We start from the raw sequence: 72,089 nt of genomic DNA, 5'->3' as shown, positions 1-72,089 counted from the left end.
CTCAAGACACTTCCACATCGGCCTCATTTCTCAGAGCTGGAAGCTACGTCCACTTTTATATCCAGTCTGTGGTCTGGCCACCTTCCATAGGGAATAGTTTGGGTGTAGGTTCATTTTCACCAATCAGCATGCACGGAAACCGGCCGACACTCTGCCACCACTGGCTCTTCCTATGTCCTGTGTCCAGCAAAGCCATATTTTTTTCCTAATTACAGCATATTTTTTTAATGTTTTAAATGAATGCCAGCAGCTTGACGAGGTGCTGAGTGTTTATTCCGCGCTGAACGGTCAGCGATTTTTGTTCCAGTCAATGAGAGTTGAAAAATATTAGCGCTGCGCTCGTCACGGTCACCAACCATCCAATCACAGTGAAGGAGGGGCGGGACAAACGCGGGTAACCACCAACATTGCTGGCTGATTGGTCCGCCCTTCAGAGTGGCTGTGTAAACACTAATATGAGCCGAGTTACCAGATTGTTATCACAGCAAAGAAAAACTGAAGCTGTGAGCGACAGCCAGGAGAGCAGTGTGCTCCTCATCAGGACTAATGCTGATGTTTGTTCAGTTTCGATTCTTCTGGCCGATACCACTGGTGGTTATATAGTTATGTTCTGATCTTTAGACGGCCCTTGTGCCCCTTTGAATGTAATGTCTTTCCTACGGTTACAATAAACAGCCAGTTCGTTACCAGTTGAATTCATTGTATGATCATGATTAATACTGGGAAGGATCCTCATTTGTGCTGACATCTTGATAAACCCAGCAGCAGCCTGTGGATATGTCACAGTTTAACCTGAAGGGAGCCTTAAGCTCCACATCTTTAGTAGTACACGCATTATACGATGCACACAACAGAGGAAGCCACTTTAAATGAGCTCATCACTTCCATCCACGATGGTCTCATCCTCGGGCCACGAGGATGCTTCTCTTTCAGCTCTTCACCCTTTCTTCTCCTTTCCTCCCACTGTCTGCCATCATACTCTCCATTCTGCCTTCCCCTGGCTTCTCCTTACACTTCTTACAAAAAAACAAATATCTCCAGGATTGTGAGTATTTCACATGAAACAGAAGGAGAGCTGGTTAGTCAGACCGGTAGGTCGAAAAGACTACAGCTTGACTACAGAATGGATAGTTCACTTTAAAGCTCTGCGTCATGATGGCTCCTGAAACGTACTGGAGGTTGTGCTGTTTTCTGAGCTTTGTAGATGCTCTGCTTTACAACAGCACAACTCAGAGGTGGACAGATTAATGATGCCCTGTAAACAAACAAGGGTGATGGGTGATGTTCAGACTGAGTGTTTAACACCCTACTGCATTGTGTATATCCTTTAGGTTTAAATAATGGTTTGAGTGCATTTCCTTCCTCAGAAAACATTTGTATAGCCGGTGCTTCTTAAAGGTTTGAACTTTGCTTTTTCATGGCTACATCCACGTTCTTTTTCTTTGTCTTTTTTGGTGATTTACCAATTTGCAATTTGCTGGTTAGCTAAAAGAAGTCTAAATCTGTCAAAAGGTTAAAAAAAAATACACTCTGCCAACGTCATTGCACATGGCCAAGAAATAAAGCAGGACATAAACCTTGTAAATATTCAGTTTTGTACAGGTTAAACTGACTCCAAATACATATAATATCTTATTTTGTTATATTTAGAAGTGTGGCTAGGTACATTCTGTTTCCTTTCTGTTCGGCCTCAGGACACACTGCCTGTGTGGCGTGTGCGTTACTTGTTGCTGCGTCACGTCATTTCATTTCAGCGTCCATATTAACGGATCAGATCAGACACACTGCCGCTGAGACGAGCGCCTCAACTGCGTCTCATGTACAGTGCGTCATTTATAAAATAAAACCTCTTTTTCACTCGCCATTCCCAGCTAAAATATGTAGAGAAACAATCTGCAAACACATTTGTACTCTATAATCATAGCAGAAACACAGTGTAGGATCTAATTATATCATGACAACACTTTACCAGGTGAAGGGCGGGGTTCTCTTGGCCGCTGTCTCTCTGTATCGCTCCTCTGTTTCTGCGTGTGTCTGTGTCTCGAGGGTAAAGAACAATCCTGTGACTGCTTTTTGGTTACAACTCATCACTTGTCGGACCTCAATAATACTATACTGATGGCCATTATCAAAGAGAAACCCATTGATTCAATGGTAGGACCTGCAGCCGACACGCAGCCGGTGTAGATACACACAGCAAGCAGCAGCAGCATGTGAAAGGTGACAAACACACCAGGCAGGCAGTGTGTTCCAGCTCTTACCTTTGGATAGAGGCTTGTTGTTTCCACCTGTTTCCAGTCTTTGTGTTTGGCTCAGCGAGCATTCTGCCGGTTGTAGTTTCCACATGAAAGTGGACTCAATCTCCTCATTCGATTCTGCAAGAAACAGAAAATCAAATTTTCATGTTTTTAGTGAGACTAAATCTACAATTAAAATGTTTGATATATTACACAAATACAAATACATAAGTGCACACACGCACCCACCCCCATACCACACACACACACACACACACACACACACACACACACACACACACACACACACACACACACACACACACACACACACACACACACACACACACACACACACACACACACACACACACACACACACACACACACACACACAAACAAACTGTTTTCATTTTGCTGGTCAATCACAGCTGAAATCATAAACAAGTGGGGATTCAGGTCACGGCTGAAAACAGAGCAGCTAAGGAGATTCCCCGTGCCTGAATATAGAAACAGACTTTGTCGGGGCTTCAAAGGAGGACGGCTGTAAATAAGGAGTGGATTTGGGTGCTGTTGGTGTGTGCTGCAGGAGAACAATCTCGGAGTGCTTTATCTCCTCAACTGCTGGGCCACTGCCTCTCTACCCTGCCTCTAATACTCTGAGGGGAATTAGGCTATTAAAAACCACACACATGCATGCACACACAGACACGTGTGCGCTCACTGCATGCATGCAAACACACACTTAAATTCACCCAAAACCACCGCCAAATTGTGGAGAGTGCGGCACATTTGAAGCCAGCTCACTGGGTCTAACGTGCCTTCTGGGTAAAAATGCAAGGGCTGCACATCCACTTCTGACCAACACAAATGGACCTCTCTGTAGAACTAGGAGGAAAGAGGTGCCAAATATATACTAGCCTGTCATTATTTTCATCATGTAGCTGATTACAGTACAAAGAAAGCCACCATCATCCAACGCTCACAGTATGTACGTGCTGAAAATAGCAGAGCAGAGGGTTTATGTTCAAGTCATCATGGGATACTTTGAACCTACTGTGCTGAGGGAGGTGGAGGAGTAACAATGAAGCCTTTTGAGCATGCAAGAAATGTTGGAGCTGGTTAACAATAAGCGAGAAGTTTCCACAGATGTTTTCAGCAGAAGCAATTATTGAAGCTGGATATCAAGGTGAAAAGAAATAAACAACACAAATGATCACTGAAATCCTGAATCACATCAGATTCTGAAAGGTACCCTTCCTTTTCCATCATCCTACAAGAAATCAATTCATATCTAAGTACCAGAACACAGTTATGGCGCTATAACTATTTACCCGAAAGTTTGGTTCGTTATATCTGTAGTGACAGCCTTGGTTGTCCATGGCAACCAAGGGCTGGGGCTTGCCAGACTCAAGTATTGCTGTGTGTCTATGTAGAAACAGCCACCTTACAGATCTAATGGAGGGAAATCCCTTCACACTGAGGAGACGGTTTATTGGCCAGCAGTTCCTCCAACTTAAAAGAACAAAGTGGCATTTGGAGAAACACCAAAGGCTGCAAGAGTAAGATTAAAGAGAAGAAAACAGAAGATAAAAATCCACCTATGGTCTCATTAATTAACACTTTATGTTCAGTTTGTATAAAAAGTAAAGGTGACAATTTGCTGTTTGGTTGTTAATGATTTTGAAACAACACATCTAAAGGTTTTCTGATCTGATGCCACATATACGAGGTGAGATGGCATCATGTGTTAATGCCTTCCATAACCACTGCAAAGTACAGCTTTAAAAAATAAACACTTTTATTTAATCTGTAAAGATTATGGACAAAAAACTGCTTGGTTAGGATTAGCTAACCATTGTGGATTGGGGTTAGATTTTAGAGTACCATCATTATTACTGTTGGTAAAAAGAAGACAACATTAACTGTCATTTCAAACAGATGAACATCAGTCTCCACAGACACAAACAATGTTCTCTGATCGCCACCGTTGGTATCTCTGAGGAGGGGGTTAGGATGACTGCTAACAAACTAATGGGATTTCCTTCGCCTCTTCAATAACCCGTCTATGAATTGGATTGTTCTGGAGGGTGCATTTGCCAGATGTACCACCGTGCAGGTACGTACATCCCGAGACACCCATCAGGTGAGGCCGACATGCTGATTTTACAGATTACCAGCCCCCTGCTTTTAGTTGCATAATTGTTTTGTTGTCTGTATTTCTTAAGTCTATTCACTTAATATTACTATTTCATTTATTTATCCTTATTTTGTTTTCATTAGCATGCAGGGAGGAGATGTCTGAGTGGATAAGAGGGATAATGGGGACATATTTTTGTCCAAAAGTAAAACTGTGGATCTGTGACACAGCATCATCCTGTGTTGTTTGTTGAATACAATTTAGGTTTAAAAATGACAAACATTCTTAGATTCCTCTCAGAGAGCTCCAAACACAGCCTAAAAATATGGAGCTATGAGTCTGGGTTTAGGAGTGATTTAGGAAACTTGTCAGAGCAACTCTGAGCAAGTAGAGGACAGAAACCCTGATCTCAGTGAGGATGTGTGTGCGACCCCTTTGCTAGGTGTGACTCGTCCTTTTAAAAGATGTGATTGGTTGATCCAAAAGATAAAAAATGCCCTCATGGTGATAATTGGCACCGAATGAACATCCAGTGGAAATAAAATGAACTGTGTGATCACTGCTGATGAAGGTCATTTTTCAAGGCACCAAATATCTTGGCGCTGCGATCACTTTCATTTCTGCTGTTATTTCGTTGAGTGGGAGAAGTGAGTGTCTCAGATGAGATCGACTACAAACATCATCCCTGCACGGTGTCATCTGTAGCGTTTCATCAACGTGTCGTGATTCAGTGTTTGAAGAATATTTATCTTACCTCGCTGTACTTCTACAATTTTCTCCACTGCTTAAGAAATTCTTCAGCCTTCTTAAAAGTCCTCCTGCTCTGATGCAGAAACAGGCAGTAGCCTACAGAGGTCTGGTCAAACTCTTTTTCAAACTTACAGATGTCCACTGACATGGGAATTCATCAGATTGTGTGCAGCTCCCCCTGCAGCCACCTAAAGCATTTATACTACTTTTCTCACAGATGAAATATGACCCCCCCAGGACCTGTAAACAGACTTTGATGGGGTTCAGTCCCCTCCTGACACATCTAGGACACTGGCATTTGTCCTTTTTCTTCCCCTGTACATTATTTGACATCAATAAAAGTACATACCTCAGTGAGCAGTAGGTCTAGCTCACAGGCTTATAAGCTTTCTGAAGCCCGTCCTCGGACTGCAGTTCAACACAGAAAATGGCTTTTTGGGGAGAGTGTTGGCCTCTTTGTGGACAGAGGAGGCTTTTAGGAATTCACTGGCTCTACAGGAGATTAGACTGGAGAGCCGCAATTAAACCATGACACAACTCTCTATCTCTGCCTCTCCCTCCACCTTTCTCTCTCCTCCTCCTCGTCCCAGAGTCACACAACTACAGGTTACTATGGAAACTACTTCCCTCCCTCTCCTCTCCCCTCCCTCCCACTTTCCATCTCTTCCCTCCTCAGTTGCTCTTTAGTCTGGCTCTTGCATCATCTTCTCTTTACCTGTATTCAAACCTTATATATTCATCCTGTCTGTTGTTATCGCTTCATTTACAGCTGTACCTTCATTATCACCTGTATTCTCTAACCAGCATATTAAGCCCCACTTTTTTTCTCTTCTTCCTCTTCCCATTGCTCCTTAAGTTGCTCCCTCTGTCTGACTCTCTATTTATCCTACTGCTTGCAGCATGAAACAAAATGTCAGGTCTGCGCTGGCATGGAGAGAAATTGTAAGGGAGGCAGATGGAGCAGCAGAACTGAAAGGAGAGCGAGACAGAGGGGGGTGAAGAGACAGGGAGGGGAGATGGAGAGATGGGGAGAGATGGGGAGGCTCCAGACGGTGGTGGACGGAGGGAGGGAGATGTGGTTAGATAAAGCACCGCTGACCACAGGCTTCTGCTGATAGTATCGGTCAACATACATATAGTATACAACCATTTACAAACAGAGCCCGGTGCTGGCGTACAGACAGTACAAGCAGATGCTAGAGGTTCTATTTGTAATTTTCAGAGTTTCATGCATGAATAGATTTATCAGCTAGATTCTGTGTGATGTTAAATGGTACTAATAACTAATTGTTATTATAAAAAGGGATTATTAATTTAAGAAATCAAGTGTCCCTATCTTAATTATTATAAGAATGCACAAACACCTGATACATGTCTTTCCTATTATAACTAGCACTACAGGGACAAATTACACAAATACTAAACTCTACAACAACAAAAAAGTGGCACAAAAGGAGGAAGAAGGGCAAAATGAATACAAAAATACAGTGAGTTAATAAATGAGAATAGCTGTGTTTTAAATATGGTATACAATACCTAACAGACTGTTACCTTGAGAAGCATTGGGAATGAAATCATCACAGAAAGTGATCGGTTATGAAAGCATCAAGGTTTCAGCAAGTTCATGTTATGGCGAATCAGGAAATAGATCCAAAAGCAGAACACAGAGTTGAATGACTAAACCAGGTTTATTGAAAACAGGTTGTGGCATGGCTAATGTCCAGGGATGGGCGGACAGAATGTCCAAACAGTCCAGGTCCTGGTCTGGGCTACCCAGTAGCGCTGACGGAGCAGAAGCTGCAGGGCAGCAGTGAGTCAGTGGCTGAATCCTCAGGGGGAGAATCCAGCCGAGAATACTGTTCTCAGTGTGGCCACCAGGGTTATTACTGAGCAGTAGCAGACTCCCAGGCAAGGCTTGTTTATGCAGGCGGCCAGAGAATTGCAGGTGTGTCCCGTCAGACAGGGAGCGAGTAGTCCAGAGGATCCGAGGTCTGATGAGGTGAGTGCAGTCTCGGTGGGCTGGAGCGGGAGGTTTCAGGTGAGTGCTCAGCCCCTTGGGGACCAGTGGTTGAAGATTGGTATCCAGGTGAGTGAGGAACTGTGGGCTCAGCTTCAGGCAGCCGTAGCAGGAGCAGGCGGCAGGTTCACGCAGGCAAGCAGGCAGGAAATTCTCCAGAGAGGGAAGGCAGACTCACTAGGATGGGTGGCAGGTTACCAACTGAAGGCCAGTCAGACAGACAAGAATTAGGACCGAGTTCAGGTAACAAAGACTCCAGGGAGGAGCCTGCAGAAGGTGACACAGTAGCCAAGCCCACACAGACACAGACAGGTAGGACAAAGACCACATAAGGACAAACAGGAGGACACGGGAAAACGAGCAGGGAAAGGAGGGGGAACACAGAAAACAAAAATTCTGATTCTACAATCCCTAAATTTGAAGGTAGATGTTACATGACCCTCCGCCAGCTCCTGCCCTCTCTCTCAGCCATCGAACAGCAGGAGCAGAGTCTCCCCGCACCACATTATTTGTTCTTTTAGTATCATTTGTCTTAATAAATGTAATAGGTTGTTCACCCCAGTTTGCCTTTTCCTTGATGTTGCTGCCCGTGAGCCGCGGTCGTAACAACATGGTTTTCACTGGACAGGAACGGTATGGAAAACTGTCATCTTAAAAGTAACTAAAGCTGTCAGACAAATGTCAAAGATTTGAAATTGTGTAGAGTGAAAGTGTTGTGTTGTGATTTGGCGCTAAAAAAATAAAATGTAATTGAAGCAAAGTACAAATACCTTAAATATTCAAGTACTTGAGTAAATGTAATCAGTTACTGTCTGGAGAGTCTTCTTATATTGCAACGTTGGTTTGAGTGAAATGGTCTTGATGAATTAATGAAGTTTGAACAGAAGCTGATGAATGACTGGAGTCTGAACAGGGTCCAGTGGAGGAGATTTCACTGGCTGCTGACATGCTGGAGGATTTCTGTGGTTCTTCACTTGTGCATCTGCTTTGAGGAAACCTCACACAGTTTTGGTCTGACCACCAAGAAGATATTAACCAATCACGTGGATTACATGGAGTTCTGGGGGGCATGGCCAATTTTGTTTTCACTTCTCCACACCTCTAGACACATATGATTACATGCAAATGCATATTAAAATGGAGTATTAAATGTCTGGTGTGGGTGAGATGGTATGTGGAGGATTCTGGTAGGAGTCCGAATGTCTTAGAGCCAAAAAACATGTTGGACAGCAGGTCTTACTTCACCTTGTTGTTGCTCTGTTTCAATAATTATTGTATCTATCAAAATTCACAGCAAGATTAAAATTAGGTGCCCACTGGGGTGACTAGTTCTGAAAGGGGATTTGATGTTTACCACAGGTTTACAGCTCTCAGCTCTCTCCTAAGAGAATCGGTGTCCTGGCTCAGTGACTGTGCAAACGATGCAAATTTGGTTTTCTGCAATCTTTCTTTTGGATCTTGGACTTTACTATGTTTGCATGCATCTGTTGCCTCAGCTTGAGGGTACATTTACCTGCACAGCTATTCATTTTCACATCTTCTTTTAAAAATGTTAAAGAAATGATATAAATATATATATATATATTTTTATATATATATATGTACACTAGTAGAAATAACCAGGCAGACACTTTGACACTTGGAAAGACAATCTAACATAATAATCTGGCAACTGAATAAAGACTGGGCTATAATATGTTCACTGCTGCCTGGCTGGAAAATAAACAGGGGCTGTAAATAAATCACATATAGGCTCTGTGTCCGTGAAGTCTGCGAGTACTGAGAGCTGTTTAAAATCACAGTCCATCCAGTCCACAAAGGCCCTCAAGCGAACTATCAGCATATTTCCATCTGTTCGTGGTGCTAAATTCATCAGACTTTACTCATTTATTTACCCACAATTCACGACATTGTAGTTTTATTTGCCGACTAAAAAACGAAAGGAACTTATCAATGTTTAAAAGAATTACTTTAGTAAAACTTTGCACGTATGTAGACATATCGGCTGTAGAGACGATCAAAAGGCCTTCTGTTATTGAAGACTTCAGGCCTGTCTATCAGCTTATAATGCCTTGCAGTCTCGCCTCCTCACAGACTTGATATGATGGCGGTCACGCGTAACAGTATGTACGAGTGAAGAACATAAGGGTTCAGACAAGTCCATAGCGTGGACATTTGAATTCAGCAATCATACATCCATGGTTTCTACCTTTCAGCCACCATGGGGTGAAAACAATATGGTGAACAGAACCCTTCAGAATCTTTCAGGAGACCCCACTGTCACCAAAATGAACATGTGCAACAGAGAGAGGGAGATGGTGTTCTTTTGATAATAAGTACATTTTATTAACTTAAATATTTAGAGAATTCATTAAATGAGTAAATTATTTCTGTTTAACTCACACACACGAAATCATATTTAGGTTGTGTCAGTTTTTCCTATTGTCACTTTGGCCAAAGCTGCGGCTGGCTGGCAAATGCTGCATGGCGACATGGAGTCCACAGCTCTTGGTGCAACAACATCTGGATGTCAGAAGTTGCAGGTGGAGGCTGAGGACGGCTGCTGAAGGGCTGTGTGCTCAGGATCGAGCTGGATGATTTGACTGTGGGTGCAGCTCTGTGTTGTTGCAGACAGCAGCTTCCACGCTCAGCCCCCGCAGAGGCACCAGGATCAACAAGGATGGGAAACCTTCAGACCTGCGAACGGGGCTAATGGTGTTTGGTGGAGAGCATGACGAAGCCAAACGTACTGCTACTTTGATTCAAGCTGAACCGCCAAATCTTTGCTGTGGCGGACCAGATTGTACCTGCTCCTCCCATGAGTTGCCAAACCAAGTGTGTTAGGGAGAAACGACATTGGTTCAGAGACTAGACCTATCAGACCAGAGTTACCAAATAAAAGCCCTCCAGAGACTTGACTTTCTTCTGTAAAAGTCTTCAAACGCGACACTTTAAAGGCCAAATACAATAATAGAAAGACCAAAATCTTCACCCCACTCATTGTGTAGCTGCTCGTCTCTGACCAAAGTCCAGAGAAAAAAGGAGAGGTTTTTGTGGATTGATTTTTACCTGCCAGAATTAAAAACAGAGACAAGTGAACCATAATCTCCACGAACAGAACAGTGGTTTTGTTTACACACATTCAGAGCAAGACACACATATACACACACACACACACACACACACACACACACACACACACACACACACACACACACACACACACACACACACACACACACACACACACACACACACACACACACACACACACTTTTCCCGATTTAAATTATGATATAATTGTAGGCTTCATTGTTTTTCTGCTATTTATTACATGTGGTCTCACTGTCTCCACCTGCAATTGCTAAAATGGTAAAAAAAAGAAAGAAAAGGGTTTTCATATATTAACATGTAGCCTTGACATTGAAAATAGTGAAAGGTGTCAGATGCATGTAGTGTTGCTGGTTGCATGTCAATATCACCATAAACAAAAATGTTTCCTCTGTTTTTTCTGGGAATATCAGGCATCACGTAAGGAAATTAGGCAAAATGCCAAAACTCTAGATGTGTGGCTGCAGCAGCAAAACGTGAGCTGCAGGTCGTGTGGCTGCTTTAATATGTTAACATAAGCGCAAGAAATACAAACCAAGACGATCTGCAACGCACACACAACACAGGCAGTGTGTCCAGGCCCAAAATGAGCTCTTCAAGAGACAAATAAGGGGAAATATTGTTCCAACAGTTGCAAAAGATTCCTTTTTAATTTCTTTTACAAGCTTAACGGTCTCCTGACAATGATACCAATTAACCTTACACATGATTTTAAATCTTTTTTTGAGAGGCCTTAAAACCAAAATGAAAAAGAAAATATAGGATTAAAAGATTTTAAGTAATTTTGAACTGTGTGGGTGTAATGTACATGACTTCATGCCCTGTCAAACTGGCTGTAAGATCAAAGTTTCTTGTCCAAGTGGGAAGAGTCACCCTTTTTATCACAAGCACTTTCATCACAACGGTAAGCGCCATGACTTCATGCACATTTTGGATTTACTTCTACTTTCAAGCCAGAAGTGTTAATAATTCTTTAACACTGATGTTATGAAAGTGACCCAATTCTGAAAGTGCTGAAAACATCCTAATTTCTCACCCTTTCCTTCCACCTGCTCTGCTCTGTTAGCGTCTCAGCAATTGATGATCCTGGTTTGGTAACCTGTGGCTTCTCATGAGTCCTCGGACGTGAAGCTATTCGATCAAACAATCACACCAGGCATCTGTTTGAATATGTGTGTGTGTTGTTGTGACTGTGAGACAAGGACAGACAAACAGAGAGAATAAAAATGCATTTGGATGGGCTGGTGGTGTTGAAGCTCTTTTTTGTACCAACAGTGTTTTTACCTCTGAAAGTGTGTCAAAGGATGTTACTGGATACATTTGATATGTTTACTTAACCATGAAATCCCACAAAAAGAGCACAGTAATATTATGGACATCTAACCTGGTATTACCAGACTAGATGTGACTGTGTGAAAGTGGTGGTCTGCACACGCACTTTTAAAAAGTGTTCTTGGGTGTTTCATCCTTATCAACGTAGACATTAAGGTAATTTTTAAACTATTAGAGCAGCCTTTAACCAATCAGCATTGAACACCATTTAACACTATATTTTGTGCTGAAGCCACAGACTGAATATAAATGTGTACGTAGCATTGCGTCTGAAAAAAGAGGCTGTAGTGCCTTAAGATGCAATACCACCGAGTGCCACTAGAGGGCTTCGGCTCCATAGACTCCCATTCAACTTGTCATGAAATTCAAAGGCGAATCAAATCAGAGACAATGTCCCACATTTTCACTCCATTTTGTTTTTGTGTTAAATCTGGCTCTTGCTCTGGCTCTGCAGGGTGTGTATAGTGTCCCTCGGTTCTCAGCTCATCCCTTGTTTCCTCCCCAGCTCGTCCAAATATGGTTACCTCTGGCTCTAAAAAAAACCCAAGATGGCGACTGCTTAAATGCCAGACCGGAGACTTCAAAACGGCATATCTCGAACTGACGGCTGACGTTGGGTTTTTACTTGGTAACTGATTGAGGTGAGGTCAGCCTCTCACCAGGCTCTGCAGACTGACTATCATCCACCCTGCCACACAATGCAAGTGGCCAGTGGAGCATGTCAATGGGGTCATGCCTGGGAGACGAGAGTGAAGCTGCCATCCGTGAATAGGAAAGAGAGGGATAACAATTCCCGAGGCTGCCTCCTCTGCATTAGCAATATCTAAGGGCCTCTAGATTGTTTGTCTCTTTTCCAGATGCTCTCTCTATATATGTAGTGTAAGTGTGGGTTTGTGCAGTATGCTCTGATTAAGGAGGCAGTGGTTTATCTCTGCTGTGTGCGCTATGAATAAACTAAGAGCAAGTGCAAGTTGATCTGCAATTGCTGTGCTGCCATCAAAATTTTGATATTTTTAAAATCAAATAGGAGATGAGATGGCCCTTTCAACACAATTATTTTTTATTGTTGCAATGATTCTTTCGTTCCCCACCGCACACCTCAGTGAACTGCAGTGCTTCTCCACTTGTGTTTGTATATAACTCGGTCTCTTATCAGTGTTTCAGGATGAGATGCTCCATAAATGAGAAAAAAAATAAATGTTCATATTCACTCAATTGCTTTTCACCACTTGAATTCAATTGACAGGTAATTCATACATTCAGCCTCTCCTCACAGGTTTTGAATTATAAAATTTCAATTGGGTTTATAATCGAGTGCAGATGAATGTTACACCCTCAGGAGAGGTTTAGATAAATCTCCGGGGTTCCCTCTGTGTGTGTGTGTGTGTGTGTGTGTGTGTAAATAAAAATGTACGAAGGAAGACACATCAGCTGTTTTTCGTTTTTATCACCTCACCTGAAGTTCTTCTCTAAGTGTCATGTTATGTTTTGGATATAATTCCCATTCTTTTCCTTTAAGTAGCTTGTTTACCTTACCTTATTGAACTCAGTTTTCTTTGAGGTGCATCTTGGATTTTTGAAGTCAATAATGCCATATTTTGCCAGCGGCAATGTTGTGGATCAGTCAATCCACCACTTTGGTCCAGACTTCAAAACAGCTGCTGAAATGTGGTGCAGATATTCATTCACTCCTCTCAAGACAAACTGTTTGACGTTTGTTAAACCCTGAGCTCTCCGTTTATTAAAATTTGTGTTGATCCAAAACTGTAGTGTTCATTAAATGCCTGCAAAAAGCATTGATTTTCCCATCAGCCTTCGCTGCACTTATGTTTAGTGCTTCTTCACAAATATTTGCCTACCAGAGATTACATGGTTACCTACTTTGCATATGAGCTTTGTACTAAGCACGTTAGCATGCTGATGCTAGAAGTTATGTCAAAGCAATACTGTGTCTAACAGAGCTTTAAATAAAGCTGTTTATGCAACATTTATTTTCCATATCCCTAATTTTCCAGCTAATTTCTTGGAATGTTGCCTTAAAACCTGGAAAGTATTCAGCAGTAAATTACAAAGTCAAATCTTAAAAAGTTATATGCAATTTGGTACTGTTTATGTATTATATATATTTTTGTTTTACATTTTTATATATATTTACGTATCCTTCATATAGCTGTATGTTGTTAGATGTGCGTGGATATGAAAACTCCTTTTTACAGTACAGAAAGCAGAAAAAGGTGCTTGGTGTAATTTAAAAATGTTTTTTGTTTGTGTGTGTCTGTGTTTTTATAGTCATTTATGATTATTCCATTTCCAGTCACTGTTTCAGTGCACCAATGTCATTTCGGAAAATAAACTGTTTTGTAAAACTGGAAAAAATACTGTCTCCATCACATCTTAGTAAAAGTGTTTGATAACCATATTTTGGACAAAATATGAATAATATCACAAAAATCTAGTAACAGTGCGGCTCCAGCACACACACTACACAATAAAGTAGTATTTGGAGATTGTGTAAATTGTGATTTGGATTATCCATATTAAATATTTGTGCAAATACATGTAGGCAGTAAAGAAATCAAGACCCAGACAACAGATGGCAAAAAGGAGGTTTACTGTGTCCATGGCTGAGAGTCGGGTTCATTTCAATCAGACGAGACGAAGCAAAGAGGGCAAGCAGACTGCACACTGTACGTGGAGAGCTGTTTAGTGAATCAAGAGCAGGTGGGGCGGGGGTGGGGTAGGGTGGGGGTCAAAGAGGGGGCTGATGGGACAACAGAAACTACTGGAAAAAAGGAAACAACAGGGCCACACGTCAGGAAGAGTTACTAATAACAAGCAAATTAAAAACAGGAACAGTATGCAAAAACTACGAGAGCGTTGTAGCCATGACAACCTGTTTTTTTTTTTTAAATATCCTAACTTAGAAATTAGTCTGGTGAAACATATGTAAAAAATGCATTGCTCCCTCTTGGAGATGTTTCAATAAATATCAATATCAATAAATGTTCTTTGATCTGATGTCTAATACCGTCAATCATTCTGAGTAGATGTTCCTATACATCTTAGATTGTCAAACAGATTGTGAGGATAGTGCATTGTTCCATTTTGGTATATTAGAATTTGGATGGTGAGACATGGCTGTGCCCTGAAAGCACTCAAGGGAGACGATGTGATAAACAATGTCTCCTCATATGACAGAGAAAACGAAAGAGCATAATTGAATTCAAGTTAAATGCTAATGGATGGTAATCAGAGAAACCTATACACACACTTGCACTCACTTGCACACACACACACACACACACACACACACACACACACACACACACACACACACACACACACACACACACACACACACACACACACACACACACACACACACACACACACACATACACACACACAGTTGCATTTATAGCTTTAAACACATACAAACAAGGAGAGCTGTGGTGTTGTTTTGAAGGGGAGGTGGTGTGCGGTACACACCGGGGAGATGAGAGAACAGAAGCATGTAAATGGTGGCTGGTCAGACTTTGTGTGAAAATGGTTTTTCAATTGCAGTCAGCCGCGGTCAAATGGAGAATAATGGGCTTCAGTGAATGATGGGAAGCTCATGGAGCCCACACATGCAACACCCCTCCACCCCACCCCCACCACGGACATGCCTACATATTTATGAGGTGCAAAAATCGTAGAGATAAAAAAAAAAAAAAAAAAAAAAAAAAAAAAAACTCGGATTTTTTTTCCCACAGAAAATGACATTTTAAAGGAGTGCTCTGAGCATTTTTACACATGAAGATCAGTTTATTTGTGAGGTGTCATGATGCTCAGCCTGTGACAACAGGTGAAAAATGTCTTGTCTGGCCTCAGAGGAGCTTTATATAGATTTATAATCTCAGCTCGGGTTTAGAGACATTGGAAATTACATTTTCAATGGCAACGTTGGTCTAAAATTCAGGATATCAGCCTGTGCTGATTTGATTGTGAATATTGCATGTATTATGTGACTTATGCTGAACTCTAACCACGTGGTTTTGTTTTCTTAAACACAAGAATGCGTTTGTTTTTTTTGTTTTTTTTTCCAAAAACCTAACCTGTGACATTAACACAATATCTCCTGGACTGGTGGGTTTATTAAAAGCATTTAGTTTATTTGCAGTGTGGATATCCACAAGCAAATATCTCTTGTAGTTGAAGTACCAAAACCCATCTCAATATAGTTTTACAGTTTCTCTCTGGAGTTCTACCAAGAACAAGCGTTTTAGTGTCTTTAAGGCACATTGATATCAATGGCCCTCTCTTCTGATTGGCTGGAGCACACCCAGACCAACCACAGGTTGAGGTCTTGTGTTACTGCATAACAAGTTGGACAGTGGGCCGTTAGACGGTTAGGGAGGTGGTAAACCTGATGGTTTTTACCATGCAATAATTTGAATAACACATTCTTTCTACTTTATGTTAATGATTGAAGGTTCAGACGATGTCCTGCTTCGTCCTCCACAGCTGGTTAGAAAGCTCCGAGACACTTTTTCTGCTCCTCAGAATAAATTGCAGCTCATTAATATCAATGTAATCAGAAAAATCTATCTACACAACATTCTGCAAGAAGGTCTGCATAATGTATTTGTTGTTTTAATTCCAAAATGGCTTTTCTATTACATGTACAGCTACATTCACAATTTAACAGGGCTGCTCTCCACAGCGAGATTTCTTATGACACTAAAATGCCTCAAAACTGTAGGATGATTCACTTCAGTCAAATAATGCAGCTTCCAGGGTAGATCAGAAAGCATGTTTGTAATATTTGTTCAGAGGCAAATATATGCATATCCAGTTGGTGGGATTATCACGATGCTGGTCTCACATCATGGCGTCAGCTAACACAGATGGATCGTCCAACAGCTCAACCCTGCACCAGACCTGCTTTATAATAAGAAAAAAAAATCAAAATGGAAATCTGAATGCATACACTATAGGGCCTTTAACACTGTGTATATGGACATTACTTTCCAGTGCACTCCCTCCCTTTCGGGTTGAGAGAGTGTGGATTAAGAACACCATCCTGCCAAACTAAGAGTGGCCAGAATTGATTCCTCTTGATGTTCTGGATAGTTAAATCTATTACAGCAACCATTCAAATGCTCCTCCTGATTCAGTGCTTGGATTTTTCAATTCACCATAAACAGAACGATGCCTGTGCTGTTCGCTCTACAGGTAATCAGATGGAATTTGATGACTGTCTTGCATCTTTGCACTATGATGCATTACTATGCATGCACACGCAAATGCCCAGCTTCGCCTGAAGAAGCGAGCTCTCATGCTCGGTCTTCCGTTATGCAGAATAATCCAATAACAGTCCACACAGTTAGCTTTCCAATATGATTAAGCCAGGTTGCCATTTGTGGAGACTAATTTAAAATGAGTTGTGATTAGCTATTTCCACCCTCTAGGGCATTACGCATTTAAATGGAGCACATCTTAACCAGCTGGGAATATGACAGTGTCAGCTGATTCCATTAAGTGCAGCACTTGAGTGTTTATGTCTTTCCTTTTACTGCAATGGAGCATTTACCTACACGGGCAGGAGACAGAGGAGGAGACATTTTATTGCAAACAGAGAAAATGCGAGTGAGAGAAAAAAAAAAAGACTATTTAGGATCCCAGGGCTTGACTTGTGCTGCAGTCATTTCACTCGAGGGATTAAGACTCAGAAAGCCTCCCTCGACTCTCCCCCCCCTTTCCCTCCCACTGCAGCCTGTGGTGGATTTACTATTTACCCTGGTTATTTATCACTTCAGAGCTGTGATAGAAAGGCCTGCAGGGCCAGACAGAGTGACGTTCATGGCCAGGGCTGGAATTAAAAACTCTCAAGCTTGTGTAATTTGATTTATTTGATTCTCTCATCCGCCTTCAGACGGAGCCTATCTTCCCTCTTCGGCAGAGCATGCGGAGGTTTTAGGTTGGTGTGGTACCCGTGTCACCTGTTAGCATCTGTCATGTAAACTGTCGATATACTGGGTCATTTACTTTCAGTCTAAAGTCAAAAGTTTCTCTGGCACCTCACTAGACCCTTTACAAGTAAAACCCAATGATCAGGACTCTCTCTGTTATCTGAGTACCTGAGTAAATAGCATCATTCCCCCTTGTGTCCACATGTTCCTCTCACTTTTCTCTTCTCAGCTTCATCTCAGTGTTTCTGCACCATCACCTCCTTTGCCCTCCTCCGTCCAAAGATCTTACCTCTCACTAACTTCTCCTGCCACACACTTTATTTTGTCTGTGTGCTCTGACAGAGTGACTGATGTTGATCATTACTCGGCTCTGATGGCTCCGTATCAGATGAAATTCTCCTCAGTGCTCGGTCAATGTCACCAAGAAGCCATTCTGAAGCTAATGGTCCAGCTGCAGCAGCACCGGGATCTTTGTGGAACTTTAGACTAAAAATAACCAGTAACCACACACTAATATGATGTTATGAACAGAACATTTTCTCAGGATTAGAAGAATAGTTGGACAGTTTTGAACTTTATTTATTTGCTTTTTTTGCTCGGAGATATTTCTCAAGTCTTAAATACGAAGCTAGAATCAGTCAGCTTTTACCTCGCTGCATTCAAAAGATGGAGCAAAATTGAGAGAGATCTTGTCAGGCCTCAAGTTGAGTGTTGGCCTATGAACCAGCGGTTTGGACCAATCAACATCCTTTAAATGCCAACTGGCAGCTCGTGAAGGGGTTCAGGAGTGATGACAGCAAAAACAACAAAACAATGATCTGATTGGTTGAAGTTAGTCTGTGATTGACAGATGGTTCATCCAATCACCTGACAGGTATTTTTGAAAGCGGCTGCCCTTTTCTCATATCCCGTTTCTAAGTAATGACTCAACAAATGACTAACAAATCATCTGAAACATCAGATTAAGTTGGTTTCGCTCTGCACAGAAACTGGAAACAGGAGGAAACAACTAGGCTGAGCTCCGTCCATACATAACATCCAAACACCTGGCGTAAACACAACTCCACCCTCTGAGCTTTGGAGGCGCTGACCTCTGAAGCAACAAACTCTCAATCGTTAAAATGTTATTTTCTGATGCATTTTTTGTGTTTATCTTGTAAAGGTGAGAGTGGGAACAATGTTCTCGTCAATTTCTCTGCAAACTAGAATTTGCTGCCTCACCGTTGTCTGTCTCTGCCAGGCAGTCAAGTTGCATTTTACATTCATGTCTGTCCAGACTCATGAAATATGTAGTGAAAACTTTGAATGAATTTGGCCAATTGACAGTAGAGAATGTTTTAAATATGGATGTTGCTGCAAAGAGGCTACGCATTATGAAGTGCTGATGCTTCACACACCTCCTCAGCACTGAAGATATATTCAATCAGCACAGCTTCAAAGTGTTGTGAGGGCACAATGACCTTTGACCTCCAACCAGCCTACAACCAGCTCATCTTTAAATCCAGTTGAATATTTGTGTCAGATTTTAAGATGTTTTTTTTTTTTTTAGACCTTCCTGAGATGACGTTCATGAGAATGGGATGATGTGAGGTCACAGTGTCCTTTGACATTTGATCTCTAAAATCAAATCCATGCGTCTTTGGGACATTTGTGGACATTTGTCCCAAAAGGTGTTTCTGAGATGTTGCGTTAAAGAGCATGGGACAAACGTGCGTACAGTATGTTTGTGTGTCTTTACGTACAACCACCTACAGCTGGCACTAACATAGAGGCATAAAAAGCAAATCATTTACAAAATGTCTAATTCTTCATTTCAATTCAGTGACACGCAGCAAGATACTGCTGCAAGAGCTTTCTCACCTCGTCTGAATATTTGGTATCTTTTCTTTGTCTGTGCATGACGACATTTCTGCAAACATGTTCCAATAATAATGAAGGTGGACAACTGGAGAACCTGTTTATTTCTCATCCGAACAAAGAGAAATGTCTCACAAGAGACTGTGGTAATCAATTGAGGATCTGGCAGTAAATCTTGCACAGGTCCCACAATCCCTGAACAATAAGTTAGAAAACCTGTAGCTCTGAGAGGTGGGGAGCACTCTGAACGCCTCCGGCTCAGAGCAGGCAAGGAGAGATTCATCCCACCCCACCGATCCACAGAAGACCCGCTCTTAAAGTCAGGTGGGATGAGAAGCATTGATGTCTATATTATCTGCAATATACAGCTGGACAGTGGACTCAGTTCTTATGATGATGACAGGGACTGAAATATAGTCCCTGGGAATAAAGTAGGTAATGTTGTGCCACTTTTATGTTACCAAATCAGGTTTTTAAGGTTGTGTTTGAGTTTTTTTTTTTTTTTTTTTTTTTACAACTGTCTATAATGAATGAATAACTGCGCAGGGAGTCTATAAGTGTAGTTGGATAAAACCATGTGAGAATGCAGGAACATATTGCACAAACATACTAAATACAACAAATTAACGTGACATAAACCGCAAGTAGAGCTTAATACAGACAAAAACAGCAACAACAAAAAACAAAACATCAAAACAAAAACAAAATAAAACAAAAAAACAACAACCCAGAAAGGCAGCAACAAAATAGAGAAAGGGATGCGTCCATGAAGGTTTCTGATGAGCTAAGAGCAAAGTGTGAAGATGATCTGAATGATCTTAACATTCAGTACTAATACTGCAACATTGAAAGGTTACAAGTTTCATTGTTGGATACAGCAGTGCTTATAGGGAAATAAATAGTTAACCATATTATGCAAAAGTTAGTATTCCACAATGTCAGTTGAATAAAGTTGTATTAGCATTATGATGATTCAGCCTGAATAACCCCTCTCCATATAAGCATGGTATCGCTCCCACTTCCAGAGATAAAGACTGTGTTCCAAATCGCATACAATTTCTTTTTACTTTTAGTACGTACTACAGCTTGCCTTAAAAAGTATCTACTGTTGCATGTAGTATGCGTACAATTGGGACAAACTACTTCATCATAAAAAGGCGTCTTGAACTTTGACCCACTTTGTCATATCCGTTGTGATCCGCAGCGTGATGTTGTGGATGTGATTTGGAAAAAGTAAGCTTCCTTTTAATGCGTCTTCTTCTTCTTCCTTTTGCGGGCAGATCATTGACGTATCTTCCGCTGCGAAAACGATTGTGGGTCATAACAGCTCGAGTAGCATGCAGGCCTGCATGCTACAAAATACGACCGAATGTAGGACATCCTGGTACTTTTGGCACCGTATGTTTAACATGCTATGTATTGGGACAAACTAAATCTTTTTTTGCCCGACTAAATAGTATGGTAGTATGCAAATTGGAACGCAGGGAAAGTTCCCCCTTGTTGAGTAACCTGAAAGATAGATTATCTAATGGAGCTAATTTACTCAACTGGATGAGCCACAGATAAGCTGCAGGCGCGGATGAGGCTTTCCAGTTTATAACAATGAGTTTCCGTCCCAACATGAGAGCATTTTGGATCCAGTCCACATCGGCCAGAGTTAAATCATTCAGCACTGTGGGGTCTCCCAAAATATACTAGCCAGGAGTGAGAGGGACACCCTGGTCAATGATTGTCTGAATGTAATCATGAATAGTTTGCCAGAACTCCTGAATTTTAGGGCAGCTCCACAGCATGTGGACCATTATTTTCATTGCACTGCCAGCACGCCGCATCATCCTGCAAACCTGCTTTGTACAAACTGGACGGGCTCCAATAAACTCTGTTTAGTATTTTAAATCGAATTAGTCTTATTTTCAGTTCCCTTGACATTTTTCTTAAAATTATTTATGAGAATCAGGCTCCAGTCTTGCTCTGTAAAATCAACATTTAGGTCCGATTCCTAAATCAATCTGAGGGACGACATATTATCATCAGAATTAAGGGGCTACATAGAGTAGTAAGCTGCAGCCTTGTGACCCTTTCCAAAAATGTCCACTATGCAACGCCAGATTACTACACTGGGGGGAGCTACAGAGGCTGAGCCAAGGGTCTGTCTGCAGATGTCTAAACTTGAGGTACAGTATCTCCAAAACAGATTTTGTGGAATATTAAATTGCTGTTTTAGATCTTCAAATGACTTAATTAATAAAGGTCTTCTAAAACCTTGATCCCTTTTTGATACCACAGCTGCCAAAAAAAAAAAAAAAGGATGCTTTGCTGATGCAGAGTTGTGGATTTAGCCAAATTCCCGCACACAGATGAAGATGGGGGCTGACTCTCCCTCAGACCCATTGTATATGAGAAACCACTGGATGTATATTTACCTCTGGGGAAATTTAGCCATGATGGAGTGAACTGGAGAAAGAGAGCTGCACAGAGAGCACTTTCCACGGCAGACCAGGGTGGGGCTCTCTCTGGGGGCAGGAACCAGTGTGCCATTAAATGCATGAGATTAAATGCACGATGGTAAAGCATAAGGTTTGGAACCCCCAACCCACCGTGCTCCACTGACCTCTGCAATGTGCGTAATTTCAGTTTAGGTCATTTGTTGTTCCATAAAAATGTATTACACAATTTGTCAAATTGTTTAAAGTATGTCTGAGGGATTTTAATTGGGAGACACTGTAATAGATAATTGAATTTGGGGGCACATGTAATTTTAATCACATTGGCTTTGCCCCACAGAAAGAAGAAAAGCAGAGCCCAACACTCGATGTCAGTCCTAAAGTTTGCCAGTAGGGGTTAGATGTTGCACTTGATCAATTCAGACAAGGAAGCAGGGAATCGCCCAGGTGTGTCATGCTCTTCTTGGGCAAGGTGAAATTACCTGCCTGGAAGAGGGATTTGGGGCAGTATGCTGTTAAGCGGAGTGCTTCTGATTTTGGCCAGTTAACTTTATATCCTGAAATTATTGAAAAACTGTTGACTATTCAAAGCAAGGAAGGCACAGAGCATTCTGGTTTGGAAACAAACAGGAGAATATCGTCGGCATATAGCATTAGTTTATGAGCCGTTTGGCCAACCTGGATGGCTTTAAAGTCTGTATCTCTCCAGATGGCTTCAGCCAGTGGCTCAAGAGCGAGCTCGAAAAGGAGAGGAGAGAGAGAACAACCATGTCTTGTGCCCATTTCAAGATCAAATGAAGAGAAAATGACACCATTCGTAAAGACGGATGCTTTGGGTTGAGCATAAATGAGCTTAATCCAGTCAGTGGACTTGCTGCTGAAACCAACATTTTCAGGGGTGGAGAACAAATAGTGCCACTCCACCCTATCAAAAGCCTTCTCAGCATCTAAGGACATCAGGGGGAATCATTGTTCTGTGTTACCCACATAATGTCAATGAGGCGCCTAACATTGTCAGCAGAAGAGCGAGAGCGGATAAATCCCACTTGGTCGAATGGTGAATCAAAGAGGTTATGACCTTGTCAAAGCCTGTTTGCCAGAATTTTTGATAAAATGTTGTTGTCACATGACACCAAACTGATGGGCCGATAATTTTTGCATTCTAGCGGGTCCTTACCTCCCTTCTGGATGAGGGAGATTAGGGCCTCTGATAATGAAGGAGACAAACTTCCCCTTGTCAAAGCTTCATTATACATATTTAGAAGAAACTGAGCCCGGCGGTGAGCCCATCCGCACCTGGCGCCTTCCCTGATGGCAGATGTTTAATGATGTTTATTATTTCCTCTTTAGTAACCAGGAGATCCAGTTGGTCAACCAGGTTTTCAAACAGATAGGGGAGATTAAGGGGCAAGTGAAATGACAATATACCCTCTCTCTCAGTCTGCAATTGGGAGCTGTAGAGATTCACATAAAATGATCTTCGTTAATCCCCTTATTGTTGGATAGTAAATTGCCGCTCTCTCCTCTGGTTACTGGAATAGTGCTCAGTGTTTCTCAACACAACAAGAGCAGCGTGACAAAAACAATTGCAAAAGCAAAATGTGTTCAACAAGCTATAAGTGAAATCAAAGACCTGTTTGATTAGAAAAGTCTATTTTTCGAGATGCCAGAAACCCCTACACACAATATAATATGATGCTCAGACCTGCCAAACAAAACCTACTTATCTGAGATAATGACAAAAAGAGTTTAGAAATAATTATAAAGTCATAATAAATGGCCATTGCCCCTTTTTTAAAAAGCAGTCTTTTCGTGTGCATAGAGTGCCGTTCTTTGCAGCGGCAAATCTAAGCAACACATGTCAATCAGGTAATAAAAAGTAAAGTTATTCCAAGAGGGAGGGTAGAAAGAAAAGATCAAACAAGTCCACTCGGCACAGCGTCAACCAGGCGGAGAGAAATGCCAAATACATTTAAAAAAAAAAAAAAGCCTTTACTGAGCCACTTTATAGGGAAAAGCATAAAACAAATTAAAATAAAAAAGGGTTCCCTGCTGGAAAAAGAGGACAGTGAAACTGAGCACAGCGTCTAGTCATGTGGTTGAATGGAGATGTGAGTGCCGTCTCGTCAATAACTGCCCCGATGCGCTGCATGTTGTCCCCCCTCCGGCGGTCCGCCTCTCTCTTCTTATTTGGGCTTTTTTGGCCTTAAAGCAAACCTTTTTTTTAAAACTTCATCTGTTGTGCGCCCTGATACAACTCACTGTGAAAGTACATGCATCTTCTGTTTCTTTATTTACATTCAGTAGAAGACTACCTCCACTTCAGAAGTACTGACGTTTTTCTTCCCCTTAGAGTCCACTGCTTCACCATCATGAGATTTTTGTTTCTGAATTATTGACATTTCTCTCAACTTCTCCCTTCTCCCTCAATTTCTGTGATTCTGTGTGCACACGGCCCTGCAGCCTCATGTTCTTTTATGGCTGATTAGGGACAACCGGCACGTGCTTTCAAATTGGGCGGATGGTGGGATTCATCATGAACACAGGTGCAAACAAATCTGTGGGTCAAGAACTTCCTTAGGATTGTTCTTCAGAACAAATCCTATAAAAAACTTAAGAGGATATCGGTGAACGAGCTCCTTTGTTTCTGAAATTCACCCCAGCACCCAGTGGAGAGATTTTGGTCAACCCTGGCAGACAAAAAAACAATCTCACACTGAGTGTGGGAGTGGGAACATTAAATGGGGAATTGAGGAATTTCATTGATGAGGGAACGTGTTGGGGTTAGGGTTGTGGGTAAATGGACGGCTCGCGGTTACCAAGGCCACAGCTCTGAGTCTCTGCTCCCCACAACACTCCAATCCATAGTCTGACGGATTGGGAGGCAAATTGACAGTGTCAGATTTCATATCAGAGCAAGCTGCAGCGGGGCCGGGAGCAGGGCTGTAGTCTAATAAAGAGAGGACTAAAGGTGCTGATGAGTTCCTCTCCTTTGTGAATGTGCAGCTGCGTGCACGTTTAAATGTGAAATGAAGAAAAACAACAACCTCAGTACCATCGGTGTGGCCACTGCAGATGCAGCTACTCTTGTGCATGCTGCAGTTACTCAACCTTTGTGCAGGCTGGACAGCATACGCTGTCAGAGCCTTGCAGCGTGGGATTGGAAAGTGGTTACAGTGACTAAACCTGGTGTGTCAATCTGGGATTGGATGAGCTGTTGGCTATCACAGCTCAGACGGGGGTGACGAGACCGACATAAGTGCCATATGTCAACCAGCAGAAGCAGCCTAGAGACAACCTAACTGACCCCAGGTCAGGATTAATGACACGGCAAGACCATCCCTTTGATGTGGCTTTGTGTGCATGGAAACAATTCTAGCAGCAACAAATGAGAATAAAATCATCAGAACAGAGAAACAATGGTGTGTTCTTGAAAGAAAACATTTAGTTATCTGCACAACAGTTTGCATTGACTTTTCTTTAGTGGTTGTCATCTGCCCTCTACTGGCAGCACTCATAGCTGAAGGAAGAAATCTCCCCTTCTGTCCGCACTTCATAATCAGACTCTTATTGGACTGAAGAAAAACAAAAACAAAAATAACAACAACAACAAAAACAGGAGCAGGTTATGTCAATATCGACATCCTTATATCGTCATCCAGCCATGATTTATATTGATTCCACAATTCTTGAGTTTATGTGAATGCGGAGAGGAGCTGAAGTGGGAGATGAAGTTAAATTCAGAGAGGAGATGAAGGAGGGTGGCATCTTATCCCTGCAGAGCCTATTTGCTAGAACTTTGGTAAAAATGTTATAGTGATTAGGAGACTAAAAAGTCTGTAATTTTCTAAGGAGATAGAAGGACCTTTCTTATGCACCAGGGTGATGAGCCATGAGTCAGGGTCCTGGAGGGCAAAATCCCTGCTTTCCATCACAGAGTACACTTTATACAAAATGGGCACTAAAGTTCTCTTGTTCTGCTCCTTAAAACATCAACAACCCTGCACTAGTGTCTCCCTCACTTTACCACCCTTTGTACTTAGCACTTCAGTTAAGAAGCCCTCATTTTCTTATGTCCAGGAAGAAAGACATTTTTCTCCCTCAGTGATATATTTTGCCCTAACTCGGATAATTATACATCTACATACATTTTTTTCAATTTCAATCCATTTTCTTTTAAATATATGCATTTACTTAAATCAGGATTAGGATTATAGTTACATTTTTCTGCCTGTGTAATTAGTTGTCTAGCTAAATTCTTTTCAACACTATTTTTCTTTGATTACTTACACTTACTTCAATTTATACCAACCTTTTTAGTTCAAATTTTAACCTCCTCCCTTCAATATATAATATCAATAACAATTTATCTTATAATGCTTGCCAATATCTTATTTATTTTCATAATTAATTTAGACCTTTTAACCTCAGAAAAGATGACATCATCCCACTTGGTTTCTTGAAGGCATATCACCTTTACACAGTAGCACTAGGGGGAATGGTTCTGAGGGAGAAGTGAAGTTACTGCAGGTCAGGTGATGAGGCAACAAACCCATAGGATCATAGGTTCACTTTGCTGGTTCTGTAGGTTATATATTGATATCATTTATCAATATTGCTAAAAGTTCATGTTGTTGAAAATGTGTTGGCAAAAATTTACAGTATTTGTGACACATTACATGTGCTCCACATGTACATATTACAACATGTAGAAACATTTTCCACATATTTTTCTCATGTTATCATATGTTGCAAAATGTGGTTACGTGTCCTACATGTGGTCACGTATCATGTCAGGATCCCTGTCTGACCCTGTATGTTTTGACCTTTGTTTCCCCCGATCGCCTCTCTTCATGTGTGCTGTCATTCCCCTGTTTGTTGTGGTGTGCCATGTACTTTGTGTTTTGGTCTTTGTCTCTGCACTTCCTGCCTCCAGACACCTCCCATGGCCACGCCCCTGATTGGTGCACAGCTGCTGGCAATAAAGTTGATCAACGACCTGGAGTATATCAACCCTGGTCCTGCACTCTTATTGTTGGTTCGTTACGTCCACTCACCTGCAACCTGTCATCAAGCCTACGAGCTGCCTGACTGGTCCTGTCGTCTTGCCTTGACCTTACCTGATACTAGTGATGGTGAGATGAAGCCTCATGAGGCATCGAACCACTTCAGCCAATTGGTTCGAGAAAGGGTTCATTACTCGAAGCTTCATGTGAACACGAAACCACCTACTGGCCAAGTGTATAATGACAGGCAGCTGTATCTGAACCACATGTGATGCATTGAATGTTTGTGTCTGTTATGGCTGTTGGGAATGACTATGAATTACAAAAATGTATGACCAAATAATTTCTGTACATAAATTATCACATATGTGCATAATAAAATATCTTTTGAATGTATTCTGTGTGTGTACATTTTCCCAAAATGGTAGTATCATATGATATGGCAGGTTGTGTAATCATGTTTTTCTGTCACTTTAGGAAAATGGCATGGGCTTAAGCAGGCAGAGGACAGTGGAAGTGCTTGTGGAACTAGGAAGAGGGGACTGAATATGCTTGTGTAACTTGGACAATGATGTACAGGACAGGGGACATTTTATTCATTTTTATTCAGAAATAACAGTTTCTCAACAGTTTTTGGTTTTATGGATGTCCACATGTCCGAAGTAAGGCTAACAGCAGCCACCTTTTCCACTTTAGCCTTAGCCTTCTCCTGAGCTGACTCATACTTGGCCTCCACCATGGCCTTCAGAGCCTCAAGGAAAACATATATAGTGCTGAACTGTGAGACACAATAAAGTACTCATTTGTTTCATGCATGCACCCATACATACCTGCCTTGTAGGGAGGACATAATTAGGATCCAGTTTGGACACAAATGCCCTGAATCCAACATCATCCACAATACTGAAGGGCTGTGTGTCCTTCACTATCATGGAGATGAGGGCTTCATCCAGCTCTGGTTTTCTGGTGGCTGGTTAAAAGAGAATAAATACAGTGTCTGTTACCTGTCTTTATTTGCACAATAAACAAAAGTGAACAGGGAAAAATTGTGATGGTGCATTTGTAATATTGTAATGACTTACCTTGGCTGGGTGAAGCTCCAGTTTCCTCCTTATTCTCATGCAAGGCACGGTAACGCCTCAGCATGGATGAGGTGTTGTTATTGTACCCCAACTCCTTGGAGCACAATAAACACCTCACCTTTGAATAAAATAAGAAACTGTGAAAAATACAGTTCTTGATAAGCAAACCTAATGTGTCTGAAATAGAGTTAGATATAGCTTACCGTATTAGGAGTTATCAAATCAAAGTGTTCCCATACAGGGGAAATCCTCTTCTTCCCAGCTGGCTCCATCTTATCACCTCCTTCTCTCCTCACTCTCCTAAATCTCCAAACTATCTCTCTCTCTCTCTCTCTCTCTCTCTAAACTCTCCAAACTATCCAAACTCTCAACTGACCCCAACTCTCCACCAACAACCCACATTTTGAACGGAGCCTGAGGGGTTTATATTGCCGTCAAACCTCCCGGCAACACCTGAACCACTTCCCGAAGCAGTCACGTGGTACAGCCGGCAGCGAGGCTTCGGACGTCATCATTTTTGGCTCCTCCCCTAAATGAAGCAAGCCTCGACACACGCTTCGAGGAAACGCCCCCTCCATTACTCGACACACGCTTCGAAGCGTCGGCACACCTCGTAACATCACTACCTGATACCCTGCCTGTTGTCCTGTGTGGGTCCACGGGTTCCTCACAGCCGATCCTGCCTGCTGTCCTGTGTGGGTCCACGGGTTCCTCACAGCCGATCCTGCCTGCTGTCCTGTGTGGGTCCACGGGTTCCTCACAGCCGATCCTGCCTGCTGTCCTGTGTGGGTCCACGGGTTCCACACAGTCGATACTACACGCTGTCCGATGACGGTCCGAACGCAATGCAACCCAACCCAGTGTGGAGCGCAGGGACGCATACACCTACTGGCTTGGACGAGCTTGCCTCGGACTTATCCACTATGAAATAAAGTCTGTTCTGTACCTGATCTCGGTCCTGTGTTGGCTATTGGGTCCTATCCTGCCATATCTTGACAGTGTCATACATGTGATCATGTGTCCCATGTAGAAAACGTGGGGAACAAATATGTTTTGTTTTTTATAATGGCTCTTGTTGATAGTGCTGCAGCCTCTCTGCCCACATTTGACAATGTTGCCCCTCTTAAAAAGAGAGTAACGAATGCAGCTTTCCAAACCCCCACACTAAGTAAAAACAGTGAGCATAAAAGGAAGCAGGATCTAATCTTTGGGTTTCAGTGGGAATGTCTTTGTTGTAGCTGCATATCCAGATTTTAGAAAAGTGTCCGTCCTGCAGTGTTGACTTTGAAAAACTACAGGCTGTCAAAATGTGAGACATCATCTCCATATGAGGGACACGGGATAAAAATGTTGTCCAGTCCCACAAAAGTGGGACACCTGATCACTCTATCTGTGCGAGAACTGCATGTTATTTATAATTCATAAAGGAAAACAACAATAATGCCAGGTTTTATTTCAGCACTGTAGCCAGGCTGACAAAGATGTTGAGTTCAAATGGAACGCATGAGCTATTGGTTAAAACATGAGAAGTCGTGTGCACTTGGGGTTCAAGTGGTTAGGTCGTAAAAACACCATTGCTAGGCAAAGTAACCATGGATAGTGTCTAGAAGCCACCAAGACTGACAATGTAGCAAGCTAACGGGGAACATGATGCAGGAAATGCAAAGGCACAGAGGGAAAGATGAGGCGGTTGGGAAGATGTACATTTTCCTCAGACGTAGGCTATTATCTAAGATAAATTACAAAGACAAACTCTACATGTCTATAATTACAATATATTAGATTAACATCCAATCAAAAATTAACTTCCATTGCCTCTGTAAACGTCAGCAAAACACAAAACAACTTGAGAACTCAAGGCTTGTAGAAAACGTAAAGTTCTCAAGTCATGAATACCACAAGAGGGCGCCATTTATATGGACTATTCTCGTCTACACGTAAATATGAGCCCATCAGTCAGCATCAGTCTTCTGCCTACCACACCCACCTCACCTGCTCCTTGATTACAGATTACTGTGATGGTGAATACACTAAATTTATGTATATAGTGTATATACACATTTGCCTTACACATTCTTATAATTTACATTTTTGTAATTAGCTGAACTACTCCAGAATCTGGTCACATACCCCTCTGGCATCAGCAGCAGTTCCACTGCTCCGAGTTGACGACATGTTTATTCTGACACAATGATACACAAGAACATTTTAAGACGAGTAAAAGATTTATTTCACATTTTTTTCTTTGAAATATCACCAACGTTGTTTGAGGAACCAAAGACATCAAAGAGCAAGTCACAGGAATGGTTATGGAGGCTCATATGCACAGAAGGACAAGATTGACTATCTCCAGAAAAAAAATCAAGAGGGATCAGATGATTAATAGCCTTATGCTATGTCTGCTGATGGTTCGGTGTCACAACTGGAGTCTGGAGAGGATGGACAGAGGGTGCTGCCTTTCTTTGTTCACTGACATTAGCCAACTGTAAATAAGAAGACTTATAATGAGGGGTTCAAATGTCACATCATTGTCCAATCCTTACTTCTACAGTTGGCCTGGAAGAGCGCAAAACCGGTGCAAATGCTGGAATGTGGGTGAGGGGGGTGAGGGGGGCAGGTCAAGAGACTGAGAAATGGAGGGTCAAAGGTCAGTGCAGATGAGGTGAATTGAAACAGCCAGAGAGACACCGCACCGCAGGGCACCGCAGCAAGGGGAGACAGATAGTGAAGCACTGCAATCACAATACAAAGCACACACTGACTTGGCTTTAATAGAGATGAGCAGTTCGATCACCCCAACAGTCTGAGCTTTATTAATCACAGCTGTTTATACAACCGGCTTCACCTGAGTCAAGTTTATAGTGAGGACATAGCTCGGGTAATGTGGGGGGAAAACTTTAAAATGGACACGATTTGAGGGACAAGTTATTTTTTTTAGGCGTCCCATATATATTAAATGTTACTGATAATGTCTTCAACCAATGACCCGGTCCATCTGACCTCTGACTTCCAGTGTAGTCAGGAGGACAGGGGGGCAAGGGCAGAGAGTGTCAAGAGTCACACAGGCACTTGAGAAAAATGACAAAAACACACCAACTTCTATTAAGGCACAACAGATAAACTACACTCACAAACACCAGTCTTTGGGACAAGAACAGCATGAGTCTGGCATCGGGCGGAGCCGCACCGACAGTGCACTGGCCTTCATTACAGATGCATGAATAGATGTTTTCTTCACAGCTACCTCCAACATCAGATTTCCATCACGTTACAAAAAAACACAACTTCTACTCAGACAAATGTTGAGGTGCTCGCAACGTGGCCAACAGTTAATGTCTACAGCAACAAATCAAGCTGTGATTTTCAGTTGTGAAGTATGAATTTTGTTTCTCTTAAATGTCTGTTCAATCTTTCTGGGAATAAGATATATTTACATTTATTTTCCTTCAACAAATCAGAATGTTTCTTACAGAACATGAGCTAAATTCTATGTGATTAAAACTCATTAGATTTCTCATTAAGTAAATGATACAGTAAAACATGTGATAGGTGCAGTAATGTAAAGTTAACAGAGTCCAGCACTCTTGTTGAAGGCCTTTACCGAGCAACTGCAGGTCTGGTCACAACGTTACATGGTGGATTGCTCTAAAATGGCTTCCAATGATATCATGGCAGATTTGTGGCTTTTTAAAAAAACACATTGTGTAGTTTTGTTCAGCTGCAGTGCAACCCTGTGTGGTAATCTAAATTTGGAATAAGAGCAGGTAAAAGCTAAAAACATACAAGTCAAAAGTCTGATTATCTTAACAATGCAACAAGTAATGTGTTTTCTAGTCTGAAAAGAAATTACATTCAAATGCTTCCATTATATTTACCAAAAATATAACCATAAAGGGCTGATCAATAGCACTACATTACCCCCAAATAAAGGTTTTAATGAGAGTATAATGCTGGCATTATTCTTCTTATTCTTATCTTTTTTCTTCTATATTTTTCTTAATTAGCAACAAATCCCATGAAAACCAACAATTCATTTGTCTTGTCTGTCAATACTTTCTAGCCTGTTCCACCTGACGACATGAATCTTTCAGAAAGGGAAGTGAATATAAAGCATTGTTACTATTTTAAGCTGTGGATTTGGTTCACGAATCAGAAATATCTGAGTTGAGGATCTGCAATTAAAAGTGTCTCTTATTTAATTCTAATTGAAATTTTGCAATTACTGCATATATAAGAATACAATGGGCTTGACTTGATGCATTCACACAAGTTGCAAAAGTTTTCATTTAAGCTCAATATTTGAGCGGTATAGATACAGAGAACTAAGGCTAAAAGAGAGAAACTGTAGAAAAATAACATGAAGAATTGCCTTCCTGGTGAGTTTTGAGATGAGTCCAAGAACTCAACATCAACAAAAAGTTCCAAAATACAAGTAACTGCATAAATACAGCCACACCTTTGCTTCCTGGTGTGTGACAGCTACAATTTGTTGCTCATTATCAAACAAATGCAGCTCTCAAAAATACTTGCAACTTATGAGATCCAGATATGCAAAATAATTTTTTTTAAATCAATCAAAGTATCTTCCCGTCGCCATTTTGAACCAAAATGTGAACATCAAAATGAAGTTGAAATATGTTACAGTTGTCTGGTCTGAGAATACGGATCTGCAAACTTTCAATATTTTATTTTATTTTTATTTTTTTTAAAGGTATATGTGAATTCTTTATTAAAGCCATTAACTGTGGTTTATTTTATAGAAACTGCCAAAACACAAATTGGCGCAAATAACACCAGGTAGAATTTTCTGTTTAGTCTGAATAGTGCATATTTGGTGTCCTATTTAGAAACAGTGCAAAGGTGTGAATGACTGATGTTTTGAATGGGTTTTGGAGCTCTATAACTCAATGAAACAAGCTAAATAAGGCTTTAGCTACACAGCCAAACTTAATACTAAATTACTTAATCCTTAATTAATTCATTGTTTTTTTTAATGTTTTTTTTGTCATTTTATGGGATTTGTTGACAGTAAGAAAATACTAGAGTAACCCCAGCCTTATCCTTTAACCTCCTCTGTAATTTGTGTAATGATCAATGGCACTATTTCTATTCTCTTCTCGTGTTATTGGATCTCATTAAACAGCTACAGCTGCTTGGCCAGAATAAATCAGCACCTAAAATCAGCAGAGGTAATTAGACACATAAAAACAAACACACACTCCCACTCCCACACACACACACACACACACACACACACACATACACACACATACACACACATGCACACTTTGTACAATAATTTCGACAAACACACACCCACAAATGCATGCTCACCAAAGCATACAGACAAAGCTCACACACATAGAGTAAGCATGAGTTCAACTCACATGTAATCAAGAGGGTGAATTCATTGGCAATGCAATAGTAAGTGATGAATATATATATATATATATATATACTTTTTCATTTTAAGAAATGATTCAGATCTTTTTCCTTCATTGGTTTCACAATCTGAGTCTTAGATTTAATGTAGATTTAAACTGAAGTTAAGTCTTCTTCACTCCTCTCTAACTAGCATCTCTTAACTTTCAATCAGCCCGTCACTATTTTCATGCCCTCTCCTTTTTTGTGGACAAACAGTGCACAAAATGACAGCGTGTTAGTGTTTTTGCTGAACAGTCTTTCTTACAGCACTGTGTTTCTAAAAAAAAAACATCCTATACCCTACATAGTTCACCGCTTTGTAGTAGTGCACTAGAGGTAAACGAGTACAGTGTCTATTAAGATGTGTCCCCTTCAGATGCAGAGGAGTGAGTGGACGGGCGTTGGCAGTTTAGCTCCGAGGGAGGAGGCCCTTCTTGTAGGCCACGAGGCCGGCCGCGGTGGCAACAGACAGGACGGTGGAGACTCCCATGAACTTGAGGAGACCACAGACTGAAGGCAAATTCCTCTCCCAAAAGGTGGTGACAAAGGGGAGGGCTGGCACTTCCTGCAGGAGGAAAAGAAAAGAAGGCGGAGCGAGGTTTAAGTTAAGAGCCTTTAGACTGTTTGGCAACAATGAGGGTAAAACTTCATTAAATGTCACGGTGCGAAGCTCTGATAAAGTCTGCGTCTCAACCTGTGTCAGAGTGTTTGCCTTCATTTTGAAGCATGACAGATTGTGCGATGACTGCCCGGTGAATTGTAGAGCTATGATAAACAGTATGTCGACAGAAAATAAGTACATGAAAGCAGAGACACGTCATCAGCTCATGTCATGCATGTGTGCTGCTTGTATAATTGGACAATCTAGCTGCATCGTTTTCTGTTGTACCAGCCCCACAAACCTTTTATCCATGCTGCCTCCATCATCATGTTTTATAGGTGTGTGTGTGTGTGTGTGTGTGTGTGTGTGTGTGTGTGTGTGTGTGTGTGTGTGTGTGTGTGTGTGTGTGTGTGTGTGTGTGTGTGTGTGTGTGTGTGTGTGTGTGTGTGTGTGTGTGTGTGTGTTTTTCTCATCCTAAACTTTATTCATAAAAGTCATTATGACATATTGCACTACCCAGTGTCTTCCAGGTCATTTCACATTCTGTTTTCTAGTTGGTTAGTTTTGCAGATGTCAGACTTGGTAGCTGCCTGAATTTTGCAGCAGGTTGTCACCAAAGCTCCAAAATCATCCATTGGTCATTTATTGTTTCACAGTACCAAGTAGGGCCAAATGTTTCTCTGTGTTTCTCCCACAATTGTTAAATTCCACATCAGACAGCCAAACATTGTGCGGTGCAAAAGAAGAGTTTCATCTGGTTTTCCTTACCTCACACTCAGGCTCCGTCTGCCAGATCTGACTCTGGTGGATTTTACCCATTGCACACAAGACCTGCAAGAACATGCTGTGTGAGTCACGACACAAAATTTGCAACCGTTGGTTTCAAAGTGATATAATGCATTTGAGTTGGCTGCTGTAACCCCACTTGTGTTTGTCCTGAACCAAAGTGTAGACTAAACTGCTGCTTAGCTCACAAACTCCCCAGCAGTGGCGGAAATCAACAACACGGAGGAACGTGAACACTTAGAAAATCTCCTGAGACCGCAATTTATTCTGCTGCAGGAGGAGAAAAACTGAAAGCAACAGGTGGTGCAGGAGTGTTCAGGGGAAGTTCAAGCATTTAAGTCAGCAGAATGAATAAGCACCAGTCACTGGTTCTCTAACTTGGAGGCGGGCCCTCCTGATGAGGGAGAAAATATGGAGTTGAAAGATTGATCATGAAGGAATCATAACCAAACAAGTGTGCTCTGGTGTTTGAATGGCAATCAAGATACACATTTGCAGGGATTATTCAGACAGAAGGACACGTCCAAAGAGGAAATTAAAAACAAATACACATGAAGTTCATAAGGCAAACACGCCACTTCTTTGACTAACCCTCTCCTGCTCGATAGTTCACTATTAATACATCAGTGTCTAAACGCTGCATGTTTAATTCTCCTTTTTCAGTTGCTCATTAATTTGTTAAAGGTGTGAAAAGTTGGGCTCTCAAAGGAGAACCGGACAGAGAGTTTGATAAACTAGATAAATAAAACACAGAGGGAAAAAAATTCAGCATTTCAGTAAAACTACTTGGGTATTAATTCCTTCCTAATGAATTAATATAAAAGCAGGATTTCTCTGCTGCAGGTAATTGAGGTGAAGCTCAGTTGAACTATTTTGTTTAAAACAGCAACTTGTTTAATGTCCTATGTTAATAATGAATTGTAATGCTGGTCTTGCTGTTGGTTAAATGGTTGTTTCATTGTTTGGTTTGTTCTTTGCGGTTTGTTCTCTTCTGTCGGCTTTGTGTTTCATCATGAAGTGGACAGAGAGACACTGAAACATGAAGTGAACAACTTAATTAATTTAATAATGGACCAACATGAACCTCAAACTCTAAGAAGTTTTTTTTTCTTAAACGCACCCAACCTAAATCTGATTCAGGCAGTGCTAGTGTACAGCAGCTAATATCTACCAGGTGTGTCAGCTGATAGGCTGACGATGAGTGACATCATCAGACAGCTGGTATGTACACACACAGGCTCTACCGGCTCCTAATGATGTTTAAAGTAGAAGTGGAACTCCACTCTTCCATGTTGTGAATAGTGGACGTGAAGTTAAATTGTTTGAAGGTTGTTTGTGCTCTGACCTCTCTGGCTGCTCTCTCTCCAGCTTGTACTGCTCCCTCCATGTAGCCACTCCACTCTGTAGCTGTCTCTGTGCCTGCAAAGTACAACCTGCCGACCGGCTCCCTCAGCACTCTGGGGACAGGGAAAGACAGAAAACATGAGAGCTTACAGAGTTTCACAGATTTCAGCCTGAACAGTTTTGTTTTCACCCCTTTCTGCAGCGGCCCCTGGTGTGTGGATGCTCATGTTTATGATTTACATGTGAAGTTGCTTGTCATCCAGCACGAAGGTCTATCCCATACAAATACAAAACTCAAAAACATTGGAAACTTTTTGGGCACTGCTGCTGTAATTAATAAAAGTATATGGCAACTACACTTTTATTTATATTACAACTGAGTGCGCCCTGTGCACATCAAAACCACAGTGCTTTTAGATATTAGGTGGGAATTTGGGACAATAAGTGTGGCAACCAGGAAATCCATCCATCCATCCATTATCTATACCCGCTTTATCCTGAACAGGGTCACTGGGGTGCTGGAGCCTATCCCAGCTCACTTTGGGTGAAGGCAGGTTTCACCCTGGACAGATCGCCAGTCCATCACAGGACCACATAGAGACAGACGGAAACAAAGACCATTCACGCTCTCATTCACACCTGAGGGACATTTGTAGAACCACCAATTAACCTGAGGTGCATGTTTTTGGATGGTGGGAGGAAGCTGGAGTACCTGGAGAGAACCCACGCAGGCACAGGGAGAACATGCAAACTCCACACAGAAAGGCCCGGACTCAAACCCAGAACCTTTTTACTGTGAGGCAACAATGCTAAACACTGCACCACTGTGCCGCAGCAACCAGGAAATGTAAAATTAAAATTATTTTAAAAAACTAAAAAAAAAACTAAAAAAAAAACCCAAAAAAACCTGTATTCAATGTCCTCCATTTATCCAGAGATTAAAAAAAAAAAATAAAAAAATAAAAAATAAAAAAAATCCATTAATGCTCATGAATTAATTTCAGACATTAACCATGAATCTGTGACCTGGCCGGTTGTTAGGCATTAAATCGAAATAATGTAAATGTAAATTGCAAATAGCCAATGAACATGCATAGGAGTGTGTGTGTGTGTGTGTGTGTGTGTGTGTGTGTGTGTGTGTGTGTGTGTGTGTGTGTGTGTGTGTGTGTGTGTGTGTGTGTGTGTGTGTGTGTGTGTGTGTGTGTGTGCGTGTGACTTACTTGGCAAACTGGGTAAGGATTCCCGGGGGGAAATAGGCTGTGTAGCAGCCTCCAGAGTACTCCTCTTCACACCAGTTCTTCTCCTCATAGTGCACCGGCTGAAAGACACAAGTGGACACAGAGATGGTTTTAACTGCCGAACTGATCCACTGTAGCCGTGTGATGATGTGTTCCTCTGCATCCAAACCTACATGCAGCGCCTCCTCTGAGCCGAGCACTCTGGAGTAAATCTCACAGATCCTCGCCAACCTAAACACAGCAACAGTTTGGATTAAAGCGATCTTGCGATTTATAATAGTGTTGTAATCTGCTGTATTGTCTCAGCCATGTTTTCTACCTCTCTTCTTTCGACAAGCCTGAGAGCTTTCTGCACTTGCGGGCGAGGATGAATCTGTGGGAAAGAGAAAAGAGAAATATTATCAAGTAGTAAATATGCGACGTTGCAGTTACACATTATTTACACTACATGGCCACATTTGTCCAGACAATCTTCTTGTTCTTCTTCTGTACTTGTGGTCTAATTTCTTGTTCTATTTAAGATGCAACACCACATTAATATTTTGGACAGCAGCATGCCATTCTTCTGTGCCATAGAGCTCTTTAGTTGTTCAAACTGCCCTGCTGTGTATTTCACTAGTTCACCACATGCATGTTAATCTACTGATGAAAAAAGTCCCAATATGATGCAGTAATTACTCCGGTTTTAGTGCAATGTCCAGCTGTATAAATGACTAAATTTAATCTACAGATGACATAGTATGTTTTTTGTTTATTTTTAAACCCCCTTTGCAGGAAGTGTAGCAGATGCCACACATGAAAGGGAAATCAGAAAGTATGAAGCAACAGAAAAACATGTTGCTGCTTTTAGTCTTTAGTGGAAATGGTTGATAGTTTAAACAATATAGAACAATACCACTCTTATCCTTCAACTCTCCTCGTCTTGAAATGAGACAATCACATGTAGATGCAATGTTTTCGGGCGCCATATTTTGCTCATGTAGTGTACATAATGTAAACATAGTATTAAGTATATCATTTTGCAGAGAACTGTCTGGAGCTTTGTATTCACCCCATAATAGCTGGTACACTCCCATCAGGCTTCGTGTCATCCAGCGTCAGGCCGATGGGAGCGTCTTCCTCCTCGATCACCATGCTGCCACAGTAACCTGGTGACACAAGAAAACGTTCAAAACAGCGTCACCTCCTGCAGCGTTTCATCCTGTCCACACCGTCCACCTCCTGCGTACCCTTTTTCCTCCAGAAGTTCTCCTTGTAGTAGACCATGCACTTGATGACTGAGCCCATGGGGACGCGGTGGATCAGCTGGTTCCTCAGCGGCGGCAGCTCGGGGTTAAAGTGCATCTTCAGATTCAGACCGGGAGGAGTGGCCAAGATCAAGTACTTAGCCTGAGACAGACGTACAAAAAAGATATCTTTTTTTTTTTTTTTTTTTTTTTTCAAGAGACAGGACAGAGGGAGTTGCATCACATTTCGGTGGTGGTAGGTTGCCAAGCAACCAGTAGATGGCAGCAAAATATTTACATTTCACACTGTTGGTGGAAGAGTCACATTTGTGCAAACATATTACTCCTTTACTCTCAGGATGTGTCACATCAAGACTACATTATGTTGCATTATGCAGTGTACACATACAACAAGTATTTTTTTTTTCCTTACACACCAATAGAAAGATAATGATATATGAATAAAAAAAAACAATATAGCTGATCTGCTGTACTCAGATTGTTTACAGTAAAAGTACAATTATTCTGTTGCAAGTACAAGTCCTGCATTAAAAATCCTATATACTAAAGTACAGAAGTATCATCACCAAAATGTAAACACTTGTTTTCCATTTGCAAATGATCCCTATGACTGAAAAAATATTATTTATCATAATACTTCATTCTTTATACTGATGCATCCATATTTGAGTCACATTTTGGTTTTTGATGAATCCTGATGGATTCAACGGAGGGAAAAAAGAAAATAAACACAGTTCTCCTTTGCAAATCTGTTTTCAGTTGTTTGCCTTTTCTCTTATATCAGCTTTTTTGTGAAATATTTCATAATTGGACGTCTTTGGGCCTCAAACATTTTCATCTTAATGAAACCACTTGAGAAGTTTAGCGGGCGAATGCCTCTCTCTACAGATGTCAAATCAATGTAGTGTATAAAAGTACAATATTTCACTCTAAGTAACACTAAATGAAAAAACTAAAGTGAAGTCAAAATTAGACTTAAGACCAGTTCTTAATGGTAAACCGAAGGAAGTTCTGCAGTGAGACTGTTGTAATGTACTGACCATGTACGTCTGTTTGTCCAGCGTCTCCACCACCACCATGTCTCCCGTCTGGTCGATCCGGTAGACCGGAGACTGGAGCTTAACGCGGTCGCCCAGCTCCTGGGCCATGCCTTCACTGATCTGACTGGAGCCGCCGACAAACTTCCTCTCCTGCAGAGGGAGATGAAGAGAGCAGAGGTCATTCATCACCACCACAGAGGGCAGATGCAGCAAGACTGTATGGATCTAGTTGACCTTCTTCCTGTGCGCTGCAAGATATTTATATAGTTACTGCATATTGGGTCGAGTTTATTCCAGTGGGCTAATAAAACCGACATTTAGGAGGGAAGCTGATAAAATCTGTTGATTATTTTTGGTGTAACACACCGGTTATCCTCAATCTATCCTCTTTCTTTCTCTTCCTATTTATATTTCCTATAATGTGTTTGTAGAACTGAGGCCAGTAACTGCTGGATGAAGAGGAGACTGAGTGAGTGGAACGAGTGCTGCCAAAGCTCTGATACACAAAATGTAAACGGCAGTGACCTTTTCCATATGGCGAGTGTCAACATCGCTCCGTTCTCCCTGATCACAAACACATTGTGTGCATTCCACTGGGACATTTGCATGAATTTGTTGCCATTCTCTGAATAATTCGTAGCTAAACCTAAATCGGTCGTGGCAGTGAAACAAGGTGAGCACAGGCTTGTTTGATGATGGATGAGTTTATTTTTGCAGTTCTACTGGGAAGCTGAGCTGAAAGTGATGAATACAAAATGAGCCTCCATATGCATAACAAACCAAATCTATGTGTGTTATATCATATACACAGCCAGGCATACAGCCATTAACATGTGTTAAATAAGAAGGTCTAGCAAACAGGAAACGCCTACATAGCTGGCCACAATGTCATCTATTCACAATGTCATCTATTTACCAAAACACAATCCCAGTCCTCAGTGTCTATGGCAACAGGGCCACTCAGCTCCAGAAAGAACATCAGCAGAATGTGCTCGCCCCGGCGCTCCAAGAAAACATCTTTTGTCAGGCTCATAATTATGCTGGGCTGATCGGGAGCAGACTAAAGGTAAATGTACTGGAGCTGATTTAGAAGCTATGGGATCTCTCACTGATGCTCAGTCTTGTGTTTGCATGAATGAATGTGTCTCTGCAGGACACAGTGAGCTCAAGTCCACTTCTTGGCAGGCCACTTCTGGCCTCTGTCTTCTATCCCCCATTTTACAGAGAGAGTTCCAGGAAAACTTGTGATTTGTATCCCTTGTTTGGTGGGAATCAATTTAAATATACAAATGATTATCCTAAATATCCTCGTTGGGAATATTTGGGTTAGACGCACTTTCAAACTCAGTTGGTACATAAAATACGGTGAATACCACACACAAACGCATTCGTGCAGACGTACCTGTCCTCCATTCGAGGTGGAGAAGATCCTCATGGTCCCTCCGCACTGCTTCACGTACCAGAGGAACCACAGAGCCGACACCTCGTGGGGTTCAGAGGTCACGTTCACGTTCACAAACAGTGTGGCGAATTGACGAACAGTCCTAGAAGAGGGATTAAAGGGACAGTACGATTTACTTAAAAAGCACTTTGTAGCTGTGATTGTCTTCTTGTATTATCTATGTGATCCTACACTAGTATGTGAACCATCAGACTTTGATTTTGGTTTAATTTTCCCAGTCTAAAACCATCCTATTTATAATTATATAGCACACTGTCAAGGGGATTTTCAGGTTTGTTGTAATTTCATGTTTGTCCTGATTTGCTGACACACAGTTGTACTTTAATGTTCTGTGGGTGGTTTAAATATAAAATGAGTGTAAATTCTCAAGAGCAGAATTGTTATTTTGACAACTGTACACACTATAATCTCGTTATTTATCAGGTTGCCGATTTTATATTTAGAAAGCAGTTAGATTTGACATGATTCAGGTCCACAGCCTGCCATCATGGTTCCACCATCACCATCGAGGTGGAAACTGAAAATCATGCAACTCTTCATATCATAATTCAGGTTTTGTACAGCTATGTATTAGAAGTCATGATGGCATCATGGTTCTAGAGGTAAAACACATGTTGATCTGGCTGTCAGCTTTAGATCAGACGGAAAGCATTCAATTACAGTCGGGTTAATTGCAATGTAATTTAGTATAGAAATGTACCAGATGGGTGAATCCAAATGATTTTGGTGATTCCCTGACTTTTCATCCTGCACCACCATGAAGTTCATATCTGTGATTTTGCATTAAAAAGTTTCAAAAATGTTCAATTTATTCCAAGAAAAAATGTGACCAAATTCTCTTGACCAAGTACCTACCAAAACTAAAGACATGCTCATGAACTTTATGTTAGGTAACTTGTTGGTACTTTTCAATCAGAGGCAGGGCAAAACTTGAAACTGACACGGTATCCTCTAGTGGACTGACAGGTGTATTAAAGGCTTTGATGTGATTCTGGGCCTGGTCAACATCTGCCCTTTCTTACTAAAACGTAGGAAGCATTTCCTTTGTTAGACTCTAATAGTGAAAACAGTGTTTTCAGTATATATTTAACTGAAAAGGCAGAAACTACCATTTTGCAATGTTTGTTACAATGAGCTGATACCAGTGTGTAATACAGGGGAAGAGTTTTCTCTCTGGCTGTTTCTGAGAGTTTAGGGGTTAAATAAGAAACACAAAGTGAGCACAGTAATGGAAACCTTTTTTTTTTTTTATGTGTTACCTGGTCCAACAGATTTTTTCAAAGAGCTGCTTCATGGACATCTTGTCCCACTCCTCGGCATGGGGAGCTCTCCAGGGAGCCTCTCTGGGAATCTGAAACACAGGACAAGGTTCAAACACCAAACATCCATGTAGAGAGAATCAAAGCAAACAACAATAGAGAGTCTGTCTTCACCTCCTTGCCCATCTCATCCATTGTCCTAAAGAGGTTGTTGAAGTCCAACAAGACGATGGGGTTCCACATGGGAGGGAAGGAGCCTTTGAACGGGTACGACTTTCCCTGTTGGACACATCATCATAACCACAATAACACAAAATATATTCTTACAGTCATCATATAGTCATCAACTAACTTAACAATTAACTTTCTCACATTCATCTGACATTCAAAACAGTATATTATATTCTGTCTGCTCAGTGTCAACACTTTGGAGACTAGCACATCTTGTTATTGGACTTTGGCTGCTGCAGTGAACTGTCAATACGCTTTGTTGATCTTGCCAGATATGATGTCTGACATTGCAGAAGTTCTGCCCAGTTTGTACCTCAGGAGTAACTTGTTTTTGTCAGTTCTTTTTAAAGTATAATTTAATAAGTAATGAACTGTATACGGCCATCTAACCTTACAGAGCTGCTGCCTCTGAAACTGAACTGCTTTCATATCCTGCTGTGATCTGTCTTATTCTGTCCCACCCTGCTCATACATCCAGGTTAAATCATCAGGGTGGAGACAGTTAATAGATAGGAAATGGTTAATAATGGTGGTTTTACATCAGTCAACCTTTGGTTAACCTTCAGATATGCTTAGTCAGAATGTCTGTAAACAGTATTCAAAGAATTGGGAGGAACATTGTTATCTATTATTCAAAGATTAAGAGTCATCACAGATTAATAAGAGTGTCACAGCTGCTACATTTCTCAACCACATGGTGAAAGTGACTGTGTGTGTGTGTGTGTGTGTGTGTGTGTGTGTGTGTGTGTGTGTGTGTGTGTGTGTGTGTGTGTGTGTGTGTGTGTGTGTGTGTGTGTGTGTGTGTGTGTGTGTGTGTGTGTGTGTGTGTGTGTGTGTGTGTGGAGGGTGATCAAGGTCATTAATGTCGGTTCTCTGATGCGGACATTCAACAAGTATTTGGTGCAGCTCCAGATCTCTTTTTATTGCTTTCTAACGACGGCCTCTCAGCTGTGTGGAGGAACAGAACTGTACGCGCCTGTTCATGCATGTGTGTTGATGCAACCTCCCATAATCTCTGTAGCGTAACATCATTGACATTTAGCTTGACAAGTACATTTGTTTCAAAGCCCATTAAACTTTAGCTTTTTCCTGACAGAAAAAGAAGATCATCTACATATAGTGAAGCCTTTGTGTGACTGCCAGCCGCCTCGCAGTGGACACTATAATCATGTTCCTGCAGGCCCACAGTAGAAACCCTCTAGATCTCCCTCGTGATGTTTTACTGGCTCAATCTACAGTAATAATAAACCAACAATGTCACTTTGGCAAGATTGGCTTGTCATTTTATTGTTTTATTTGAGACTGTTTCCTGACCACATTTGTATCAAACCATCAATTACTGGTATCCCATTTTATTTCTTTTTATTTCATGTTCAGTTATGTAACATATGTGGCTACGTAGAGTTTCTCAACTGTTATCTGGCCATAAAGTCTTCTTTTCTTTTCATGGGTAAAAGTGACTGGATACCAACACCAATCAGATACTGACAACAGTCTCATGTGAAGTTTGGTTGCTAGTTTGTATTTACTAAACTCAGCAATACAATTGTGTGTGTGTGTGTGTGTGTGTGTGTGTGTGTGTGTGTGTGTGTGTGTGTGTGTGTGTGTGTGTGTGTGTGTGTGTGTGTGTGTGTGTGTGTGTGTGTGTGTGTGTGTGTGTGTGTGTGTGTGTGTGTGTGTGTGTGTGTGTGTGGAGGGTGTGGAGGGTTACACAATGTGGGTCCATCTCTATCAACTTAAGTTACACTGGAGATGTTACATTTCACAGACACCAACGATTCAGCAGGCTGTTTGCACTGAACAAATGGCTTTCAACTGTATGTACTGTCCATTCAGTGCATTTTATCAACAAATTCGACCTTTTCTGGGAGCGCAGACATCTTTTTAAGGCAGATGGAGTTTGCCTTAAACTCATGTTTAGTCAGAACTAAACATGGAGAAGCAGCGTTCAGTTTTATGCTCCACATTTCTGGAACTGAGTCCCAGAAACCTGCAGGTCTGCTGAGACCGTCAGCTCCTTTAAATCAAGACTAGACTTTTCTGTTTGCTGCTGCCTTTCACTGAACCAGACTTGAGGATGTCTTAAACTGCACTGTAACTTTTATCCTATTTTTTTTTAGCTTGCTTAATGTTTTAATCACTGTTTTTAATGTTTTTATCACTGTTTTTAATGTATTAATCACTGTTCTTAATTGTTTTTAAAATGTCCTTTTCTTTTGCCTTGTGCACCTGAAACACAGTATTCCAACAATATTATTGTGTCACTTATAAACTTAGTTTTTTCTTTTATCTATCAGACAAATGACAAGATCAGTAAAAGCCCAAATAAACCATTTGAGGATGTGACTTCTGTTGGTTAAATATAACTTGGTGCTGTACTGTGCCTTTTTTCTGTGTTTGAAAAGTGTGAAAGCAGCTCTGCAATCAAATGTGATGTTAATCACAGCAGTGTGTATTTTTAGATAAGGAAGGGTCAAATTAAATAAACCATAATCTTTAAAACAATGTTTATTTTTTAACTGCGTACGTGTCATCTTCTTTTGACCTGTTTTCCATTGAAAGAATAGTAAATACACTTTAAACCATTTGTTCCTGGTCAGGATGTCTATCGGTGTAGTGAGGCCTCAGTTCCATCACCCGGAGTCACCTTTGCTGATCTGAGATACTCTTTCCTCAGATGAACTGAGTTATAACAGTTACTGCGCAATCATCACTCTGAGTAGCTAAAAAAAAAATTGATAAAGGATGGATGGACAATAATTTACCAAAAACAATGGCATAACCAACTTAGGTGAGGCTGTATGTACGAACTTAAAGACACGAAAAGAGACAGCTCATCAAAGTTAATTGAAGTCGGTGAACATTCAAGTTTCTCCTGTTAGTATTTTCTAACAACAACGAACCCTCCGGCAACTGCAACATTAAGACATTTCCTTTTTTTCCCTTTTTTTTTTAATGAATCATCATGTCTGGTTTCTGCTGTAATGCAACACACCACTGAGAGACAGACAGAGAGGGATGATGATGATGATGGGTCTCACAGCGTACAGTATCCGCTGCCCGGTGCTCAGAGCTGTCCGTTGCCGTGGAACAACAGGTCCGTCACCATGGTGATGCTGGCCAAGTGAATGCAGAAGGAGGAGAGCAGAGGAGGGGAGGGCAGGGAGAGGATGCAGGGCAGCATCTGTTCCCACATCAGTCAGCGACTAGTCAGCCTCACTCAGAGCATCAACCAAACACAACATGAGGACAGGTAAGTGTAGCGCAGAGTGGAAGCTGTTTCTGACAGTCAATCGGATGAACAGACGGAGGAAGAAGTGACGCTCACCTTCAACCTTACGCCTACGCAAACCATATGTTTGTAATTGTGCTGTAAACAAATGATCTATTGTCTATTATTGATTGGACTGCCTAATCATACACTGTTTTGGCCTGAAAGATACTCTCATTAATATTTATATACTAACAGTGGGTCAAAAAAAGGTTAAAGGTCAAGATGCAGTTCTATTTTTGTTTTACCATTGTTACTTACTGGCAGCTCTCACAATTATTGTTTCCACATGTTTGCAGAAAAACTTTGATATACCTCCTGTACGAATGTTACCTGATAGCCCTGCAATGATTTAGTGTCTTTATCTTGTTTTTTATGGCAAACAGCTTCACTCACATCTCTCATAAGTGTTATATAACTACAGTCATATCGTGGAGCACGTGGCAGCTAAAGAGACAGATATGTGTCGCAGGACAGAGCTAAAAAGTAAATTAATATGGTACTGGCTTTCATCAGGTTGCCAAAAAGGCAACTTCAAATACTGTAGATGTAAATGTTGTGTTGGCAATATTGCTGTGAGAAGTGTAACTAATAGAGACAAACTCACAGAGTTATCACCTGACGTTTCACTGAGCATTTTGGTGGCTCTGATGAATTTCACGTACACTACATACTCAGCACCAAACACACAAAGTCAGCAGCATCTAACAGCTGTAGAGCCACATGTTGAGCTGCTGGAGCCCAATGAATGGACGTTACAGCACAACTCCAAATACATACTACTGTCGCTTTGTGTCTGCTAGAAGTGGGGCAGCAGTTCATACCAACTTTAAAGGACACAACATGTCAAATGTTGGATATTCAGCTTAATGTTTTTTTTTTTCCCCAGACAGTTTTTTTTAATTTTCACCTGAGACAACATCCTCAAATTCAATGAGTAACTGCTGCACAACCGTGAGCTCAAAATTAATAAGCCTTTATGTATAAGAGAAGTCTGGGAGAAACCGAATACGTCTGTCTGTCCTCATCACCAGGTCGAGAGAAATAAACAAAATAAAACCAATTATTTTTACATCCGCCTATTAAAAACAGTAATATACAGATAAGCCTTGTAAAAAAATAAATCATTAAACGCTGATGTTATCAAACGATAAATACTAAATACGATGCAACAGGAATGCTACATGCATTTTAAACTGTTGTAGTACCAGGCTAGACTGATAATAACAGACCCTGGGAATATATGGGTCTGTAATCCACAGAGGATTATTTCCAGTTGTCGACCTCGGGTTCATTTTGTAACTGTTGGAGCAGCCTTTACCCAATCTGCACCGACCAACCTTCATCCCTGATGGCCGCTGATTGGCCCTCCCTTCAGAGTGTCTGAACAAACCCTTATATGGACAGGGTTTCCAGACTGTAGTCACGGTGACGACTGAAGCTGTTAGCATGAGTTGAGCGGAGCCGGGCTTGTGTCATGTGGCCTCTTCAGAGACTGTACCACGCTCTGCAGTCTTCTAAAAAGGTAGACGGGGTTTTAAAAACAGATGCAACTTGATCCGGGTGGAGGGTCCTCCAAGAGACCTTTAAAAATACTTTAAATGACTCAGCCAAAAGTAACAAACAGAAACACGTGTGCACTTAAGTTCAACATATGGAAACAGATAAGGGACTTATCTTTCCTTATCAGGCAATAACAATGAAACATGTTCATTTTAAAAGCTAAGATTCAGTCATGAGCTCTTTTCCTCATCGGACCAGTGAACGTGCAAACATGCATGCTATCGGCAGTGCTGCAGCAGCGAAGGGGACAATCCCACACTCTTTCTCAATCTCTGATAAGCGGGATAGTATTTAATCAAAGTCTGTTTCCTCCATCTCTGATAGTGATACCACGTTAATAAATCCAGCGCTGAGAGCTGCAGCTGCCTGTTAGGTAGTAGTTTGCTGATAAGGGAAACCAGCATTGGCCTTTTGGATTACAATCTGCTGCCATAGAAAAGCTGATTAGCTACGTGGCTTGCTGGAAAGCTAACCCTAATTACACAATGGCTTGGGACACATGCTGGTTTACTTTTACTCCAGCTTTACTTTTACTCCAGCTTTTGTCCTGTGAAGAAATGTGGACACTGTCATTGAGGTTTGATCAATCTAAATACCGCGCTCTGTGATCTCCTGTCTATGTGATAACACACTTTCACACACTGAGTCTGTTTAGAGATTCTTCTTCTGAATTTCTTCTCTGATAATCCAAAGGTATTTACAATCAACTGTGTAGTGATCCAGCGACAGATGTGTTTTCAATTCTATGTGCTGAATCGTAAGTAAAAGTTTATTTATTCTGAACTGCTGATGAGTGCAGCGGTGCAGGAATTAAATGTGGATTGTGCTTCTGCAAAAAAAAAAGCCACGATGATATCCACACACTGCCTTTAAAGCTCCCAAAATTTTACAGGATAGATTTTGTATCTTGGGCTTTTGGAAAACAATGATGCTTTTTATTTTTTTTTACTTTTGGACATTTCATAAACAAAAAATATTTTTAAAAATAAGTCTGAGAATTACTCCACATTTGCTGGACACCTGAGTATTTACAGTATTTACAGTGGAGAGCTATGGCACAGAAGAATGAGGTTTCAGGCACATATAACATTAAGCAGGATCAATTTATTGTATGTTTCGGTCTTTTCGTGGGATTTTCTGAAAATAAGAAAACTACAGAGTTTTCACCTGCATTATTATTTTTTCCGAGTCAGCAGTGAGGGCAGCGGTACAGAAAACACAGCTGACCCCTCACCCCTCTACGCAGGTGCCTGCGCAAATACATGAATGCCAAAATACACACAGACTGTCTGACACTGATAGGGACGACCAGCTTTTGATGAGCCATGCTGCCATAGAAACCAGCCAGGAAGCTACGAGTGGTGTGTGTGTGTGTGTGTGTGTGTGTGTGTGTGTGTGTGTGTGTGTGTGTGTGTGTGTGTGTGTGTGTGTGTGTGTGTGTGTGTGTGTGTGTGTGTGTGTGTGTGTGTGTGTGTCTTTCAGTGGATCTTACAGAGATAGTAGCCAGGGAGAAACACAGCTCCCACACACAAGTATGGATGGATTCAGGGCTCACATATAACTTCATAACAGCAGGAAGTCTGTCAGAGATTTATGTTGTAGCTGCCGTCTGTGCCGAGCGTCATGCTGGTGGCATTTGACGGCACCGCTGAAGTAGGTTAAGTCAACAGTGCATCAGTGTGAAGGAGTGATCAGATGACCAGCACACTGAAGACTATGAAACCACACTTCATTGAAAGTTAGGACAGAAGAAACATCAAGTAAACCAAGTCAGAGAGCATCTTTTTAGGTCACCGGAACCTGATCTGTGATCAGCACCTCAGTGGTGACCTCTTTGTGCTCACGGAAGATGTGGTGTCGCCTTCGGCTGAACCCGATGTGAGTCGCAAGGGAGAGCAAAAAGTGTCACCTTGTGTAATTTGGATGAAATTCATTTTATGTTCTACCTTTCATTGGACCATGAACTCCAAGAAAAGCTTTTAACATAATAAATGAATGGATGTTATTATAAAGTTTTGACGGAGCTCAGTTTTTAGCACAGTCACAATCCTTTTTATTATTTTACAGAAGATTTTTATGCTATTTCTGGTATGCACTAGTCGTGTTTACCTTCAATAATTACCTTTCAGTACACAAGATAAGCATATAAGGACATTTTATTGTCATCTCACCATGGTTACATTTATACTTGTCATTACATTGCTACATGTACTAATTTCTGACTTATTTGCCGTTTTAAAGTTTGTTGTTTGCCTTTGGAAATTTACTTGTATATAAAACAATGCTTACACTGATTGCAGTGTTCACTGATAGTTCTTCTACAGCGATATCAGAGCTGTGTTAAGTTACTGCAATGATGCAAACATTTCCCAATGCTGGTGCTTCACTTTAAAAAGGGTTTAACAAGTGGAACACAATGGGGCTTTTATTTTGAAAGAGCCACGAGAAATGTTATGTAGCTGTCAGCGAAGTTAGCACCGACTGCCCCTGATCAACAAAAATATATCTCTAAAGCACAACAACACGGTTGATGGAAAAATCCCACCAGACGTGACTGACTGACAGACTGTTCTGGAGGTTTTGTTTACACGGCTGTTGTTAAATTCTGTTTCCAAGGTGACAAGAGAAAACTTTCAGTCTCATGACCGGCGTCGTACAGGACAGGAGTGGAACAAGTTGAGCTTTCCTCATTATCAATGTGACAAAACTCTTAGCATGCTCACTTGTACTCAGGACATCCAGGAGGTCAGTGTTCAAGTCAAGAAAGCACATAATTTCAGTGTCTTTTATGTAACGTAAATAAGTTACCTACATACAGTATTTAACTTAGGTAACGCAGGTAAAGTAACTTAAATGATCTGCGTAATGTTACTTACATAATACTACTCTTTTAGACATGAACCAGGATCTTTTTCTAACCCTCCCCTTGTAATTTTGGTGCCTAACCCCAACCAAAAAGCAACCATGTCACATTTCACCTCAACCATGATCCCTTCCTGAATCTCACCTTGTGGTTTTTGGTGCCAAATGAAGGCATCTTGTGTTTATCTCACTGTTACAAAACAGCAGTATTTGAAGTTCTGGGTTGAGAACGGGCTGAGCCTCTGATCTCAGCAGGCATCACATGCTCATCAATTTCAATTTGAAGTTCAAATTCGGCAGTTACCAGAAATACAACAGCCTCGCAATTAATAAACTTTTTTTTAAGCTTATAATACTGATTTTGATGAATTCAACAGTCTTTCTTTCTGGTGATTTGTGAGCAGTACTTTTGAGTGTGGTTATTTCAGAGGTTTATTTTCTGTGTATTCGGGCTCCGTCATGCATGTAAATGCAGTGAGGGTGGTGGACATCAGAAAGGAGTTTCTATATAATGCAGTGAAAGTGTGTTTGCGCGTGTGTGTGTGTGTGTGTGTGTGTGTGTGTGTGTGTGTGTGTGTGTGTGTGTGTGTGTGTGTGTGTGTGTGTGTGTTGTGTGTGTGTGTGTGTGTGTGTGTGTGTGTGTGTGTGTGTGTGTGTGTGTGTGTGTGTGTGTGTGTGTGTGTGTGTGTGTGTGTGTGTGTGTGTGTGTGTGTGAGAGAGAGTGTGTCCACAACTCCAGGCCACAAGCTTAAAGTCCACTTCTGAAGTTAGAATTCAATGACTGAAACACAGACTATGTCGAGATAAGCCCTCTCCATCTCCATCTCCACTACACGCACACACACGCACACACACACACACACACACACACACACACACACACACACACACACACACACACACACACACACACACACACACACACACACACACACACACACACACACACACACACACACACACACACACACACACACACACACACACACACACACACACACACACACACACACACACACACACACAAACACAGTCCAGTGATTTACTATAGGAGTAGTTTGATCAGGGTACATGGCAGGAACTGCAAATTAAATCAGGTAGAGGAACACAACTGTGTTAAGGGCAGCAGTGCGCCCACACTAATGAGATATTGAGCAAAGAATAACAAGAACAAAGAAATATGACCAGAGTGTCTCCTTCTTCCTTCCCTCTTTGTTTGCCTTTCAACCACTCAGAGAAAAGAGAAACTGCATTACTGAAATCCCTCCGGCAGAGATTAGCATCTCCAGTCACTAATGCCGGAGAGGAAAGGGGTGGCTGGCTGCTCGCTAAATAAGAAGTCACGGGGAAGCCACAACATTTGGTTTTCTTCTGAGTACTACCTTGTTGTTCTCTAAGCACCTTGGGAAAGAGACTAATGTGGCTGTTCATCAGAGGGTATGAGACGGCCTTTGGTTTGAGTTGGATCACACTTCCACAGCACATCTCTTTCAGTTACTGCAACTGAACTCTAGCTGCCACTCGAAGTTATTATCAGTGAGGTACGATTATGGCTTTGAGCCTATGAGACCAATCTGAGGGACAAATTCACTTCACACATTGAGTCTATGGGAAAGTCTACAGCTACATTTATATTTTAAGGGGCTACATGCGGAGTCTACATTCGTAGGCCACGGCTGAGGTGCACCGCCGCAAAAATGTTTGGACTGTGTTGTTCACAGAAATACCACATGTAATGTGGAAGAACTGTGGTTAAGGAAAGACCTCAGTGTCACCTTTTTAGTACCAAACATCCAACGTAGCACTAATGGTGCAAACATTCTCATCACATTGTTCTGTATGAATGAACAGTTTATTTAGACTAGAGCTGAGGTCGTCTCCTTCTGTATTAGTGTTAACAACCCAAGTACAACCACAGACTGTATACAAAAGTGGACGTAGCCTGTGGGTCAGAAAAATGAGGACGATGCAGAAGTGCCTTAAGCTAAATCAACACAATTTCACCGTGAGTTATCTCGGTGTTGTAAGCTAAAGTCGCTCCTTATTATTAGTTTTCTGGCGGTCCTTCTGAAGATAACCCCGTCATTAATTCGAAAATAAGTTTTAAAAAAGCTGTGTTTTTAGGGGCATGTCTGTTTGATTGACAGGCCAGTAGTGCAGTCAGGTCACAGCTATTGGTGGGCGGGACGCAGTATTGTCGGATGTCCAGATCAGTCTGGGCCAGCACTCGCTTCTCCCCAGCTCGTACAAATATGGTCACTTCTGGCTCAGAACTAGCAAGATGGCGCCTGTCACTCTTTTGATCTACTTTCAAACACAAATGTTGTTTTATTTTCTTTGACTTTATCAATCAGCTGTTGCATCACACAGCAGCAGGATCCACGCTGTCCCCAAAGTGAGAGAGGAGCTGTGCAAAATCCACACAGAAGGCAAAGCAGTAGTCGCTTCATTGATTATGTACATCTTGTCACTGTGATCTTACCTGGCTTACCTAAACGCTTGACGGACCAGCGAACAGACAACCTGCTGCACAGGTTTACAGTTTGTAATGTGAAATCAACCAGTTGATGAATATATACATTCTTGCTGCCATGCCTTTTGAATGATACTTGAAGTTTAACCCAGGCATTTCCTGTCTATTGTTCAAAGGGTCAAACTGAGGATGTTTGAGTTCTGTTGTGGAAATTGACAATATTAAATTAATAAAAATGAAACTTAAAGAGTGGGACAGATCTGGATCATTTGTGGTCCTGCACAGATATAACATCATCGAACGCTTGAAGTAGGAAATTATACACTGTTTGAAATAAAGCCACTTATAGATGTTGGGACTCACATTGACATAATGAATCAGGCTCTCATGCTCGTTGACTTTGTAGGTCTTTATGCCGTACTCTTTGGCCAACCGGAGGATGCGGTTCTGAGTTGGTCCGATGTATGCCCCTCCTAGATCGACCCACTTTGTTTCCTTACTCTGAATAAAACAAACAGAAAAATCCATTAACAGGCAACAAGGAGAACATTTAAAGAACATTTCTGGTAGTGCTGAAGAGTCTTTTTATTATTGTGCTTTCAGTAGAGCTTTCAGTGCTGTCGATCCTAAAAGTGCCATTGAAACTCCATGAGGAGTACCACATGGCTCTGTCCTGGGTCCACTGCTTTTCACTCTATGTATGTTAACCTAAGGGGTCATAAACATAATCCATCTTTATAGAACTGATTTTCACTTCAATGCAAATGACACCAAACTACAACTGCATATCTGTTGTTCTCGATAAGTTGACTCCTTTTTTCTTCTTTGACCTGAACTCTGTCATCAATTCATGGTCAAAATTTCTTCAAGCTAAATTACAACAAATCAAATAAGTGGATATTGTACTAAAATATCAGAATTCATTTTTACTGTTATACTGTGTCAACATTTTTGTAACCGTCCAAAAATAACAATTGATTAGCAACATTTTCTCGTGTTAGTAGAGAACAAAATCTCTATGATGCATTATGCTTCTTTCAAAACGTATACTGCTGCAAATTAGTTAGGTAGGTTCTATAGAAATATAGTTTATTATTATAATTACTGTTATTAATTGTTATAGGGCATTATAACCACAAAATATTCCCTCATAGTAAGCACATCTCTCCTGATCTTACCCGCACAGTGAAGGTGCGGCCGCCGACCCGATCCCTGGCCTCCAACACGACAGGGTTCAGCCCACTGGCTTTCAACAGCTTCGCAGCACTCAAACCTGCCAACAGACAGAGAGAGACGTGTTATTAAAGGAACTGTGTACTCTTTTTTTTCATCTTAATTCCCTTTGTAGTGTTCTCACAGTAAAGATACACAGGTGGAGCAGGGCTGTCAAACTTTATGACTGAATGGCTCAATGCCACACCTTTCCGGAAATAAACATTTCATCAGGTCTTTGTGAGGCTGCGATGGCTCAATTAGGTAACTTTCAGACATATTAGATGGATGAAGGGGATTATTTGGAAAATCTGACTAGAAGGATGATGATTAAAAGTAATTTTCTTTAGAAATAAATCAGATTTCTCTTGTCTTTCAATGTACCATTTTAAAGCGATGCTCATTTGTCTTGTACACGTCTCTTTAAAAAGGATGAAAGGACATTCGCCTTCCAAATGAATTCAGAGAGCCATGGGAAAAGACAGGAAAGCAGGGGGAGAGGGGAAATCTTTGAAGGCCCAAGAGGCAGAGAGAAAGTCTTCCACAACAAATCACAAACCAGCTGACCTGCTGATCATGTGAGGAGAAAGAGAGGGCAGAGCAAAGACCAGTGCTAGACTTTCACATATGTTGACTTGCTCACACTGAATGACCAACCGATGAGTGTACGGCAGGAAAACAGCTTTTCACACACTGACCTAGGGCAAGCCCTGTCATAGCTTTAATTCAATCAGACATACACATAATTGATGCGCGTACACACACACACACACACACACACACACACACACACACACACACACACACACACACACACACACACACACACACACACACACACACACACACACACACACACACACACACACACGCAGAGGATTATCGCGCAGCATATGGCTCAGCAGGATTGGACTGTCAGTGCAGCACACGATCTAACGCACAGAAACCAGATAGTCTGAAAGTGATTTCTCTAAGATTTACATGAGATACTACTCAAGCTGATGTCAATAAAAGTAATTGTTTTTCATGCTGTTTTCATACTATATCAATACCAGGATTTTCTAGTTTATATCGATGTTTAGCTACCGTCAATAAAACTCCACATTAACAGCGTACCCATGAAGGGAACCCGGAAGGCATTTGATTTTAAAAGCTGGGAGATTAAAAGCTGATGATCCTTGATGGAATTAGTGCTAAAAGACAGGGGAACAGGGGAAATAAAGGTTTCTATAAACCCAATATAAACCCGGTACATTAAGACATTTACAGTCTTAGTTTACAGTTTCTTTCTGAAAATTCACAGCTTACTGAATCCCTCAACATTGTGCAAGAGAAAAACTTGTAAAACTCGGGCACCCTGAATAATGCAACTCTTTTTATCTGAAAGGCAGGGCGAGTACTTCTACACCAGGAGTCTCCAACCTTTTTTACTCTGATAGCTACTTGACAAAATTAAAGTGTCTGAGAGCTATTCATGTTTAGTAACATTTATTCACGTAGCTGAGCACTTGACTAAAGTCAACTTTAATGTCCATCCACCATATGTAAAAGACATAGAGAGATCAAAATATTGTTTCCCACAGTCCCAAGGTGTACAAAATAAAAAGATAAAACAATAAAAGTATAAAAATGTAACAATAAAAACAATAAGACAGACAACAACCACAGTGACACTTAACTGCAATATATATATATAAGTACAACGTAGTGCAAATATGGGTCCATAGTGCAAAGGTTCAGACTCGCCCTGTAGGTCAAGGGGGAGAGAAGGGAGAGAGCTCAACATCCTGACAGCCTCATGGGCAAAGCTGTTCCTCTGTCTGGAGGAGCTGCACGGAGGAGAATAAGCTTATTTTATGTGAACAATAACAAATCGATACTAAACACACACATTTTGTATCACAAGAGCTTAAATTCAACAGCATGTATTTACAATTATACAGATGTTCACTAAATGATTACTGCAGTGCATACAACTCGTGTGCGGCCAAACTGGTTTGAAAAGTGTCAAATAAAGCACTCAAATATAAGATTTAACAAGGAAAATCCAGGGTTTCCCCTTCGATTGGGTTCCCCCGCCCCTCCTGAAAGAAACACGTCTAAGTCAGAACCCAGTAAACGGCTGGACCCTGTGAAACTGGAGGGCTTTTAATTTGAAAAGTCGTGGAATTCAGCTGAGCTGTGGTGTAACTTTGATCTCTTACTCACTCAGTGACAGCCACTCTTTATAGCTCTGGCCCAGTCCAGCCAAAAATATTTTATTTATGTTATTTACCTAATTCATAAGCACTCGTTTCTTTCCGGCTCAGTGTGAGAGTCTCTGCTGCGCTTTGCAGGCGCTTTGCAGGTCGCAGTTTCTGTCCTCTGATCTCTGTGTGTCTCACTCAGGGTGAACCTCAACCTCTGCTGCACTGACGCAGTGCGGAGCAGACACAGCTGAAGGAGAGCGAGGAGAGACTGTCCACTCGGTAATCGATCACGGTGATAGTGTCGTTCTCTCTGACATAATTTTAAAATGCTGAAATTGATCACGAAATATACTTAGGCTGCCAATATATGTATAGAAAATACTGTATATTGTTAAAATATTCTGTGATCTACTCAGAACCGGGGCGCAGGCTATTGGCCTTTCACAAGCTACGGTTTAGAAACCCCTGGTTCACACTAACCTAAGAAAACTTTATGATTTGTTTATTTTGACACAGTGAGGAGCATCACTTAAGCCGACGTCACAAAGTTGGTCAAATATAATTGTGAACTGAAGCGTTAATATTTCCTCAGTGAAACTGAAGGCTCTAAACAAGACGTACACAACATCCAGTGGATGTCCATATACTTCTGACCACATTGTGCTTTTGGCCAAACTGTCAAACACTGAGCACAAAAGCAGAAGGTAACACGTAACGAGGACCGAGCTCTCAGCGGGAACACACATCTGTGCAAATGTTTTGCTGGCCCTGAATCTTGCCTCACCACCTTCTCCCCCCGCGTTCCTCCCTTCCAAATCCTGCTAAGCCCTGTTGAAGCTAGCAAGGTTTATATAAGTTTAAACATAGTTTGCTCTGCATTACCCAACTTCAGCATTCCCTGTCCAAACATGCCCAGCCTCCCAGGCTTCGGAGAAAGCCATAAAAGGCTCACAAATCGTCCCCCGTTTGTCAGGAGTCCAGTTTTGTCCTCCGTTTTGCCCCCGATCACCTCTCCTCCTGTGTCCCCCGTCTTTGTCTGTGGCCACGCCCCTCACCTCCCGTGGCCACGCCCCTCACCAGTCCCAGCAGATGCAGTCACTCACCCCTGATCACCACCTGCAGGTGTGCTGCATCTCCCTGATCACCTCCCCAGACTATATGTAACCTGCCCCTGCACAACTCTGGTTGTCGGTGCATTCTTTGTTAGCCCCCCGTCCGTCTTCCGTCTGCTCCCCGTCAGCTCCCTGTTAGTCCTGTTCCTGTTCCCGTTCCTCCGGCCTCTGTGTCTCCTGCGGATATCCCGGTCAAAATCACCAGTCGGTGGAGTTGCCCTCCCGGCTTGGAGGATTGTTGACGCCGTCCCTTCCGCTGGTCTGCCGGCTGTCCTGTTACCCGTGTCCCCCTGGAGCTGTCGGTGGAGTTGACCTCCCGACTGGACGTAAAGTGGACACGCTCGGTGCCACCTTTTTGGTTTGTAGTTTTTTGTTTGTTTATTTTTTTGGACAATAAAGACAGTATTTTTGGAACTGATACCTCGAGTCTGTGTGCTTGCATTTGGGTCCTGGAAAAATACTCCACCACATAACACCGTTAAATTGATCTATTACCTGTGCTCGGCTCAAAAGGCCAGTCTGTGTCTGAAAACAAAGAGCATATGCTGCATCTCTTGTTTATGCCTACAGCAATCACTGCAAACAGCGGCTTCCTGTTGGGATAATGCTTTGATCATAGAGCTTGTTTGTCCTAATTGAAGCTTTACTTCTTTTCTTTTTGTTTCATGAAAAAAAAGCTTTTGTACAAATGCGACTCGTAGATCAGTATAAAGCGATCATCACTTCAAAGGAATCAGACTGAGCTTCTTTCTGTTGTTTACCTTCAGTCCCCCTCCATGAAACGAAGAAGAGGAATGGAAAAATCAACATGCTAAGAGTGTTCCCGAGCTGAACTACAGCTGAGAGGAGAAACAGACGGCTAGATTGAAATTCAGCTCATGCAGAAGGACAAACGGAAAGAAAATGTGACATCATTGGTTGAAAATATGAAAATGTGCAGTTAAACAACCAAAACAAACTCGTCCTATACAGTGAGAAAATCTAGTTTACCTTTTTATGTCTCTACTGCTTTGTGTTTTTGTTTTTTCTCTGATGTCTGTACAGAAAAAAACGTTTTCAGCACTGCAGAAACTTCTGCAGACATCATTGTCTCTGGAGTTGTTTCTTCAAGAGCAATCGTAGATTTGGAGTAAAGACGTCAAAGGAAACCAAATTGGCTGGCAAAACAATGATGTTTATAACAGAACTCAATTAAGGAGAGACAGAGTGACATGTGTTAAAGTGTCCAGCCAATCCATCTATGCGTTCCTCCCCTCAGAGGTCCAGATAAGTTTGTCTCCAAGAATTTTGTCCAGATAAAGAGAGGCGCCTGCCGCATTCTTAAAACTTGGAACACCAGACTCTCTTTCTTTCGCTGTAACAGACCTTGTCTTACGGCAACACAGAGTTCAGGAGGACGCAGTGACCTCGTGAGCTGCAGAAACCTGATGATACAGGGAGATCTGATTGATGAATGAAAATTCATTCAGTTTATTTTGCTGCAACTGAAAGAGAAACTTTAAACCAAACACTCACACCATTTTCCTGGTAGAGTGGGCCCGTGTGCAATGTTTAAAAGAGGCTGTTACCAGGTTGAGATACTGCACTGGTGTAATCAGAGCACTGAACAGTACTGAATTCCCTTTATACTCTGAAACAGAAAATATTTAATGGCAAGAAAAGTCAGCATGTTTAAAGTTTGGGGATTTTTACTTGTGTTCATTTTCTCTAAGTAGAAATAACTCAAATCTTTATGCTGTACCGGTGAAAGAATTACACACTTCTCACTTATCTTTTAGCGACATGAAAAATAAGGTTTTCTGGAGAATTTTAACCCCAATGCAATGCATGCTGCAAGTTTATAAATAAGCTAACATTGCTTCAACATAACTTCATGGGATGAACTACTTTTATTGTTTCAAGACTGAACTCATCATTTTAAAAGTAATCATTTAAAAAAACGTAATTAATTACACTTTATTACAAAAATAAGAAATGTTTAATAAAATGTATTGTAATATTTTATAGCATAAAGGAGTCTGACAATTTTCAAATTAAATTTAAATGATGATAATTTGGGTTTCTAAAGATTATTCTTATGTAACCTACAGAATACACAGTAATTAACTGTCTCATACAGCAGCTCAATGTTGCTAACACTGTGGGAATTGTATACTGAACAGTCACTGACTTTAGAGGATGAACAGCAGATAAACTTTGGACATTTTTATTATATATATTTCAAGGACTGGGGATTTACTTATACTGGCGGCGTATTAGTAAAGGATCTATGTAATGGCTGGTAGAAGGAATTAGAGCAGCAAGAAAAAGCCTGTTTCAATGTTTGTCTGGGCATCTAAGAGCTGTTTCATGACAGACTTGATAAACCAAATCGTTTTATCGGCTTAAATGTTTCCATTCTACCTCCAGCCATGAAAATATAAATAAAGAGATACAAATGGAAGAAAAAGGACAGGTTGTCTTTGGTGGAAACCATGAAGAACCAAAGAGAGAGCACAGATGTCTCCTTCTCCTCCTCCTCCTCCTCCTCCTCCTCCTCCCCCTCTAGGCCAGATTTCCTCTGCTGTTACAGGCTTTCTGCACCTAAAGACATGCTTGATATTAATCAAACAGATGCAGCCGCCTTGAAGCCCAGTCTTCCTGTCATCTGAGGTGCAGCTGGTGATCATTCAGTGGGCCTTCTCCCTCCTTTGTGCATATACATTTAAGGAGGCTTCAGACAAGAGAAGGGCGGAGAGTTGGTGAGTGAGGTAGGTTGTACTGTGCGTTCACAGTGTTCATGGGTCACGAGGAGAAGTGTCCTCCGAGCAAATTTGTGCAGATGCATTAAGTATCATTTAAATTGAAATCCCAGTAATGGTGACAAACAATAGAAGTGTGCCAGGAAGCAGAACAATAGCGAGTAAAGAGAAGTGCAACAAAACACAAAAATCGGACAATTAGATGGTACTGAGAGAGTGAATGGAGAGATGTATAACTTCATTATACATGAAGTTCACTTAGCTGCTATAATTCAACTTCTGTGTCTGTTTGTATCATTAGATCTGTTTATTTTCCGTAGAGGTGTGTTTAATTCATTTTTGACCATTTTCATTTTACAAGATTATCATTAGAAATATAAAGAAACGTGTTTTCAGATGGAGTTGAGTTACTTATTGTGGAATAAAAGACATGTGCATGAGCCTGCTGCATTGCATTCAGCTTCTGAAGGACTCTCAGTAGCAATTCTTTGGTGCTATAATGTGCTTTATTTTGCTCCTCTGATTATAACCCGACTACAGCTGGATTTGTGTGCGTTTCAGTCATCTCTGTTTATTTCTCCCTCCTGACTCCCCACCACTGCTGCTCTCCTCCCCTCTACTGCAGCACCTTAGGGCTTTGCTTGACCTAATTGTCAGATGTCTCTGTGAATGTGTGAGAGGAGAAACAAATGAAACAAACTGTTTCATTTTCATTGGCCATGCACTCGATGGTCTAAAAAACTCCACTGTTATTTATTGGGTTGAACTGAAGTTACTCAACACAGTCAGGACTGAGTTTGTGGAGCTTTTTGTACACACACACACACACACACACACACACACACACACACACACACACACACACACACACACACACACACACACACACACACACACATACACACGCTTTTATCCTCTGCCCTCCCTGCTGGAAAACAAGACAGGGACAGACATAGTTTCCTTGACAACAGCAATTGTTAAGATGGAGCCACTTGGCAGAAAGAAACTATATTTGTATAGTGTGTGTGTGTGTGTGTGTGTGTGTGTGTGTGTGTGTGTGTGTGTGTGTGTGTGTGTGTGTGTGTGTGTGTGTGTGTGTGTGTGTGTGTGTGTGTGTGTGTGTGTGTGTGTGTGTGAAGAAATCTCCTTGTCTGGACTCTGTCTCTGCTATCTTTCTCCATATAACTCAACATAAATACTCACAGTCTCATAAATGTCCCACACACTCAAACGCAACATTGATCTTCCACATTTCTTAGAAAGCAATTTTAAAAAGTTCAGTGTCAGTGAGAAAGAATATGTTTTCAGATTTAATCCACCATTTGAACCTGTGTGTGGATGTGTGTCTACATATGTTGATTTTGTAGGCAACCGCCCCCCCTCCCGCTGTGCATGCTGGGATACTGGATAGGCTTCAGCTCACTGCAACCCTGAGCAGAAGAAGCAGTTCAGGAGGACGGTGTGAGTGTGTTTACATGGACATAACCTAACCAGGTCTGTAGTAAATAGACGAGAGGACACTGTTTCCCAACACATACAGTGGAACAAGACAGGCCAAAAGCAAAAGTCAAGTTAAAAGTTAAAGATGATCGAATTTTGTCAATGTCACGGACAAGCCTGCCAATACACGCAGTAATAATCAGTTAGGGGAATATACACAAATATGCCTAACATTTCTCAGATTTGATCCAAATCAGGATGAGCCTCACTTCCATGTAAAGACGCTTCCAGCAGTAGCAGCTTCTTCTTTTCTGATCTGATTGATGACTTATGGGGGTGAATGAAATAATCAAGCTGACACAGACACTTCTTCTAGAGCTGACATAAATGCTGTTGTACCAGAGCAGCTGTGCAGCCGAGCTCTTGACCACATGCTGGTGACCATTTGGATATTTATATTTACGTCTGTGAGCAACATGCGTCTGATCATGTGCATGTTTCAACGCTGCTGTCCTCGCGAGTTATCTGGCCATTTCCTGTTTATGCCTTTATCTGTTTATTGCTGACTCCCGTCTCGTTCCACCTCTGGCTGAACACCTGTTAATTGTCATTTCACTTCCAATTGCTCTTGCCGTCTTGTATCCCCCAGTGTTTCCCAGCTGTAACAGTCCAAATCACATCAGCAGCCTTCGACTACTGACGATGAGAGTTGACATGAACCTTCGGGTCAGAGTCTACAGCTCACAAATAGCACTGCTTCTGTTGGTGTTTTCTTACATTACATCAGACGTCTGCGGTTCATGAACGTGATTTGTTAATGACATGCTGACATTGTTATATTTTCTTTCTTGCCAAAAGTTAGATGTGAGAATTGATAACAGCGTTGTGCCTGTTTGTTCAACATGAAGCTCCAACAAGCTGCATCAAATTATCTTAACATCAGTTACAGCTGGCCTGGGAAGAGAGAGGATTTCTGTTTCCCAGCTTCCAGTTTAATATCAGCTAAACCAGCAACTGGTTGTAACGTCATAATAAATAAACAGATGAGAGAGGCAAATAAGTCGTGAAAATGTTGAACTAATCTTTTTGAACTTTGCACCTTTTACATGACAGATGTGATTTTGTTTAAATATTCAATATATTGTAATTTATAACTTAAAAAAATGTTTATAGGTTGTCATGTACCTTCTGAATAAAACACGATTCTAGTGAACATATTCTTCTGAAAGACGAGTCACACTGTCAGTGATGCTCAGTCTGACAGGAGTCTCTTCAAAAGTAAATCAAAAAGCTGCCGTCTTCTGTCTGCATGATGCCAACCTGCTAAACACCGTCAGCGTGTGACATTTAATTTTCTTCATGTGTCTGACTCTGCACCTCAGCAAAACGTTCTTCTCAGGAACACAAACAAAAATTCAATACCGGCTGAGTGACAAGCGAGCCCTTGGATCAGGGCCCTAAAAGGCTCCGTATTGATCGTATTGAGGCGAGGCATTTACAGCCATCACTTTTTCTCCTTCTCATGTTCTCAACATGCTGACAATGATTGGGTGTTTACGGGCAACAAACTGAGGAGACATACTGACAAGCGATCACACACAATTACAACACAATTTAGACTGGAAATGTCTTCTTTTTAGGAGCGGCTGCCTGTTTCTCGGCGTGGACCAGATTTAAAGCAACAAGCAGTGCAAGACAAGTTTATTTGTAGAGCACATTTCAAAGTGTTCATACATAAAACAACAAATTATTATAATTAATTAAACATAAATATCAAAGTCCTGCCAGCCAAAAATCCTGGAATAAGATGTATGAATCAATATGATGAAGCTGGCTGACCCTCCATGTCTGAGACACATTCAAATCATTTCTACTTATTGATCTCTGAAGCCACTTGTTGAAATCTTCCATCTTGTATGGCTGCTCTGGCTCATATTCAACGTGCTCCAGTGATTGGCTGATGCTTCAAGCCAGAACTGAACTGATAAACATTGTTTTGCTGTTTGTTGTGCAGAAGTTGCATTGAATACATCACCTGATGTACCTCATGTACACGCTTCTTTAACTCTAAGCACAACCCCAGAAATTAATCTCTTCCTTCTTGTGCTTTCACTGAACTTGTAAATTCTTTATTGTTTCGTTTCTGTTTTAATAAGTATTTTGATATTTTATTAACAGTGAACAGCTGTAAAAGAGCATGTACTTCATGCTTTTCCAAACTTATCATAATATAAACAAAGGTCAAACAAAATGTTTAAAATGCAAAATAAAATAATAAAAACTACATAAAAGAAAGAAGTTATGAAATGATAACTGCTGGGAGGGGGGGGAGAAGAAGATTCATGACGAGGATTTAAGTTCAGTTGACTGTTACCGGGACCAGAGATGTGGCTGTTGGGGCCGTCCTGCACCTCCTCGTTGGCTCAATCGGCTGTTACCAAGGATAACGTGACCATTGGAGCATACCGGCGACAGGCATGCTGAATCTTCATCGTCATAGTAACATGTTGGTCACAGTTTGGTTAGTTTTAAACTACTTGGTTAGACTCAGGGAAATGTCATTGTTACAATAACTTTGTTGCTGGCATAAGTTGTCGCATTACTTACGTGACTTTTATTAACTTACATACAAAACTTCAAATAAGTCCGTGTTGACTTTTGCTGTCAGACAGTCCTTTCTCACGTTCTCTATCTTTACACTGTCCGTCACCTGATGTCCTCCTTTGCTCCTATCACATTTACTAAAGCCACTAAAAGTCATAATAAAGGTAATTTTCTGGCCTCCTATTCGGTGCAATCTGCTCGGTCTGAACATTGGATCAGAAATAAACAGCTGATAACGGTCCATATATTTGGGAGAGATGTGTGATGATAGTGACTACTCAGTAGTTTGACAACAGTCAAATTAAAACATGAGAATCAGAGTAGTGTAATAAGCTCTGGAAGTATTTTACAGCTCAGTGGTGAAATGAACCAACATGCAGCTTCTCTGTTTGCACTCTGGTGATAGTTATCAGCTGCTTTACCTGACCAACTGCAGGAAATGACTGGTCACAGCCAACCCACATAACCCACCATAAAACAGCAGATTGTCACTTTACTCTGCTTCTGTGCCGACTAAACAAACAAGACATGATGCTGGACGTGTGTTTCCCCTCCGAGTTTCCCGACTTTACTCTCAGCTGAGTTAGTTCCTACTAACAATGTTGGAGCTTCATTTGTTGGCCTGCCAGAGAGACAGGAGAGGGGTGTCAGTCCCTCATCTGATTCTCTGTCAAAAAGCAAATAACTGTTAGCACTATCAACTATCACTCTAACAACAACAGAAAAACACTGAACATCGAAGGAAAGTGGTAAAAATTCCCTCAGGCCCTGGCCTCAGATCCTTCTCTGATCATATCACAGAGATGAGAACTTTCCTACTTGTGCAAACATCCATCAGCTACATGCACTTTGTCACACAATTACTGTCATCATTTATAAGATTGACAGAGCTGAGATTACTGCTGCTGTTAATTTCTCTACCTGCCACACACAAGGCAAACACAGAGGTGCAGGCATGCAGAAAATTACAGATGGAAACACACACGAGCTGCCATCTAATGACGGTTATCTGGCAGCGCCTTCTCTTGTTTGCACAGCTGGACAGAGAATGTGGGGATCTAGGATTGCAGCCACGTTCACAGTAATTAGAAACATTGTCAGGGAAGGTTGAGGTTCATGCTGCCGTCGGAGCGTTCGAGTATGATGACAGCTTTACTTGGAAGGCCGACAGTATGTTGTAGACTCAATAGATGCCACCTGAGTGTTCATGAAAGAGCAAAGAGCACAATATCTATTTCATAAGATTGAAGTCACAACGATTCTGCAGCTTTTGTAACTTACAAAGAGAAATAAAACCTAGAATATGGTCAACAGCGACGTGAGGAGTGACTGATGACACACTGGTGGAGTGTGACGAAGCACTGTTACAGCTGTATGACTGTACTACTGTTAATGGCATTTCTGTGTTACTCAGAGTATTTTCTTTCACTGCGTCTTTATACTTCTACTCCACTCACCTTAGTTACGTAGTAAAATGAGGGTTTTACATTCAATAAAAACAATGTGTTTCTCAGTAGTACATATCCTGTACTGTGTCTACCTCAACCAGCTAACACTTCAGTGATTCATTCAGATGTACTTTAATAAATAAGTCATGTAACAACCGTATAAAACTATGAAACTGAGCCATTCTTTTACTGATGAGTATTTTTGACTTTTGATACCTAAATGACAATTTCCTGCTGATACTTTAGTACTTTCCTCAGTTACAATTATTAATTTAAGACTTTCCCTTGTAATGGAGTTTTCTTTAAATAAAATGTCTCCGTTTTTCTTTCACTGGATATGACACTGAGTTTTGGACTCAACTGTCATCAGAGACAACGGAGACAGTCATCTTTTTTGTGGACTCATAGGTCACAGCACTCAGCACATATCTCAGTACCGTGTGTGTGTGTGTGTGTGTGTGTGTGTGTGTGTGTGTGTGTGTGTGTGTGTGTGTGTGTGTGTGTGTGTGTGTGTGTGTGTGTGTGTGTGTGTGTGTGTGTGTGTGTGTGTGTGTGTGTGTGAGAGTGCACGTCTGTGTGTTGGTGTTATGTCAGAGAGCTGTTGTCCTTGGCTGTTACCCAGATCTCTCTCTTTAACATGAACAATGGAGCATGTCAGACACACTGGCACTAAGATCTGCTCCAGCAAACACACTTAAATCTTGTTTTACAGAGACTAACATTCATCCCCTGAAGCTTTACTCTCACCCGAGCCACAGGTACCACTTTCTGCTTAACCCCAAATCCTGATCTTCACCTGAGTTGTAATCAGAAACAATAACGGATGTTTCTCGGCTACTTGGGGGAAACAAGCTGTGAACACATTATGTTCAACTTAAACAGCTAATTTAGGAAACAGGAGCTTATTTTTATGTTTAGCAGTTACAGCATGAACTGGTATTCCTAGACTCAGATTTTATGCATTAACATATAAGTGTGGTATTGGGGATTGATTCTAGTCGTTGCATCCTAATGGGCGTAGACCTCAGATTAGTTTTGCAACTGTTAGAGCAGCCTTTAACCAATCAGCATTAACCACCATATTTAGTGCACCAAAACTCACCAAGCTGTGAAGAGCAGAGACCTTCCCCCAATATGAGCAGAGCGCAAAGCCATGTTGGTCTATGATCTATGAAAAAAATGTTGGGCATTGTTCTTGTTGTTGCTTCAATTCTTTTATATTTGCTAGCGTTGCTTCAACGGTTCCTCTGACACCTACTGGTTGCTGATTGGTCCACCCTGCAGAGTGTCTGAGCGAATCTTTATGACCGGCGCCATCATGCTAGTCCCAAGCGTTTCGAATCCAGTAGTGACCATACTTGGGGCGAGCTGACTCAATCTGATTTTAAACCCGACGATACTGCGTCCTGCCAATCCAATAGCAGTAACCTGACTGCACCACAGACCTGTCAATAAAACAGCTTTTATAATTAATGACGGGATTATTTCCAGATGGACCGCCAGAAAACGAAAAGAAGGAGCGACTTTAGTTAACAACACCGAGAAATTGTATTGACTGAGAATTTACATCCTGTTACCTGAGACTGTTTTTATTAACTATATATACAACACAACCATAACTGCACCTCAGCACCTTCTTCGGTCTGCGTGGTGTATCTGCTGTGTGGTGCCTGCCTCAATAAATGTGCTTGAAATGGTAAATGATAAACTTTTACAACTTGGGTTTTATTTTTGGAGCTGTAGGGCCTCATTTATAAAGCATGGCGTAGGATCCATACTAAAAGTGTTCGTGCGGACAAGAGCAGAAAATGGCGTGTGCAGAAATATATTCCTTTATAAAACCGTGCGCACGCACACCTGCACGCAATGTTCCCTTTATAAATATCAATCCACGTAGAAATGTGCACACATAGATCAGCCTCACATCCCGCCTTCAACACACACACATTCAACCATAAATGTTCAATACAAAGCATATTGTGAAGGTTGATGCACATGAAATTAGCTATGTGGATCAATTTGGTTAATTGTGTCAAAAACGGAGATGCAATTTTTCGGACACAGAAATCTAGGTGCTTGTGAGCGAGGGGGAGGATATGAAGCTCATATTTGTTTGGTTCCCACAGCTGTGGGGTCAAACACTAAAGAAATGCTGCGAGCGGCAACATGTTGTTGCTGCAGTGATAGAAGTTCCACCGTGACGTCTAATGACGCTGCACTCTGAGCGCCTGAGAACGCAGTGGAAGAACTTTTACACACAACAACTGCATTAAACTATTTGTGCACAACATGAGAAAATATTAAAAACTGACGCTCTGTTCTGCAGTTTATTAGTCTGATGCCATTTGATGTTATTTTGGATTTTTACAGAGGATGATGATTCGTTTGCCGTGTTCACGCGATGAAAAGGAACGTGTTGGTGGGACAGCGCGCATGATTTAAATGAGCGGACTCAAATTTGAGATTTAGATTTGTTTCTCTCATTTACAATTGGAAGTTGCTTATGGAATAAGTATTTGTGAACTTAATGTGTGAGAAGTTTCATTATACGTATCGAGACGACTGTCACATACTGTATCTACAACGTGGCTTCAATTCACCACCTCACCAATTTCCCCCATCTCCAAAACGTGCGTACAGATGGTCAAGAGTTTGCTTACACATTTTCGTTTTTTTCTAAATCCAGACTTCTGCGTGTGGAGCGGCGTCCACCTCTTTCGGGCCCCGTTTTGTGCGTACGCAACGGTTATGAATGAGGCTCCACGTCATCAATTCAATCAGTTCAAACATTGTCAAAAACTGCAGCATCAACACAAATACTGTAAACAGGAAAAATAATACAAGCTGTTGGCCGACTAAACGTGTTAATCAATCAGACAAACTTATTAAGAGGTACTTGGTAAACTCCTGGTCTGGCTCAGACCAACCATTCTTGCTGTATTTGCACACAGTCCTAGTTTTTCTGTGCAATCTGGAATTATTATTGACACTCTCTGTTTTACAACTTTTGGTTTTACGCCCAAATAAAGCGGAAGCGTATTACTTCTCAAGTGAGATGTCCCGTTACATCTGTAATTACTTTACCTTGAAGTGCAGGCATCATTTCCACACATTTCAAACTTCTGCATTTTGCTGCCTTCAGTGTAACAGTAACTCTCGGTGTCCTTTGACTGTCAGTCCAGATGAGAGAGGAGAGGAGAAAACGCTGATGTGGTTAACTGACTCCTTCAATTGGCACCAAATGCTCAAAGCAATAAACTTAATGAGCAGAAGCCAGTGCTGTTTTTATAATCCTTTGCTCTCAGGCTTCAAACAGGCTGCTCCACCTTATTTCTGCAGGCTGTTGTCTGCATGTTCCCTGCAGGTACACCTCAGCGATGAATGAGTATTTCACTGTCTGTGCATTTTTCATGTAAAAAAGAAAATCATGTAATTTGTATTTTTCCTTTACACCATCAATATCTATTGTAAAATATCAGGTTGTCGAGGGAATTTAATTTGGGTTAGTGCATTAAAAATAAATGAATGAAAAAATAAACAGAGACCAAGTGTGCAGCTTTGCCTTCAAGCAGTACCTTCGTCTATAGATGTGACCCTGCTTGCAGTAATGTGGTGAAGATTACGCAACATGACACAGGGTCGTCGGGAGACCTGAACAGTACGTTCTATTGATCATGTTGTAATTTTATAGTCATTTAACTTTACTGCCGGACTCTGCGGGTAAAGGTCTGTGAAGACGAGGAATCCAGCAGCGTTTACGGGCCTTCAACCAGCGCAGCCAAGTTCTCTGAATCATGTACTGCAGTTTATTGGGGGTAACTGCACCGCGCTGCATGAGGATTTGAAGTCCGCTCGAGAGCCATAAGCCCCATCAAACCTCTTACTTCTGCACTACATGTCACCGCTTCCATCCTCTTTCCATTTTCACATCCGCCTCTGCTTCCCTATTTACTCTCCTTACAAACAGTCATTTCCCTTTTTCCCTTCCCAAATTCTCAGACATTTTTTTTAAATTTTTTTAATCTCTGGGTCTTCTCTTTCCTTTACCACTTTATCTCATTACATTTCACACATTCTCAGCCTCTGCAACAAAACAAGAGGAAGTGGTTCCCTCCTTCTCTTCCCTTGTATTTCTGTTTTCCGCTCCTCTGACAAGGCTGCGCCGTCCTCCTTCTCCTGGCATCCTCTCGGCTGCTGGTTTGATAATAGGCTGTCACAAGCGCTTAATGTTTTCAAAGAAAATGAAAATGCTGGCTGCCCCTTGAGGGCTGCAGTCCTGCTGGTGGGCAGGGAAATGACAATTGCATTTGCAGGCAAACGGAGAGACACACGTCTCAAGGGAGAGGGCGATTGAGATGCAGGGAGAGGTGCGAAGAGGCTGGCCTTTGATTGGACAGTGATTGTTATATGTGGACCTCATGGCGAGCCAGCAAAGGGCAGCGGTAAACAAATGGTGTAATTACAGAACCCTAATGTGACACAAGGGGAGAGAGGCCCAGCAGGGTCTCCTGTGTTATTACATTAACTTTTTTCTGTGGCATTGGTTTTGCCAGTTTGACTGGTATTTGAACTGACACTGACCTACATTCTCCACTGTCTGATAGACGGGCCGGCAGTCGATAGAGCTGTCAGACTAACAGAGAGCCGGCTGCGGTCAGGCAGAGGAGAGCAGAGAGGACAGAGGTTCACTCACTGTCAGGAAAAACAACTTCAGTCAACACAGCAGCCTGACAGCCGTTTAAATCCTCCACTTCGCACCTAAAAGCCGCACTGCTCATCCGCACAATGTCACCGCGGTTTGAACGGTGTGCAGCTGCAGAAGCACACAGTGAATGTGTTTACATGCACGTTATTGTGTCTTAATCTGGTTTTGATCATATCAGAACATACATGGAACATAAGAGCCTTCAGAAACCTGGATCAGCTGTTTACATGCGACAGTATCACAGTACTCCAGGTCCATGTTTCTCCGAACCAGGAGAAGATGATGACATGTGCAACACGTTACCGGGATACTCCAAACATCCAATCAGAAGCGGGATATTGATGTGCATGTAGCCACACTCAGTGAGTCAGATTAGTCTGGTGTCAACTAAAGATGTCAATCAACTAATCTGATTTTTATTATTCTGCTCCAACCAACCCATTATAAATTATTTACAATCAACAAGAAATCCTGCTCAGATGTGTTGTTTTATTATCTTACAGATTCTAATGAGACATGTGATCTGTGGAGCTTTTCATCACTGACCATGTACAAGTACAGTCTGCGAAGGGGGAAACAGACTGCTAAAATAAAACATGTGTATTTGAGACTACCCAGACTCTTTACTTCACAGGAAACACATGAAATACAACCATGTGCTGCCTGTCATGACAGTCTACTTTCAGAGGAAGCTGCCGAAGCTTTAATATTCCCATCAGAGAACACCGGCCCATTACCCCGAGGACTCGCCTTCCTCATGTGTGTATACTTCACGTGCAACAATGCAATACTGCATCAAACGCTGCATCAACAGGACGCTCACAGACCTTACATAATGCAAAACCAGCTGCTGCTAGAAGAACAGCTGATGCTGAACCAGATGTGTTTTCTTCACGTGCTGGACTCTTCCTCAGCATCACAGCTCGTCTCTGACTGGCTCTCACAAAAATACAAAACAAGGAAGTAGTTTTTATAACTAGCACATTTAAAATGAATGTCACATGTTAAAATAACATGTCAACCGTAGACATGCAGACAATAACAATGTATGACACCCCCCCCCCCCCACACACACACACACACACACATACAAACACACACACCTCCTCTTATGTAATACAAAGTACGGTCTGCCTGATTAGCTGTTACTTAACATGCACTGCTGTGGTGATACAGCGGTGGACAAGAAGAAAGAGGCAGCCTCGCGGAAGAGACGGGGACGTGGAGAAACTGGATTGGATCCCGTGAGGAAGAAAAAGACGCTTTCTGTCTAATAAAAGTCTGTCTGCGTGTGACTGCAAAATCAGCTGCAGTTCTTGGGAACAACATACGAGCGTTTCATGTGCAACAGTTGTCTGGTCACCTCACACAAAGCGCACCAGCGCGGCGGAGGCGGTGCATGCGCGGCGGTGCGGTTACAAAGCTGTTAATCTACAGAGTGTGTTGACTGCGTCGTAGCGTGCACAGACCATCAAAGTTTGCTGAAGTCGCTCCTACCTGATATGCCGCCGCCGACCACTATCACATCGTAGGTGTTGCTTGGTGCGGTCATGGTGTTGTCTGGTCTGTCCCTCGCCCGCTCGCTCTGCCGTGTCCGCTCGCCGCTGAACGCAGGGCGCACCGAGGAGCGCATCTGTATTAAAAGCGCCGGGCAGGCCCACTCCCCGCAGACTCCTCCCACCGATAGTAAAGCACCGCTTTATGGATAGGGAGGATTATTACGAAGTGTCATGGACCTGCAGAGACTTTACTCTTTGCCTCATTGAAATGCAGTATTTGCACGTGTAACCGTTATAAACCTGTTTCTTAGGGCACATTTACATTTGTAGGGAAAGCACAGGTTTATGAATGATGACTTCAATGAGGTGTCCCTTAAAATAATGCGAGTGAACCAGCGTGTACAAAAG

General features: G+C 41.6%; 1 protein-coding gene across 1 annotated transcript; it reads right to left on the bottom strand.

Moving 5' to 3' along the window:
* Positions 1-31,512: 31,512 nt before the first annotated feature.
* Positions 31,513-71,822, bottom strand: mao (monoamine oxidase). The gene is made up of 15 exons (XM_069712056.1): positions 71,680-71,822; positions 53,910-54,004; positions 53,095-53,232; positions 42,506-42,610; positions 42,332-42,423; positions 41,013-41,154; positions 39,611-39,760; positions 38,553-38,712; positions 38,375-38,471; positions 37,643-37,696; positions 37,497-37,554; positions 37,306-37,403; positions 36,087-36,198; positions 34,724-34,786; positions 31,513-33,919 (listed from the first exon to the last, which is right to left on the bottom strand). The coding sequence occupies exons 1-15, from the start codon at positions 71,813-71,815 to the stop codon at positions 33,764-33,766; spliced, it is 1,656 nt and encodes a 551-aa protein (XP_069568157.1). The 5' UTR covers positions 71,816-71,822; the 3' UTR covers positions 31,513-33,763.
* Positions 71,823-72,089: the final 267 nt, after the last annotated feature.

This window comes from Brachyistius frenatus, unplaced genomic scaffold (genome assembly GCF_029030835.1).
Source record: "Brachyistius frenatus isolate BFR_SWC_R1_liver_20210118 unplaced genomic scaffold, ASM2903083v1 Contig_106, whole genome shotgun sequence".
Classification (NCBI taxonomy): domain Eukaryota; kingdom Metazoa; phylum Chordata; class Actinopteri; family Embiotocidae; genus Brachyistius; species Brachyistius frenatus.
This window is presented reverse-complemented; position numbering and strand designations above follow the sequence as displayed.

Bases quoted from the DNA above. Each gene is read 5' to 3' on its own strand.
- mao (XM_069712056.1), bottom strand. From the start codon at position 71,815: ATGCGCTCCTCGGTGCGCCCTGCGTTCAGCGGCGAGCGGACACGGCAG. The intron at 38,713-39,610 runs GTCAGTACATTA...CGTCTGTCTCAG, and splicing joins TGGACAAACAGACGTACATG to GCTAAGTACTTGATCTTGGC. The intron at 36,199-37,305 runs GTAAGTCACACG...CCCTGTCCCCAG, and splicing joins ATCCTTACCCAGTTTGCCAA to AGTGCTGAGGGAGCCGGTCG.